Source organism: Apodemus sylvaticus, chromosome 9 (assembly GCF_947179515.1).
Source record: "Apodemus sylvaticus chromosome 9, mApoSyl1.1, whole genome shotgun sequence".
NCBI lineage: Eukaryota > Metazoa > Chordata > Mammalia > Rodentia > Muridae > Apodemus > Apodemus sylvaticus.
In genome coordinates this window covers 93,036,303-93,108,391 of record NC_067480.1, presented here as the reverse complement: position 1 = coordinate 93,108,391, position 72,089 = coordinate 93,036,303, and positions in this window count along the sequence as shown.

Sequence of the window (72,089 nt, the reverse complement as noted above, 5' to 3'; positions counted from 1 at the left end):
TTTTATGCACTTCTTTCTTTCTCTTGCATGAATTAAAGTACTGTTTTAGTAAGAATGGTGGGAGGGGTGCCTTTGTCTTACTCTTTATTTAAGACATTAATATTTGAGATATGAGGAATGCCTATCATATGAGGATAGCTTTTTCTCATTTGGTATAATATTGGCTATGGATCTGTCAAAAATAGTTGTTGAGTTTAACTATAATCCTTCCATACCAAATTGACAATTTCTTTTTTAACTCTTGTGAATGTGTGTCTGTGTGAGCGTATGTCATGTACTTGTGGGTTCCTGAAGAAGCCAGAAGAAGATGTTAGATTCCCCTGGAGCTGGAGTTACAGGTAGCTGTGAGATCAAGATAATCGGAAATCCCCCAAATAGGTTGTAGGAACTGAACTTGGAAGTTCTCAGAGAGTCACCAAGACTCTGAACCTCAGAGCCATCTCTCCAGTCCCTACTCAGAGTTCTTATCTTGAGAGGATAGTCAATGCTGTCAAGTTTATTTGTACCTATTGAGATGATGATTTGATTTTTATCCTTGCTTCAGTCTGTGTGCAAATATTGAACCATCCTTGGATCAAAATACATTTGACCATAGTGTCAAATCTTGTTATGATATTGTTGAATTTGAGTTGGAAGTATTGTCTTGGCTCTTGTTGTCTAAGTTCACCAAGAAAATTGGCCTACACTTTTCTTTTTCTGTTATGACCTTATCAGGTTTTGGTAGCAGAGTTATTAATACTTTTTGTCATATGATCATGGAAGAGCTCTTTCCTTCTCTAAAAGTCTGAGAGAATTAAGTTGTCAGCCATACAGTTGAGGTTTTCTTTTCTGAAAGAATTTTTGTTATTGCTTTAGTTTCATTGGCTGCTATGGGATTATTTTGATTCTTAAATAGCCTCTTGGCCAGTTTTGTTCTAGATTTGCCAATTTATTGGCATATAAAATTTTAAATTATTATTAAGGATTGTTTAATGAGTTCTGTGGTATTTATAATAATATGCACAATATTAACTAAACTAATGAAAAGAAAGAGAAGACTCAAATAAATAAAATTAGTTAAGGATCTCCCAATTTTGGGTAAATTTTCAAGGAATAAGCTCTACGTTATCTAGGTGATTCCTCTGTCCTCTCTTCCCAAGTGACTTTTGGTTGTATGATATTGACAATATAAACTAACCAGCACAGTTTCCTTTGAGAATTTTCTGATATGCTGGCTTAGTGGTTGTGGATTTATTCTGTCTATGCTTATCTTGGAAAGTCTTTATTTCATCTTCGATTCTGAAGGATAGGAGTAATGTGGATTGGTAGTTATCATACATTTTTCCCAGTTTGGAAAACATAATATATCTGGATTGTTTTTTAGGAAACCAAAATTCTCCCTGCACATTGCAGCCAGCCTTGATTTCTGGCATATTTGAACTTCTAAATTTATATAGTTTGGTTCACAAATACAAAAAATAAAAAAAATTGCGGGTGAAATAGTCATGTATTTTAAAAAAGTTAACTAACTTTCTTTTTTAAGTTATAGAGTTTAGCTGTAAACATTCAAATTAGGCAGACTATGAAATCCTTTCAATATTTAAATACCTCAGGATATAGATCTGTGACCAGAAAAATGATATCTTTTTGATGACTGATGTTAATAATAATAGTGTTTCTGCCATATGTAAATCTATGCTGTCTGGGAATTATGTATCTCTTTCATGCACTTTCTCAAAATAAGATTTTCCATAGCAAATATTTCATTACACAAAAAGACAAGGTGATTTTGCAATATAAACCTTCTTCAGTCTGGTTTTCCCTGATGCTGAGGTTGGTAAACCTCTGATGAGAAATATCAAGGCCGAGATCTTCTTTAACCATGACCATTTCATTATAGGCCAAATTTTAAAAGGAGGTTGAGAAAGCATTTTGATTAAAAAAAAATGTTTTCCCCAGAGGCAGCATCCTATAATATTAAGAAAAATAAGCCAAATCTTCAAGAATGTCGTATATATGTGTATATTCATATATGTTCAAATATATATACTTATAACTATAGCTGGGTCAATTATAGGAGGATGCAGAGCAGGTTGTCTGAACTGGGTACTTTGTTTTCAACTTGATAAAAACTGGGTCATCTGTGAGGAGAAAAACTCAATGGAGAAAGTGGTGCAACCATATTGGCCTCAAGACAAGCCTGAGGGTGCATTTTCTTGACTAACAGTGGATGTGTGAGGGCCCAGACCCTGTGGGTGTGAAGTGTCATCCCTAGACTGGTGTTCCTGGGCGGCACAGGAAAGGAAGCTGACCATGAGCCCAGGGAAGAAGCCAGTAGGCAGTATTCTCCATGTTTTTCCTTCATTTCTCCCTCCCATTCTGTGCCTCAAGTTTCTGGCCCAACTTCTCTCTGTGATAATCTGTGATTGGACCCTTTCCTCCCCAAGTTGATTTTGGTTAATGTGCTTGACATATCTGTTGCTCTGTTATGTTACTTGTCCCCTTCAAAACTTGCTTTCTGTGTCTTAAAGAATTCTGAGGTTTTTTTTTTTTTTTTTTTTTTTTTTTTTTTTTTTTTTTTTTTTTTTATTAAATGAAACGTTTACTGTTATTTTCTTGTTAAAGTTGGGCAGAATCAACAGTACCCTCTGGATCTGCAACTAATTGGTTATGTAACAAAGAAGTTGCTATATAGATGTGATAAAGTCACTGTCAGTTTTGGGGTACAAAACAGGCTTGGTTTCAGAGATAATGAGAAATAGCATTCTCCAGAGGTTCTCACTGGGCCACGAAATGGTACGGAAATTTGAGATGTGATATGAGTAGTTTTAGGTCAATAAAATTTTTTTTGTTAAATTTTATTTGCATTTTTATTTTCTATTTATTTTAAGAAAGTCAGATGTATGTTTCTCTGATATTAATTACAAAGATTAGGGAGCTGTGTGAACGTTGAGACAGGTTGGTGATGGTGTCACACTCTGAAAGAGCTACAGCCAGTGTTTATGACACAAGGTGTCCAGCTGAAATAATATTTTGTTATTGTTACTAATAGCTAATATTTTACCAAATTATGGAACATTTACAAGAAATTCCTATTGTAGTATTATATAAAATTAGAGTAGAAGTATCCCAGGATTATGCCCTTTGATTTTGCAAAGGCTCAAGAAAAGTAGCAAGAATGATATCGTGAAATCTAATTTATACAAAAGAAAATTAGCAATAATGCACAGATTTTCCCAGTTTTCCCAGATACCTCTATTCTGGCCCAACATCTGGACTTTCCTTTATGGGTCTTGGACTAGAGATGTGTTTATTATGCAATTAACTAAGGATGGCAGGATTCCTAAGAACTCCATAGTGGTAGCTTAGATTTCGTTAATTAAGGCACACATTTTTTAAATGTTCACTGGGTGCTGACATTTTGTTTGCTGCTGAAAATTCAGATGAGTATAGCATTGTCTTTGTTAGAGAGCAGTAATCTAGACCAAAAAAAGTTCATAAAAATATTTGGTGCCTGTTAAATATTTACATGGTATAAAGCTATGTTTGTGTATGTGTATTTGTGTGTGTGTATGTGTGCGTGTATCTCTCTCTTTCTCTCTGTGTGTGTGTATGTGTGTGTGTGTGTATGTGTGTTTGTGTGTGTGTGATAAACATTAAACATTTGGGTTTAAATGTCAAAAGAGAAACAAATGTTCCTTTACAAAGAAAAATAAAGTATCGTTCTTTTACAGATAAAACACTCACAGTCTGAAATCACTATCAGTCTACAAACGGGTAGACAGCAAGAGTCCTAGACAAACCATGCCACAGAAAGGTAGGAGCAGGGGATAACATGGAGGACTTAGGTTGCTGTGGTGTGAGCATCTGTCTTGACACCTTTTAACAGCTTTCAGGGGAAGTGTGTCAGTCTTCCTCTGTGGCACAGTGGCCAGACCAGTACCAGGCTACAGAAGGCACCTCTAAGAAATAATGATTTTCCTAAATGAGTGTTAAGCTAACATTTCCAATTCTGGCACAGGCTTTCTCCTGTCCTGGGAGTTCATGCAGGAGGCAAGGGCCCTCATTTCAGGGTATAAATATATTTCTAAATGAAGAGGGTGCTCTATTTATAAGCTCTCAGACCTCTCCTCTCACAGCTTGTCTTTCTAGCCCTTTGCGTGAGGATGAGGACTGAGTGTGGAGAAACTGAAATGTTCCTCAGGAAAATAATAAGTGTGGGAGAAGTTAATTAGTTGGAACTATACACAGCAGTAAGTATTGTCAATTTACCTTTTCAAGACGTTACATTACAAGTACATTAATAACCGAGGGATAGAACATTTGCAATAAAATGAGCACTCTTTCCCTAGATACCTCACTAAATTTAATAAAGAAAATAATAATATGGCTTGTTGAAAGAAGCTATTAAAATTCTTTTTATCATAGACCAATAATTATGTATATGTACACACACACACACACACACACACGCACACACACACACACACAAAGCTTCTAATTTGAGAAGAGCAAGGGTTTATTTTTTGGGTGAATGGAGTTGGGGTTGACTGTGTGGTAACATGCTGTCTTAGAAATGAAATCAAATCATCATCATCATGTGGTATCATGCGTCCGCATCCTCTCTGGAGCTCCTGATTGCAGTAATAACAAAAATGAACTATTATGGCTTAATTGGCAGACACAAGGACATATAAAACAAAGCAAAGTTTTGTTTTGTTTTAAATCAGCTGGAGAGTTTGAAATATTTTAAAGAAGCTACAAGCAATACGGCCTTTTTCAGATACAATATGGGGATTTGAATCTGAGGAAGAAATCAGGGCACACGTATCTTGTGCACCTTAATTGGTCATATTGGTGGTTTTAGGAATGTGGTAATTAAGGTTTGAGCTGAGGGAGACTGGGCACTTCAGAAAGAGAGACTAGACTATGCCAAGGACAGAAGCCCCAAGTGAGGACCCTCGGACATGTGGGTATCAGTCCAGCTGTGGTCTGAGGGAACACCTTTCACGGTCCACAGTGCGCAGGCCCTCAGGTGGATTAATATCAAATGCAAACACCGCTCTCTCTGTTATGGTTTTCATTTCAAATAACACAGTAGTTTTCTCGATCTCATGATAGACTTATCAACCCCTGCTCAGCTTCCTTTGAATAGCTTAATAATCATTTGGTTTGGAGGTGCTTCGACATAAAAGCAAATGTTTATTGGGAACTTCATCTCCCGACCCCTAAAACCAAGTTATGCAATGGAAAGATCTTAGTTGAAGAGTCTGTTTGAATATCCAATAGTCAGCTATATTACAGCTGTGGCTTATATGATGTAATTAACCTAGTTTGAGGGGGAAAGTCCTTTGGTTCAGGCATTTAAGGATCAGTCTGTAATCCCTGATCTAGATGGAGCCATAGATTCACTGTCACCCAAGGTTCTTAAATCAACCTCTGTTTCTAAGGCACCACAGTAGCTTTTCAGAAAGTCTTTTTTTTTTTTTTTAAATCTTGTATGCTGTTCCTTTTTCTTTTTTCTTTTTGGATATTTTATTTACATTTCAAATTTTTTTTTATTTTCTATATTCTTTGTTTACATTTAAATGATTTCCACTCTCCCAGTTCCCCCCTCTCCATATGTCCCATAAGCCTTCTTCTCTCCACCCATTCTCTAATCACCTCCCTCCTTTTTCTCTGTCCTTATATTCCCCTACAATGCTAGATCAATCCTTTCTATGATCAGGGCCCTCTCCTTACTTCTCCATGGGAGTCATTTGTTATGCTAATTGTACCTTGGGTTTCAGAGATTCTGGGCTAATTAATATCCACTTATCAGATTGCATTCCATGTGTATTTTTTTTTGTGATTGGGTTACCTCACTTAGGATGATATTTTCCAGTTCTAACCATTTGCCTAAAAATTTCATGAATTCATTGTTTTTAATTGCTGAGTAGTATTCTATTATGTAAATATATCACATTTTCTGTAGCCATTCCTCCACTGAGGGACATCTGGGTTCTTTCCAGCTTTGACTATTATAAATAAGGCTGCTATGAACATAATGGAGCATGTGTCCTTATAGCATGCCGGGGAATCCTCTGGGTATATGCACAGGAGAGATATAGCAGGGTCCTCCGAAGTGTCATGTCCAGTTTTCTGAGGAACTGTCAGACTGATTTCCATAGTGGTTGTACCATCTTACAGCCCCACCAGCAGTGAAGGAGTGTTCGTCTTTCTCCACATCGTCGCCAATACCTGCTGTCTCCTGAGTTTATAACTTTAGCCATTCTGACTGGTGTGAGATGAAATCTCAGAGTTGTTTTGATTTACATTTCCCTAATGACTAATGATGTTGAACATTTCTTTATTTTTTTATTTGATATATTTTTATTTACATTTCAAATGATTTCTCTTTTTTTCTGGCTTCCCACTCCCCCAAACTCCCATAAGCCCTCTTCCTGTTCCCCCATCCACCCCTTCCCACTTCCCTGTTCTGATTTTGCCCTATACTGCTGCACTGAGCCTTTCCAGAACCAGGGGCTACTCCTCAGTTCTTCTTGGACATCATTTGATATGTGGATTATGTCTTGGGTATTCCAAGTTTCTAGGCTAATATCTACTTATCAGTGAGTGCATACCATGATTGACCTTTTGAGACTGGGTTACCTCACTTAGTATGATGTTCTCCAGCTCCACCCATTTGTCTAAGAATTTCATGAATTCATTGTTTCTAATGGCTGAATAGTACTCCATTGTGTATATAGACCACATTTTTTGTACCATTCCTCCGTTGAGGGACACCTGGGTTCTTTCCAACTTCTGGCTATTATAAATAGGGCTGCTATGAACATAGTGGAGCATGTATCCTTATTACATGCTGGGGAATCCTCTGGGTATATGCCCAGAAGTGATATAGCAGGGTTCTCCGGAAGTGTCATGCCCAGTTTTCTGAGGAACCGCCAGACTGATTTCCAGAGTGGTTGTATCAATTTGCATTCCCACCAGCAGTGGAGGAGTGTTCCTCTTTCTCCACATCCTTGCTAACACCTCCAGTCTCCTGAGTTTCTAATCTTTGCCATTCTGTCTGGTGTAAGGTGAAATCTCAGGGTTGTTTTGACTTGCATTTCCCTAATGACTAATGATGTTGAACATTTTTTAAGATGCTTCTCGGCCGTCCGAAGTTCTTCAGGTGAAAATTCTTTGTTTAGCTCTGTACCCCAATTTTTAATAGGGTTATTTGGTTTTCTGGGGTCTAACTTCTTGAGTTCTTTGTATATAATGGATATTAGCCCTCTGTCAGCATCTCACTGGATGCTGAAAAAGCATTTGACAAAATTCAGCATCATTTCATGCTTAAAGTCTTGGAAAGAACAGGAATTCAAGGCCCATACCTAAACATAATAAAAGCAATATAAAGCAAGCCGGTAGCCAACATCAAACTAAATGGACAGAAACTTGAAGCAATCCCACTAAAATCAGGGACAAAACAAGGCTGCCCCCTCTCTCCTCTTTTCAACATTGTACTTCAGGTACTAGCTAGAGCAATTAGTCAACATAAGGAGGTCAAAGGGATACAAAGTGGAAAGGAAGAAGTCAAACTATCACTATTTGCAGATGACATGATAGTCTACTTAAGTGACCCAAAAAACTCCACCAGAGAACTCCTACAGCTGTTAAACAACTTCAGCAAAGTGACTGGTTATAAAATCAACTCAAGCAAATCAGTTGCCTTCCTATAGTCAAAGGATAAGCAAGCTGAGAAAGAAGTTAGGGAAATGGCACCCTTCACAATAGCCACAAACAATATAAAGTATCTTGGTGTGACTCTAACCAAACAAGTGAAAGATCTATACGACAAGAACTTCAGGTCTCTGAAGAAGGAAATCAAAGAAGACCTCAGAAAATGGAAAAATCTTCCATGCTCGTGGATTGGCAGGATTAATATAGTTAAAATGGCCATCTTGCCAAAAGCAATATACAGATTCAATGCAATCCCCATCAAAATCCCAACTCAGTTCTTCATAGAGTTAGAAAGAACAATTCTCAAATTCATCTGGGATAACAAAAAACCCAGGATAGCTAAAACTATTCTCAACAACAAAGAAATTCTGGGGGACTATCCCTGACTTCAAGCAATACTACAGAGCAATAGTGTTAAAAACTGCATGGTATTGGTACAGTGACAGGCAGGCAGATCAATGGAATAGGATCAATGGAATGGAAATTGGGAAAAAATGTTGAGCATTTCTTAAGGTGCTTCTCGGTCATCTGAATTTCTTCAGGTGAAAATTCTATGTTTAGATCTGTACCCCATTTTTAATAGGGTTATTTGGTTCCCTGGGGTCTACCTTCTTGAGTTCTTTGTATATATTGGATATTAGCCCTCTATCAGATGTAGGCTTGGTGAAGATGTTTTCCCAATTTGTTGGTTGCTGTTTTGTCCTTTTGACAGTGTCCTTTGCCTTACAGAAACTTTGTAATTTTATGAGGTCCCATTTGTTAATTCTTTTTTTTTTAATTTTTTTTATTCGATATAATTTATTTACATTTCAAATGATTTCCCCTTTTCTAGCCCCCCCCCTCCCCGAAAGTCTTGATCTTAGAGCACAAGCTATTGGTGTTCAGTTCAGGAACTTTTCTACTGTTCCCATGTCCTCAAGCGTTTTCCCCAGTTTCTTTTCTATTAGTTTCAGTGTGTCTGGTTTTATGTGGAGGTCTCTGATCCACGTGGAGTTGAGCTTAGTACAAGGAGATAAGAATGGATCAATTCGCATTCTCCTGGATGCTGACCTCCAGTTGAACCAGCACAATTTGTTGAAAAGGCTATCTTTTTTCCACTGGATGTTTTCTGCTCCTTTATCAAAGATTAAGTGACCATAGGTGTGTGGATTCATTTCTGGGTCTTCAATTCTATTCCATTGGTCCACTTGCCTGTCCCTGTGCCAATACCATGCATTTTTCAACACTATTGTTCTGTAGTATTGCTTGAGGTCTGGGATACTGATTCTTCCTGAAGTTCTTTTACTGTTGAGAATAGTGTTAGTTATCCTGGGATTTTTGTTATTCCAGATGAATTTGAGAATTGCTTTTTCTAACTCTGTGAAGAACTGAGTTGGGAATTTGATGAGGATTGCATTGAATCTGTATATTGCTTTTGGCAAGATGGCCGTTTTAACTATATTAATCTTGCCAATCCGTGAGCATGGAAGATTTTTCCATTTTCTGAGGTCTTCTTTGATTTCCTTATTCAGAGACCTGAAGTTCTTGTCATATAGATCTTTCACTTGTTTGGTTAGAGTTACACCAAGGTACTTTATATTGTTTGTGGCTATTGTGAAAGGTGTCATTTCCCTAACTTCTTTCTCAGCCTGCTTATCCTTTGAATATAGGAAGGCAACTGATTTGCTTGACTTGATTTTATAACCAATCACCTTTCTGAAGTTGTTTAACAGCTGTAGGAGTTCTCTGGTGGAGTTTTTTTGGATCACTTAAATATACTATCATATCATCTGCAAATAGTGATCATTTTATTTCTTCCTTTCCAATTTGTATCCCTTTGACCTCCTTATGTTGTCTAATTGCTCTATATAGAACTTCAAGTACTATATTGAAAAGATATGAAGAGAGGGAGCAGCGGCCTTGTCTAGTCCCTGATTTTAGTGGGATTGCTTCAAGTTTCTGTCCATTTAGTTTGATGTTGGCTACTGGTTTGCTGTATATTGCTTTAACTATGTTTAGGTATGGGCCTTGAATTCCTGTTCTTTCCAAGACTTTAAGCATGAAAGGATGCTGAATTTTGTCAAATGCTTTTTCAGCATCTAATGAAATGATCATAAGTTTTTTTTTTCTTTGAGTTTGTTTATGTAGTGGATTGCATTGATGAATTTCCTTATATTGAACCATCGCTGTATCCATGAGATGAATCCTACTTGATCATGGTGGATGATGGTTTTGATGTGTTCTTGGATTTGATTGGCAAGTATTTTATTTAGTATTTTTGCATCGATATTTTCTTTATTTTTTTCTTTTTTTATATTTTTATTTTCTATATTCTTTGTTTACAATTCAAAAGCTTTTCCCTTTCCCAGTTCCCCACCTCCCCATATGTTCCATAAGTCCTCTTCTCTCCATCCATTCTCCTATCTTTCCCCCTCCCTTTTCTCTGTCCTGGAACTCCCCTACAATGCTGGATCAAGCCTTTCCAGGATTAGGGCCCTCTTCTTCCTTCTTCACAGGAATCATTTGATATGCTAATTGTATCTTCAGTATTCAGAGTTTCAGGGCTAATTAATATCCACTTATCAATGATTGTATTCCATGTGTATTCTTTTGTGATTGTGTTACCTCACTTAGGATGATATTTTCCAGTTCCAAACATTTGCCTAAAAAATTCATGAATTCATTGTTTTTAATTGCTGAATAGTACTCCATTGTGTTTATATACCACATTTTCTGTATACATTCCTCCATTGAGAGATATCTGGGTTCTTTCCAGCTTCTGGCTATTATAAATAAGGCTGCTATGAATATAGTGGAGCATGTGTCCTTATTGCATGCTGGGGAATCCTCTGGGTATATGCCCAGGAGAGGTATAGCAGGGTCCTCAGTAAGTGTCATGTCCAGTTTTCTTAAGAACTGCCAGACTGATTTCCAGAGTGGTTGTGCCATCTTACAACACTACCAGCAGTGGAGGAGTGTTCCTCTTTCTCCACACCCTCTCCAACACCTGCTGTCTCCTGAATTTTTAACCTTAGCCATTCTGACTTGTGTGAGGTGAAATCTCAGTTGTTTTGATTTGCATTTCCCTAATAACTGATGATGTTGAGCATTTCTTAAGGTGCTTCTTAGCCATCCGAATTTCTTCAGGTGAAAATTCTTTGTTTAGATCTATACCCCAATTTTTTAAAAGGGTTATTTGGTTGCCTGGGTTCTAACTTCTTGAGTTCTTTGTATATATTGGATATTAGCCCTCTATCAGATGTAGGGTTGGTGAAGATGTTTTCCCAATTTGTTGGTTGCTGTTTTGTCCTTTTGACAGTGTCCTTTGCCTTACAGAAGCTTTGTAATTTTATGAGGTCCCATTTTTCAATTCTTGATCTTAGAGCATAAGCTATTGGTGTTCTGTTCAGGAACTTTTCCCCTGTGCCCATGTCCTCAAGGGTTTTCACCAGTTTCTTTTCTATTTGTTTCAGTGTGTCTGGTTTTATGTGGAGGTCCTTGAGCCACTTGGAGTTGAGCTTAGTACAAGGAGATAAGAATGGATCAATTCGCATTCTCCTGCATGCTGACCTCCAGTTGAACCAGCACCATTTGTTGAAAAGGATATCTTTTTCCACTGGATCGTTGCCACTCTTTTGTTGAAGAGCAAGTGACCATAGGTGTGTGGATTCTTTCTGGGTCTTCAATTCTATTCCATTGGTCCACTTGCCTGTCCCTGTGCCAATACCATGCAGTTTTAAACACTATTGCTCTGTAGTATTGCTTGACATCTGGAATAATAATTCCCCTAGAAGTTCTTTTGCTATTGAGAATAGTTTTAGCTATCCTGGGTTTTTTGTTATTCCAGATGAATTTGAGAATTGCTTTTTCTAACTCTGTGAAGAATTGAGTTGGGATTTTGATGGGGATTGCATTGAATCTGTATATTGCTTTTGGCAAAATGGCCATTTTAACTATATTAATCCTGCCAATCCATGAGCATGGAAGATTTTTCCATTTTCTGAGGTCTTCTTTGATTTTCTTCTTCAGAGACCTGAAGTTCTTGTCGTATAGATCTTTCACTTGTTTGGTTAGAGTCACACCAAGATACTTTATATTGTTTGTGGCTATTGTGAAGAGTGTCATTTCCCTAACTTCTTTCTCAGCCTGCTTATCCTTTGGGTATAGGAAGGCAACTGATTTGCTTGACTTGATTTTATAACCAGCCACTTTTCTGAAGTTGTTTATCAGCTGTAGGAGTTCTCTGGTGGAGTTTTTTGGATCACTTAAGTATACTATCATATCATCTACAAATAATGATAATTTGACTTCTTCCTTTCTAATTTGTATCCCTTTGACCTCCTTATGTTGTCTAATTGCTTTATATAGAACTTCAGTTACTATATTGAAAAGATATGGAGAGAGAGGACAGCCTTATCTAGTTCCTGATTTTAGTGGGATTGCTTCAAGTTTCTCTCCATTTAGTTTGATATTGGCTACCGGTTTGTTGTATATTGCTTTAACTATGTTTAGGTATGGGCCTTGAATTCCTGTTCTTTCCAAGACTTTTAGCATGAAAGGATGCTATATTTTGTCAAATGCTTTTTCAGCATCTAATGAAATGGTCATATGGTTTTTTTCTTTGAGTTTGTTTATGTAGTGGATTGCATTGATGGATTTCCTTATATAGAACCATCCCTACATCCCTAGTATGAAGCCCACTTGATCGTTGTGGATGATCATTTTGATGTGTTCTTGGCTTTGGTTGGCAAGAATTTTATTGAGAATTTTTGCATCGATATTCATAAGGGAAATTGGCCTGAAGTTCTCTTTCTTTGTTGGATCTTTGTGTGGTTTTGGTATCAGTGTAATTGTGACTTTATAGAATGAGTAGGGTAGTGTTCCTTCTGTTTCTATTTTGTGGAATAGTTTGAAGAGTATTGGTGTTAGCTCCTCTTTGAAGAACTGATAGAATTCTGCACTGAAGCCATCTGGTCCCGTGATTTTTTTGGTTGGGAGACTTTCTATGACCCCTTTTGTTTCTTTAGGGGTTATGGGACTGTTTAGATGATCTATTTGATCCTGATTTAATTTTGGTACTTGGTATCTTTCTAGGAAACTGTCCATTTCCTCCAGATTCTCCAGTTGTGTTGAGTATAGGCTTTTGTAGTAGGATCTGATGATTTTTTGAATTTCCTCAGTTTCTGTTGTTATATCTCCCTTTTCATTTCTAATTTTGTTAATCTGGGTACTGTCTCTGTGCCCTTTGGTCAGTCTGGCTAAGGGTTTATCTATTTTGTTGATTTTCTCAAAGAACCAGCTCCTGGTTTTGTTGATTCTTTGTATGGTTCTCTTTGTTTCCACTTGATTGATTTCAGCCCTGAGTTTGATGATTTCCTGCCTTCTACTCCTCCTGGGTGAATTAGCTTCTTTTTGTTTCAGGCCTTTCAGGTGTGTCTGTTAAGCTACCAGTGTATGCTCTCTCCATTTTCTTTTTGGAGGCACTCAGGGCTATGAGTTTTCCTCTTAGCACTGCTTTCATTGTGTCCCAAAGATTTGGGAATGTTGTGTCTTCATTTTCATTAAATTCTTAAAAGTCTTTGATTTCTTTCTTTATTTCTTCCTTGACCAAGGAATCTTTGAGTATTGTTCAGTTTCCATGTGTATGTGGGCTTTCTGTTGTTTTTTTGCTATTGAAGACCACTTTTACTCCATAGTGATCTGATAAGAGGCATGGGATTATTTTGATCTTCTTATATTTGTTGAGGTATGTCTTGTGACCAATTATAGATTATTGATATATGATTGATTTTGGAGAAGGTGCCATGAGGTGCTGAGAAAAAGGTATATTCTTTTGCTTAGGATGAAATGTTTTATATATATTTATATATATTAAATCTAATTGGTCCAAAGCTTCAATTAGTTTCGCTGTGTCCTTGTTCAGGTTCTGTTTTCCTGATTGGTCCATTGAGGAGAGTGGAGTGTTGAAATCACCCACAATTATTGTGTTAGGTGCAATGTGTGCTTTGAGGTTTAGTAAGGTTTCTTTTATAAATGAGTGTTCCCTTGCATTTGGAGCATAGATGTTCAGGATTGAGAGTTCTTCTTGGTGTATTTTTCCTTTGACCAGCAAGAAGTGTCCCTCAGAGTCTCTTTTGATGTCTTTAGGTTGAAAGTCAATTTTATCTGATATTAGAATGGCTGCTCCGGCTTGTTTCATCAGGTCATTTGCTTATAGAATTGTCTTCCAGCCTTTTACTCTAAGATTGTGTTTGTCTTTGACACTGAGGTGTGTTTCCTGTATGCAGCAAAATGTAGGGTCCTGTTTACGTATCCAGTCTATTAGTCTATGTCTTTTTATTGGGGAATTGAGTCCATTGATGTTAAGAGATATTAAGGAATAGTGATTATTACTTTCTGTCAATTTTGATGTTATTTTTTATATTTGATTGGTTATCTTCTTTTGAGTTTGATGAAAGAAGGTTACTATCTTGCATTTTCCAGGGTGAAGTTTCTCTCCTTGTATTGGTGTTTTCCTCCTATTATCCTTTGTAGGGCTGGGTTTGTGGATAGATATTGAGTAAACTTGGTTTTGTCATGGAATATCTTGGTTTCTCCATCTATGGTGATTGAGAGTTTTGCTGGGTATAGTAGTCTTGGCTGACATTTGTGTTCTCTTAGAGTCTGCATGAGATGTGCCCAGGATCTTCTAGCTTTCATAGTCTCTGGTGAGGAGTTTGGTGTGATTCTGATAGGTCTTCCTTTATATGTTACTTCACCTTTTTCTCTTACTGACTGTAATATTCTTTCTTTGTTTAGTACATTTGGGGTTTTGATTATTATGTGATGGGAGGTATTTCTGTTATGGTCCAGTCTCTTTGGAGTTCTGTAGGCTTCTTGTATATTCATGGGCATCTCTCTCTTTAGGTTAGGGAAGTTTTCTTCCATAATTTTTCTGAAGATATTTGCTGGCCCTTTCAGTTGTAAATCTTCACTCTCATCTATGCCTATAATCCTTAGGTTTGGTCTTCTCATTGTGTCCTGGATTTCCTGGATGTTTTGGGTTACAAGCTTTTTGCATTTTGCATTTTCTTTAACTGTTGAGTCCATGTTTTCTATTGTATCTTCACCATCTGAGATTCTTTCTTCTATCTCATGTATTCTGTTGTTGATATTTGCATCTATGGCCCCTGATTTCTTCCCAAGGTTTTCTATCTCCAAAGTTGTCTCCCTTCATGATTTCTTAGTTGCTTCTACTTCTGATTTTAGATCCTGGATGGTTTTGCTCAGTTACTTCACTTGCTTGCTTGTGTTTTCCTGTAATTCTTTAAGAGATTTTTGTGTTTCCTCTTTCATGACCTCAGCCTGTTGACCAAAGTTCTCCTGTATTTCTTTAAGTGAGTTTTGCCTTTTTCTCTTACTGACTGTAATATTCTTTCTTTGTTTAGTACATTTGGGGTTTTGATTATTATGTGATGGGAGGTATTTCTGTTATGGTCCAGTCTCCTCCTTATTGGCCTCTATCTTTTGACCTGTATTCTCCTGAATTTCTTTCAATATTTTTTTTTGTTTCCCTTGTAAATGCTTCTAACTTTTGATCCATTTTCTCCTGAATTTCTTTAAGAGATTTATTTATGTCCTTCATGTGTTCCTGTAACAGCATTATAACAAGTGATTTTAAATCCAAATCTTGTTTTTCTGGTGTGTTGGGGTTGCTCCAGGACATGCTGTTAATGGAGAATTGCGTTCAGATGCTCCCATATTGCCTTGATTTCTGTTAGTAACATTCCTAGTTTGCCTTTTGCCATCTAGTTCTCTGGGTGCACAGCTGGCCTCCTGCACTGCTTGGAGATGGAGCTCTGTGGCTCAGGCTGTTCCCAATCCAGAGGCGGAGCTACATTTCGAATGTTATCCTTCTTCCCAGACCCCTTCCCCCCAAAACCCTCTATACCATCTCCCCTCCCCCTTCTTCTATGAGGGTGTTCACCCTCTCATCTACCCACCCACTCCTGCCTTTTGCCCCAGAAAGTCTTATTAGTGATCTGACCCCAGGTCTAGTTAAGTCCAGTCCATAGGCTGGTATCTGGCAACATGTACTAGTGATTGTCGCTTGCGGAATGGAGATCTTGTCTTACAATTTTTTTTTTTTTAATTTAAGGAAGGTGTAGAAAGCTGGGTTGTATGAGTCCTGAGGAGGTTTGGATTTCATTGAGTTAAATAAGTTGTAGTTAGGAACAGGGTTCAGACAAAGAGCCATAAGTCCTTGATCCCAGTTTTCTTTTCTCAGTATCACCCACAGCTCGGCTAGCTAACATCACCAGGAAGTACTGATCACTAGTAACAGTTCGGAAATGAAAGATTACCAGGAACATCAGTCTCGTCAAGGATTCCACAGACCCCTCCCCTGGGTCTCTTGGGCTTTCCAACTGATTTTAGCATACTTTCTCTACTTGTCTCCCATCATGTCCACCCACTCCCTTGTTGAGTTAAATGTGGTCTTCTCTCTAACTTTTATAGTTGGTTTTCTCTTAGGAGTTCCATTGCCATTTACGCCATCAATCATAAGTCTAGCCTGTCAATCACAGGAGGGAGGGCTGGCTGCTCCATTTTCTATACCTTCTACTCTGCTTCCATTTCTTGGCCTGGGGAGGCAGACTCTATAGAGTGTCCTCAGAATGAGGTTGTTTAGTTTGGTTTTCTTTTGTAATCCATGTCACTTGCTGCGTAAGTGGATGTGATGGGGCTCCTCCTCCTGATACCAAGTGCTTTCTTAAGGACTTGTTACTGCATCAGGGGTCACAGGGAAGGAATCATAGTCGACCAGGTAGCTGCAAAAGCTGTAAATGAATTATAATGAAGCGGGGAGGAGTTTGTGGAAGAATATCTAGGTGGTGATGTCTACTTTGAAATGAAAAAACGTTGCAAACTGCAACGGCTGTCACTGTATTTTGCCGAATATTCACCATGACCTTTGTCTGGAACTGCTTTATAGTGAATCAAATGCTGTGCTCATAAAAACAATCTTAACTGCTTTTTCCATCCTTAGTAAGCTGACAGTTTTATATACTAGAGGATAACATTCTATTAGGCTTTAAAAGAACATTAATAACAAGGCTGAAACATTCACAATAAATAAGGACTAAAGAGATGGGAATCATTTAATAATAAAAGACTTATGAGCATCTTACATTCATAGCAAACTGCTAGTTATAATCCCTGAGGAACAGCTGAGCTGTTCTTATCTCTGCTCCATTATGGTTAACCCTGAAGTTTATTCTTTTGTGTGTCTAATTGTTTAGCGGGTATTTATTGAGCATGGGTATTAGGTACCTCTTTGGGTTTCAAGTCTTAAAGGGCTCCTTGTCTGCTGGGGGATCCTATTGTGTAGACAAGAGTAATGAGGCAGGCATGTAGGATGATGTCATGCTTACATGATTGTACGTGTGTGTGTGTGTGTGTGTGTGTGTGTGTGTGTGTGTGTGTTCTTCTTTGACTTTAAACTATGATATTCTATGTTACATAGACTTTCTCAGCATTAACTTGTAGAAATCCTCCTTTTTATTTTTTCTGTTTTTTTTAGATATTATTTATTCATTATATGTAAGTACACTGTAGCTGTCTTCAGACACTCCCGAAGAGGGAGTCAGATCTTGTTATAGATGGTTGCGTGCTACCATATTGTCGCTGGGATTTGAACTCAGGACCTTCAGAAGAACAGTCAGAGCTCTTAACTACTGAGCCATCTCTCCAGCCCCAATATATAAAAAAATATTATATATTTATTTACCTTTTCTCCTAATTTGGACATTATGGTTGTTTCTAGCTTTTTATTACTTCAAACGTTATCAGCAATGACTCAAAAAGGTGTAACTCATTCCTAGTATCAGAGGATTTATTTGAGAGCATATGATGTTCTGTTGTCTCCCACATTATATGATAAATCCATTTAAATCACACACACACACACACACATACACACACACACACACACATTCTCTTTAGGAAGCTTCTACAGTAATAGGCTCTCATATGGCTTTCAAAGGCCTTTAGCATTAGTGATTCTTCCCTCATATTCCCTCCTTTACTGGTGCAATAGTGGCATCAATGTTTGAGGAATAACCAACCACAATTTTTGATGAAGGACCAGTCCATGTGGTGGAGCCTTTGCCTGCCATTGTTAATGAAGCTGAGAACCTAAGATTCGAGAGGTCAACACTTAGGAAAATCCTAGTATTACTACTCTTTCGCCAAATGAACACAGCAGTAAAGTGAATCCTAATGACATATTACTATATCCATAGAGCAGAGCATTGCTCGGCCTTCAGCAGAGAAGTTCCTTCTTGCAGTACATGCTGATTAACACAAAGACCCACAACTGGACAGTGTGCAGAGAGTTAGAGACTTTGGAGTGCTCAACCTTAAACCGAATGTCTTTATTGTGTCCCTCTCTTCAAAGTTCAGAAATCTATCTGAGAGTAGAAAGATCGAAAAATCTAATGGTGGCGAATGATAAAACAAACAAACAAAAGTACAAACAACAAAAAACTACCACAATTGCCAGACCCAAAGTGCAGGTGACCCTATGAATGCACAGAGCTTGGGACAGAATGCACAAGCTCAGGCCAGATAAAAATCCCAGCACCAGATGGGGAAGTGGGCACAAAGTCTCACCCTAATGAAGAAGCCAATTGTTGAGAAGGGAAAATCAGTTTTATTCAATGGAGTAACACTGGACATGTCAAATGCACAGTAGGGCGGGCTTCATGCTTGGTACTAGATGACCATTACAAATCGGACTCCATGGTTTTAGTGCCTTTTAAAAATAGTTTTACTTTGTTTTTAAGATGGAGAAAGGGCATGAAGTTGGGTGCGGGGGGCTGGGAGGAGTTGGGGTTGGAAAGGAATATGATACAAATATACTGTATGAAATGCCCAAAGAAAAGATTAAAAAAATAAATAAAAGGGAATAAGAGCTGTTCTCAACAATACATTGTAGCCCATGTCCCTGCATGGCATGTAGATCAGGAACAGAGATGACTGACAGCTTTTAGCTGCCGTCCTTTCTGTATTTATAATTTTTCCCTGATGGGAACTCTTCCCATCCAACCCAATGATGTGGGATGGCTCATGCCTTCCCACTGTGGGACGCCTCCAGTGGATAGCTTCTGCCTGGATACTCTCCCTCAGCATGGCTGACGCTGAGAGTAATGCTGTAGCCTGGCCTCCCCAATCCTGTTCTTCCTCCATCTTCCTAAAGGGGTCAGACCCGCACTCTATCCATAGACTCAAGACTGCCAGCCCTACCCCTACCGGTCCTCACAGAGGGCTTCTCTAGTGACTGTTTCACACATTCACTCTTGTCTTCATAGCTTATCTGTAGAGGACCTGGATTTTCCATTAGAAAATTCCATCATTTTCTTTTTGTTTCTCATTTCATCATCATTAATATTTTTTCTTCTGCAAACTATTTATACTCTCCCCCAAAATGGTCTTTAGATTTATTTTCTCTTTGAGTTATTTTTATAGCCCGGTAATACTTTTACTATTATATATGGTGAAAGATATTAAGTCATATTTTTTAACTGGCATATCCTGGTCTGGCAGGATAAGGTGAGGGGCCAGGTATTCTTCCTTCACCACCGGTCTAAAGAGGTCTTAAGCAGGTGTACAAAGGTGTTGCTTGTTACCAGAAGTAGACATTTCTAACTCAATGTGGAAAATTATTAGGCAGAGCCTGGCCTGTTGCTGTGATGCACAGACACATACATGGAGAGGTTGGAGGAAGGAGTCCTGCTTGCTTTACATGCTTTGTGTGTGGTTCTAGAGTTGTAAAAAGTGGAAGCATGAATATTGCTGGTGGACTAACGAAGGGAGAGATTTCCAGCTTACATTGTTCCAGTTCTTTCTAGGAGGAGTTCCCGGACATCAAGGGTCCCAATCGAATGGACCACAAGGCCCCTGGAATGGAAGGCGACGCTGGTGGAATGCCCTCTGCTTCTACTGAAGAACAGCCAGTGGGGTATTCCTATGGAGGTCTCTGAACAAGCTTGGTGACACCCAATGTTATTCAAACCTATCCCATGTGTATATTAATTTTTTCAGTGAAGATTTTTAATTTTAAAAGTTATAGATTCATTTGCAAGAAATTGTAGATTCCTTTATATACGCAGCTTTCTGGAATGCTGAACTTACAATCTCACACATGGAGTGTTGACATCTTTGCAGTCAGGGCATGGAGTATTTTCTTTTATCTCAATGGTCTTGTGGTACATTTTAAGAACTATCTTTGCTGCCTCCGGCACACACTCCCATCTTAATTGGCAGTGAACATTAATCTGTTCTTCATTTCTGTGACATTATTCAAAAATGTTTGAACAAATGGGATACAATAATTTTGAGATTTTCTGCTTATTAGAGTTCTTTAGAGACTCCACTGGGCCGGTGTGTATCTTAGCAGTCTTTACATTATGTGACTGCATAGTGTTCCATGAAGATGTACCATATTTTGTTTAGCCATTTAGTGTTGAATAATAGCTGCATCATTTCCACTGTGGGGCCATCATGAACAAGGGTGGAACTTCTCATCCAGGAGAGACTTTGCTAGTCAAAACATCCTTTTCCTTTTCTAGGATGCCTGTGTCATTCATCTTGCTAGTCATCTACCCATGAACCAACTCCTTCCCACCACAGCCTACATTAGCCATCATACCTAGTTGTTTTTATTTCTGTCATTTTAACGAGGTGAGTTTTATTGTGATTGCTTTCTGTGGCTTCCCCTCTGACAGGATCATTGGATTTCCCTGACTCTCTATTGTCTGACACCAAGTGCACTCTGTCTATTTTTCAACTGTATTCATTCTCTGAAATGCCTCTCTAATTCTAACTTGTTTTCCTGCTTTCTCACCTCTGAGCTTCTGAGGATCTTATAATGGTAAATGAATCCTCTGTCACATCACAACCTGCAAGCATGACCCATTGTCCTCAGACCATGGGTTTTTGTCCTTTAACCCAGTGGGTCTCAATCTTCCTTATGCTATAACCCTTTAATAGAGTTCTTCAAGTTGTGGTGACCCCCTGTCTTAGTCAGGGTTTCTATTCCTATACAAACATCATGACCAAGAAGCAAGTTGGGGAGGAAAGGGTTTATTGAGCTTACACTTCCATGTTGCAGTTCATCACTAAAGGAAGTCAGGACTGGAACTCAAGCAGGTCAGGAAGCAGGAGCTGATGCAGAGGCTATGGAGGGACTTTTCTTACTGGCTTGCTTCCCCTGACTTGCTCAGCTTGCTTTCTTATAAAACCCAAGACTACCAGCCCAGAGATGGCACCACCCACAAGGGGTCCTCCCCCTTTGATCACTAATTGAGAAAATGCCCCACAGCTGGATCTCATAGAGGCATTTCCTCAACTGAAACTCCTTTCTCTGTGAGAACTCTGTGATAACAGCCTGTGTCAAGTTGACACACAAAATTAGCCTGTACACCACCAACCAGAAATTATTTTGTTGACATTTAATAACTATAATTTTGTTACTTTTATAAATCATAATATAGATATCTGATATGTGGGATATCTGATGTGTCCCCTGTGAAAGGGTCATTAGACACCCAAATGGGTCATACCCCATAAGTTGAGAACCACTTCCTAATGGTTGTTTCACAGCAAATATTTTAAGTTTTGATCAAGTCCAAATGATTATATTATTTTTCCATCATCGATTGTACTTGAGGTATGAAATCTAGCAGCTTTTCCCCTGGGGCATTCCAGGAGCTCATTCTTTGTGTTCAGAAGTCAAAATCAGTGTGGTCTTTATGCATAAACACTTGATTCGTTTCTACTTAATTCCCATTTAAGATGCAAGAAACATGTTGATGTCCCTTCCAGATGAATATGCTATTGTTTCAGTATTATTTGCTGGGGGCGGCGGCGGGGGGGGGTGTTCTTTGACTAGTTTTGTCATCTTTGCTAAAAATCAATAGCTGCAATTGTGTGAAGATTCTGGGCTCTTTATGTAGTCTCATTGTTCAATGTACATGGAAATGTGACACGGATTTTAAAAAAATTAGTGTGTGCTTGTATGAGTGTGTGTGTGTGTGTGTGTGTGTGCATGCATGCAAACATGTAGATATAATGGAATATAGAATGGTGTTGGATCCCCTAGAGCTGGAGTTATGGGTGTTTGTAAGTCACCTCGTGTCAGATGCTGGGAACCAAACTGGAGGCCTCTCCAGGCAGGCAATGGCTGAGCCATCTCTCCAGCCCCGACATAGTCATGATAGCTCTACGTTTATAGCCAAACATGTATGCTTCCTACCCCAGTCTTCCTCTCCTACAATACTTAGACCATTCCATCTACTTTACCTTTCCACATAATTTCCAGAATAGCCTTGTCTATGTCAATAAAAATCTTGCTGATATTTTATTTGGGATTATGGAAATTTGCAGTGACTTGAAGAGAATTGACATATTTATTATATCAAATCTTTCAATTAATACGGTGCCTTTCTCTGCTTGTTAGCTATTCCTTGATTTCTCTATTCAGTATTAGATATAACAGCATGTTAGCCAGTGGGCATGCTGTGTTAGATTTGCATCTAATTATTTCAATTTGTTTTGAGCGATCATTTTTCTTCCAAAATCTGTGAGTGTTCATGCACATGAACCACTCAATGCTTGCAGAGGTCAAAGGGCAAATTATAGGGGTCAATTCTCTTGTTCTATCCTGTGGGTCCCAGGAATCAAACTCGCTTGTCAGCCTTTCCTTCTGCATGAGTCAGTTTGAGGACCCTGTATTCAGTTTTTAATTATGGCATCTATGTATTGTTAGTTTATAGAAGCAAACAGTCTACATGACTTATAAATTGTATAGCATTTGTGGATGCAATTTATTTCTCAGATTATTAATGATACTAATTTGAAATGTTTGGCTGTGATGTTTCTATATCTTGTGTAAGATGGGAAACTATTAACTGTAAATGGACACAGAAAGTTAGCCAGGTAGAATAAAATGGGCGACTAGACCTAAATTGATAAATAATTATACTGAATTTCTATTGAGTAATCACTCCAATAAAAATGTAGATATAGAATGAGCAAAAACAAAATGCAGTTACATGTTATGTGTAATTATATTTAAATGTAAAGGAATAATTAGGATAAAAACCAAATGAATGGAAAATTATACCATGCAAACAATAAGTCTGGGTAAGCAGCAATAACTGGATTAATATCATCTAAGAGACAACCTTATGAGATAATAAGTATTATTGGAGAATGGAATATTATGTGCATTAATAATTAAGGGGTTGATAATTAGGAAAATGTACCAATAATAAATATGTATGAGCTTACAGAGTTTCAAAATACAAAAAGCTCAAACATATAGACTTAGAAAGAGGAATCCTTAAACTCAAGTCATAGAAGCATTGGCCTCTCCATCTTTCCCCAATTAATAGAATCAATAGTCATGTGCACACACAAATAAGCAGGGGTGTAGGGACTATGGGGGTTACCTACAGGTAACTGGGTGTTCATTACATGGTAAACCTAATACTGGAAGGATGTGCATTGTCAAGAGTAAGTGGTTATGTTTCATTCACATGACATTGATAAATTTACAGCAAACACAGATGATCAGTGGTTTATACGAGGTAAGGAGGCAGGGATTTGACAGAAGCAGAAATACTACAGAAGGTCCCCTCAGGAGAAACGGGACCTGATAAAGTCAATGTCAGCATTCTGCCTGGGATATTGTACTACAGCTTTACACTAGTTTAGAATTTGGGGAAATAACAGAACAAAGCAGCCAGGGCATCTCTGTTATTTCTTTCAATCATATAAGAATCTACAATTATCTCAAAATTAAAAACCTACTAAGGTAATATTCAAAAGATGATATTTTGATCATTATACAACATCTCCTAATATGTTTAAAAATGGATTGTCAACACAATAATTGTGAGTGACTTCAACACTGCACTTTCCTTAATGGACTGATCAGGAAAACAGAAACTGAACAGGGACACAGTGAAACTAACTGAAGCTTTGGACCAATTAGATTTAACAGAGTTATATAGAACATTTCATCCTAAAGCAAAAGAATATACCTTTTTCTCAGCACCTCATGGTACCTTCTCCAAAATCGATCATATAATTGGTCACAAGACAGACCTCAACAAATATAAGAAGATCGAAATAATCCCATGCCTCATATCAGATCACTATGGAGTAAAAGTGGTCTTCAAAAGCAACAAAAATAACAGAAAGCCCACATACACATGGAAACTGAACAATACTCTACTCAATGATACCTTGGTCAAGGATGAAATAAAGAAAGAAATCGAAGACCTTTTAGAATTTAATGAAAACGAAGATACAACATACCCAAATCTATGAGACACAATGAAAGCAGTGCTAAGAGGAAAACTCATAGCCCTGAGTGCCTCCAAAAAGAAAATGGAGAGAGCATACACTAGTAGCTTAATAGACACACCTGAAAGCCCTGAAACAAAAAGAAGCTAATTCACCCAGGAGGAGTAGAAGGCAGGAAATCATTAAACTCAGGGCTGAAATCAATCAAGTAGAAACAAAGAGAACCATACAAAGAATCAACAAAACCAGGAGCTGGTTCTTTGAGAAAATCAACAAGATAGATAAACTCTTAGCCAGACTAACCAAAGGGCACAGAGACAGTACCCAGATTAACAAAATTAGAAATGAAAACGAAGATATAACAACAGAAACTGAGGAAATTCAAAAAACCATCAGATCCTACTACAAAAGCCTATACTCAACACAACTGGAGTATCTGGAGGAAACAGACAATTTCCTAGACAGATATCAAACACCAAAATTAAATCAGGATCAAATGGATCATCTAAACACTCCCATAAACCCTAAAGAAATAAAAGGGGTCATAGTCTCCCAACCAAAACCAGCACGGGATCAGATGGCTTCAGTGCAGAATTCAAAGAAGAATTAACACCAATACTCTTCAAACTATTCCACAAAATAGAAACAGAAGGAATACTACCCAACTCATGCTATGAAGTCACAATTACGCTGATACTAAAACCACACAAAGATCCAACAAAGAAAGAGATCTTCAGGCCAATTTCTCTTATGAATACTGATGCAAAAATACTCAATAAAATTCTTCCCAGCCGAATCCAAGAACACATCAAAATGATCATCCACCATGATCAAGTAGGCTTTATCCCAGGGATGCAGGGATGGTTCAATATAAGGAAATTCATCAATGCAATCCACTACATAAACAAACTCAAAAATAACCCCATATGATCATTTCATTAGATGCTAAAAAGGCATTTGGCAAAATTCAGCATTCTTTCAAGCTAAAAGTCTGGGAAAGAACAGAAATTCAAGGCCCATACCTAAACATAGTTAAAGCAATATACAGCAAACCGGTAGCCAACATCAAACTAAATGGAGAGAAACTTGAAGCAATCCCACTAAAATCAGGGACTAGACAAGGCTGCCCTCTCCATATCTTTTCATTATAGTACTTGAAGTTCTAGATAGAGCAATTAGACAACATAAGGAGGTCAAAGGGATACAAATGGAAAGGAAGAAATAAAATTATCACTATTTGTAGATGATATGATAGTATACTTAAGTGATCCAAAAAACTCCACCAGAGAACTCCTACAGCTGATAAACAACTTAAGCAAAGTGACTGGTTATAAAATCAACTCAAGCAAATCAGTTGCCTTCCTATACTCAAAGGATAAGCAGGCTGAGAAAGAAGTTAGGGAAATGACACCCTTCACAATAGCCACAAACAATATAAAGTATCTTGGTGTGACTAACCAAACAAGTGAAAGATCTATACGACAAGAACTTCAGGTCTCTGAAGAAGGAAATCAAAGAAGACCTCAGAAAATGGAAAAATCTTCCATGCTTGTGGATTGGCAGGATTAATATAGTTAAAATGGCTACCTTGCCAAAAGCAATCTACAGATTCAATGTGATCCCCATCAAAATCTAACTCAGTTCTTCTCAGAGTTAGAAAAAGCAATTCTCAAATTCATCTGGAATAACAAAAAACCCAGGATAGCTAAAACTATTCTAAACAGTAAAAGAACTTCTGGGGGAATTAGTATCCCAGACCTCAAGCAATACTACAGAGCAATAGTGTTAAAAACTGCATGGTATTGGCACAGGGTCAGGCAAGTGGACCAATGGAATAGAATTGAAGACCCAGAAATGAATCCACACACCTATGGTCACTTGATCTTCGACAAAGGAGTGGAAAACATCCAGTGGACAAAAGATAACCTTTTCAACAAATGGTGCTGGTTCAACTGGAAGTCAGCATGCAGAAGAATGTGAATTGATCCATTCTTATCTCTTTATACTAAGCTCATTTCCAAGTGGATCAAGGACTTTCACATAAAACCAGACACACTGAAACAAATAGAAAAGAAACTGGGGAAAACCCTTGAGGACATGGGCACAGGGGAAAAATTCCTGAACAGAACACCAATAGCTTATGCTCTAAGATCAAGAATTGACAAATGGGACCTTATAAAATTACAAAGCTTCTGTAAAGCAAAGGACACTGTCCAAAGAACAAAACAGCAACCAACAAATTGGGAAAAGATCTTCAGCAACCCTACATCAGATAGAGGGCTAATATCCAATATATGCAAAGAACTCAAGAAGTTAGACCCCAGGAAGCCAAATAACCCTATTAAAATTGGGGTACAGATCTAAACAAAGAATTTTCACCTGAAGAAATTTGGATGGCCAAGAAGCACCTTAAGTAATGCTCAACGTCATTAGTCATTAGGGAAATGCAAATCAAAACAACCTTGAGAGTTCACCTCACACCAGTCAGAATGGCTAAGGTTAAAAACTCAGAAGACAGCAGGTGTTGGCGAGGATGCGGAGAAAGAGGAACATGCCTCCACTGCTGGTGGGATTGCAAGCTAGTACAACCACTATGGAAATCAGTCTGGCAATTCCTCAAAAGTGGGCATGATACTTCCGGAGGATCCTGCTATATATACCTCTCCTGGGCATATACCCAAAGGATTCCCCGGCATGCAATTAGGACACATGCTCCATTATGTTCATAGCAGCCTTATTTATAATAGCCAGAAGCTGGAAAGAACCAAGATGTCCCTCAATGGAGGAATGGATACAGAAAATGTGGTATATTTACACAATGGAATACTACTCAGCAATTTAAAACAATGAATTCATGAAATTTTTAGGCAAATGGTTGGAACTGGAAAATATTATCCTGAGTGAGGTAACCCAATCACAAAAGAATACACATGGAATGCAATCTCTGATAAGTGGATATTAATTAGCCCAGAAGCTCTAAATACCCAAGACACAAGTAGCATAACAAATGACTTCCATAAAGAAGTTAGGTTAGGGATCCTGGAAAGGCTTGATCTAGCATTGTAGGGGAGTACCAGGGCAGAGAAATAGGAGGGAGGTGATTGGAGAATAGGTGGAGAGAAGGCTTATGGGACATAGAGGAGGGGGGGAACTAGGAAAGGGGAGATCATTTGGAATGTAATCAAAGAATATATATATATATATATATATATATATATATATATATATATATAAAGATGAAGTAACAACATCAAAAAATGGATTGTCAATCTTGAAGGCAGTATTTAGTACATAAACCCTCACTCTCTACTTAATTGAAATGTCATCTTCAGCACGAGTAAACCCCTCATGTCTGTCCTGCTCCACTGATCTGTCTGTCTGTCCTCAGACAGTCCTGAGTGTTTGTTTCACAGGCCTGCCTGTCCTTATTTCATGGTATTTGTCTCCACTTGCCTTCATCTGGTGTCTCAAGTCTTCTGAAGCATTTATTCTTCTAGATGGACTTTGGGATTATTACTACCTGGTCTCACCTAATAAAGGGGTCCTCAGGAGGAGTCCTCTCTTGGGGCTCAAACAGGAAACCACCCCTTTCGCAAATGGATTTTGGGTGAATGAACACATATGCAGAACATTCAGATCTTGGTTCTGTTTTCAATAATAGTTTATGGTTTTTGTCACCTATGGGTGGGTTTTATTGCTCCACCTATTTGTCCATTTCTGATGCTACTGGTACTATGAAGATAAATATTAAAATGGTATTCACCTCCCTTTATTTTTCTGGCTCTTCGTTATTAATGTATGAAAAAATCTATTGTGTTTTCTATGCCTATATTATATATTTTGTGATCTATTTTTAATGTTTTATACTATAGAATTATAGGTTTTTATGCTTCCAGTCATATCATTATACCTATCAATTACAAATGTTTTGGTTATAATACATTAAACAGAATCAATGAATTATTTAATAATAAGCACAATAATAGCTTATCTGCCTTACTATTGATTTTAATTTAATTAAGTGGGTTCAGGCATTACAAGCTTTTCAGTGACATTCACTGCTGGTAATTTTAAAAGTGTATTTGCATAATTTAGTTACAATTTTATGGATCATTTTAGCTATTTTTTAATAAATACTGGTGAATTTCCCTAACAATAACTGTGTCATCTTCTATGAATTTTAATTTTATTCTGTGAAAATAACTATGTTGATAAGGCTCCGATACTGAGCCACCCCAACATTCCAGAAATAAGCTTTGTGTACGAGCATAATTTGTATTCTTTTTCCTCTTTGTCCTCTCTGCCTACCCCAAGTTCTGCATGCTGAACATCTGCTTTTGGGTTTAAAGCATTCTTGGAGAACTTCTCCAGATGGGATGCATTTCCAGACAGAAATGTAAGTAGTAAATGTACCACCACCCTTCTGTGCTGGGGCAGAGGAATGGTGTCTTGGTTGTGTGTGGATCCTGGGGGGCTGCAGCTCCAAACCCCTCCCCTTCTGTCCTTATGAGGGGAGACCGACACTTGCCTGGCTTTGCTTCAGAGAAGAATTTGGCTATTTTTTGAGAGAGCTTTTCAGAGTGTTTTACTCATGAAAGCATATGTAGGTTAATAATTGTGCAGAAGGCACCACCTTAGGCCCAAGGTAATAGTTAGTGAGTGTGCAATCCTTGTCCTTGCATGTGGATTTACACGTCTTAGGAGATATCTAAACATATGTGGGACATGGGCTGTACTTGTACTCTGAAGACCAACACGGTCCTCTGATACTGTTTCTCTGTCAGGTGAATTTACATTTTGCTCACTTGATTCCTCAGAAGAGCACTTCTTTGATTCATCTTAGGAATGCTTTAGGCCGTGTGTGTGTGTGTGTGTGTGTGTGTGTGTGTGTGTGTGTGTGTGTGTTATAAAAACTGTTTGCCAATTGTATAATTGGGAAACAAATTATAAATTTGTTTTTGGAAAAAAATCATAAATACTGTCCTCCTCCTGCTTTCTTTACTCCTGACTTCTGTCACGTGTGTTATTTTACTTCACCTTTCCTAGGGAGGTGCAGATCTGGTTGTTGAGATGTCAAAATTTGAGGAAGGTGATCCAGGAACAGCAAAGACTGATGTTCTAATCCACGTGGTTGGCAGAGTAGTAGTAGGTTCAGCTACTAGAAGGAACCTAGTCCTCTGGTCTACTGTCCCTGCCTCTGCAGGAGTGTGCCCACACACAGGGCTCTAAAAACACAGGAGCACAGGAAGTACACAGGAGATTCTGGGCTCTCCACGGGCTCTGTTGCCCTGATCGTTTTTCCCAGAGCTACCAGTCAGACTGAGCCTCATTCTACCACAATCCTTAGCAACTGCTAGGCTTACAAGGGAAATAAGTGTTACCACCAGGAGGCTATAAAAGCCCCGAAAACTGGGCACCTCACTTCCAGAAGATCCTGCTATACCACTCCTGGGCATATACCCAGAGGATTCCCCACCATGTAATAAGGATACATGCTCTACTATGTTCATAGCAGCCCTAATTATAATTGCCAGATGCTGGAAAGAACCCAGGTATCCCTCATCAGAAGAGTGGATGCAAAAAATGTGGTATATCTACACAATGGAGTACTATTCAGCCATTAGAAACAATGAATTCATGAAATTCTTAGGCAAATGGATGGAGCTAGAGAACATCATACTAAGTGAGGTAACCCAGACTCAAAAGGTGAATCATGGTATGCACTCACTAATAAGTGGTTATTAACCTAGAAAACTGGAATACCCAAAACATAATCCACACATCAAATGAGATACAAGAAGAAAGGAGGAGTGGTCCCTGGTTCTGGAAAGACTCAGTGAAACAGTATTCGGCAAAACCAGAACGGGGAACTGGGAAGGGGTGGGAGGGAGGACAGGGGAAGAGAAGGGGGCTTACGGGACTTTTGGGGAGGGGGGGCTAGAAAAGGGGAAATCATTTGAAATGTAAATAAATTATATCGAATAAAAAAATTAAAAAAAAAAAAGCCTAAAGCACCACATTCTCTAAGTCTCTCCATTTTGCTGATTTGCCACAAGTGTAACTATTTCTAATAAAGGGCAATGAAGTATCTTCAGTGATTCCTGAATAAACAATCTTTCTGTGAGTCCAGAATAAACAATCTACTGAATATGTGTTTTAAAAATCAAGATTTGAAGGCTATAAGATGGTACTCCTGTCTATCCTTAGAAAAGGATACTGGTAGGCAGTGGTAGTGCATGCACTTGAGAGGCAGAGGCAGGTGGATTTCTGAGTTTGATGCCAGCCTGGTCTACAGTTCCAGCACAGCTAGGGCTACACAGAGAAACCCTGTCTCGAAAAACTAAAATAAAACAAAAAGAAAAAAGAAAAAGAAAAGAAAAACGCATACCTACTGGATTTTGGTTGTGATATGCTAATAGGAGGCATTCACACAGACAGGTGAGAGGGAGGCAGCTGCCACTCTTGTTCCTGTAGTAGCACCTTCTGGGAACACAAAGGTCCTTGTGTCCACAGGTTTCAAGCACAAACAGGAATGTTAAACATGCAAAATTGTCCTCTTGAAGGAAGGGATGTATAACCTGTTTCTCCTCCCAGAAGACTGGGAATTGGAGGTACTTAACAGCCAGAAGATCTGTGTTGTCTGAAGGGCCAGACCATAGCAGGTTCCTACACCAGGACTAGAAATACTCAATAGTCTAAATGACTCTTACATTATCTATATAGCCAGGGGCTTCCACAACCAGGACCAGATGTAGCTATTAGTCCAAATGACCTCTATGTTATTCATATGACAGAGACCATGCCTGTCCTTTCCTAGGCCCTTAATCACTACAAGTAGCCTATCTTTAGAACCCATCTTCTTGGAAGAAATGACATATACTTTGAGTTTTCAGGTAATTATACCTCTGTGCACCAGAGATTGCTTTACACCAGGAAACCTTGCCCCAAACTGTACACTGTTTAAATATGCCAACCATAGACTGCCTGGCATCAGACTCTCTAGAAGTTTGATCCAGACCAATTAAGTCAGGCTGAACTGAGATTTTATTCTCACCTTGCTGTGGATCATTGCACTGCCGGTCATGATGCCAGCAGGGAGCCTGGCAGGATCAGTGGCTATGCAGTCCCTGGATGGTGCAGCAGGGCCTGGGTGAACCACAGAAAGAGGGCTTCCAGTAAAGCCACTGGGACAGTGGGTACTGCAAAGTCTGCAGGTGCATGGCCAGCTTGCTGGGTCTACTCAAATGGCAGTGCTGATGCCCACAGTACCGTGGGTGCTGGCAGGCGGGGCAGGCTGAGAGAGTGATGATTCCTAAGTCCTCGGAGCTGTCTGTGCTGCTTTTGCATCACTAGCCCTTTCAACACATTTGAAGCCAATTCCTTGTCGAAATTCCATTTCAGTTTGTCACCGGTGATTGAGTTTGAAATAACACAAATGCTTTTTGTTTTCCTGGCTGGAAACTAACATCCAGGCAATAAAACTACCATATAAGTTGGTTCTTTATAAAGAGGTGGACTCAACTAACAGAAAGGAAAGACTCTCTTTGTAAGTTTGGTAAATAAAGTTGGGTTCTCTGAGTGGGCAGTTTTCAAAAATTCCATTCAAAGGTAGATCTTTTCCCCATTCTGTCTCAATTTAAGGCAAACTTGTTCTATGGAGACAGATTTTTTCTCTCTTTTTTATTTCTCCTATCTGGTACTTCTCCTGTGCATATACAGACAACTGAGGTTGTAAGTGCAAGACTGACTGCTTATACCCCAATAAAATAATGAAATACAGGAAGTATTTATCATTTACATATACGATAGAACTACAATAGCAATGGGATTTAGTTCATGATTATATTTGCTGGACATTGCCATTAAAATGTAGTCTTTAATTTGGAGTTAACGACTTTTCCTGGAAGGCATCTTAGGCAGTGTAGGTTATGTCATCCTGTGCACACTTCAGGAGAGCTGTGATGCAGTATTAATAGAGCTGGCGTTGACGTTAACCTGGATGAACAAACAGTAATGGAGTGTTTTGAGATGCTCCCTGATGCTCCAGGGAAAAGTAGGAAGGTGCTTGTCCTGGCTGGATTTGTGTTGTCAACTTGACACAGGCTGGAGTTACCACAGAGAAAGGATCTTCAGTTGGGGAAGTGCCTCCATGAGATCCAACTGTGGGGCATTTTCACAATTAGTGATGAAGAGGGTGTGGTGCCATCCCTGGGGTGGTAGTCTTGGGTTCTACAAGAAAGCAAGCTGAGCAAGCCAGGGAAGCAAGCCAGTAAGTAACATCCCTCCATGGCCTTTGCATCAGCTCCTGCCTCCTGACCTGCTTGAGTTCCAGTCCTGACTTCCTTTGGTGATGAACAGAAACATGGAAGTGTAAGCGGAATAAACCCTTTTTTCCCCAACTTGCTTCTTGGTCATGTTTGTTCAGGAATAGAAACCCTGACTAAGACAGTGCTCTTGATGTTTTTTTTTTCCAAATAATTATTCATTGCAAACTAATACTTGTTGATTTTCTTCTACAACAGGAACTGAGATACACATTAAGGAGACAGCCATGGATGAAAAGAAAAAAATCAGATCACAACATATTAGTCAAGTTGTCTATGATGCTACTGCCATTCAGAGCTCCAGGAGACAGAGAAGGCTGCTCAAACCCTCTGTTTCCTCATCTTGAGCATGGGGAAATCATGACACATGCTGCTGTACATTGCACCCATTTTTTGGCACTCAGAATCCCCAAAGCGCTAAGACAGAGTGTTGGACATATGGAGGGCCCCAATCTCACCTCTTTATAGAGCTGCCGAGCAAGGCACCTGTAATCTCTTCCTTCTCCACTGGATCCAAGGTCTCTAGATCAGCAGTTCTCAACCTTCCTAGTTCTGAGATCCTTAAATACAGTCCCTCATGCTGTGCTGACCTTCAACCAATTATTTTGTTACTACCTTATAATTTTAATTTTGTTCCTGCTACCACTATGAATAATAATGTAAATATCTGGTATGCAGCATATCTGACATGTGACTGGTCCTCAAAGGGGTTGTGACTCACAGGTAGAGAGCCGCTGCAGATGTTTCTTTGACCATTTCTTCATTTTTCAGATGTATCTTTAAATATTATCAGTGTACTCAAGATTGCTTATCATCTTGGTTAATGAACATTTTCTTAGTCAAAATGGTTCTTGTATGCTATGCCAACTTTTAAGGCTTCAGGGTCATCTCTGTGGTGCTGATATTTCTTATGGATTTCAACAGAGCACAGTCCTTTCATTAAGAAAGACATTCTATATAAAGTCAGTTTGTCAAGATAATGGGATACTGCTTAGTAACCAGGGAATCTTTTTTTTTTTGAAAAAAAAAAAGGTACCCTTGGCATACTCTAATTTCTAAAAGACTAAATTAGCCATTTTATCTGGTATAAATGCAACTACTAGTCTTATTCTGGCTAAGCACATCCTTGAATTCAGAGCAGAATGAGGAAGTGTCAGGAGCAGTGGCAAAGTGGTTGCTGTGTCTAACCAAAGCTTCCCCAAATCATCTCTAAAATAAAGAGGCGGTACTTTTAAAAATAAAAGATTTTAAAATAAAAAAGTGATGAATATAGACTGCTGATGGGAATATTTATATAGCACCCTTCCCTTTCTAGATCAAAATAGTATAGCCCAAAGTTGGTAATTTGTTTGTTTTTTTTTTTTTTTTTTTTAAGAGATACTTGACTAAACTAAAGTTGCTACACTGACCATCTCTCTGTTGTTTGGATTTGAGCTCTTAGTCAACTGCAGCTCAGTAAAAGGCTTTAGTCCAGGCTAGCTGTGTGGGAGAGTGGCTGGCCTGTGAATGGGAAGGAGAGGGCTACCAGCTGGGCCAGGAGGAATTAGAGTGGGCACTCCTGTAGCCTTGGGTGCACGGCACAGGGCCAGTAGGTCACAGGGGACACTCACCAGAACGTTCCGTCCTAAGGAGGAATGGCACAATTATGTGTTCTCCTTTTTCTTGCTCTGGGTGCAACAGGCTCCACAGTTGTCCCTTGAATGTGTCAGGGCATGGAGGGAAAAGCGGGAACCCACCTCAAATACTGAGAGCTTGAGAAAGAGGCGGGTAAAGAAAGCCTCTGCGAGACTGAACCCTGGCTATGGCTGGACTCGGTGATGAGGCTGAGGGGAAGGGGAGGCCTTTGTATGAGTGTCCAACACAGGTGAATAGTGTTAAGTTAAAAAGCTTTTAGCCTAAATAGGACACATTTTTTTTTTCATAATGAAAAGATCTTATTTGAAGAGTCTATGTTCTTTTTGGCTGCTAATATCTGGATTTCCACACTTGGTATAAAGACAACTTATCAGAGTGAAAGATCATTGAGTAACTTAATTAAATATAATAAATCTGGTGTTTCTACACTAGGTGGGGTGATTAATTCTGTATTCCCGAATCTAGCCTCATTTGGAATATACCCTTGGGCCTCTTTATTCTTACATTTATAAATTATGAACGCAATGAATCTAATAGTTTGCTGAAAATGTGCATATAATAGGTCCATGCTTAGTTGCTTTAAACAGATAGCCTTCCCCATAGACCTAGATGAGGAGAGGAAAGCCTATCATTATGGTCTGAGTTCCCAGGCTTGTCATTTTCAGCTTAATGACGACTGTGGGGTCATTAAAACCCTTCAGCGGTAAGACTTCGGCAAATTCAAACAAAGAAGTAACAAGATGAAAAGACTTTGGACGTAGAATAAAAGGTCCCGCAGCAAAGAACCACTGTCTTTCCAGAATCTGTACAGAGGTGAGGATTAACAAGATGTCCTTTGCATCGGGGGCTCAGGGAAGAGTCCACTGTTTTCACCTTTATTTCATTCAAAGTCCTTATGCCTGATATTTTCAACTTGACAGGACCTAAATCACCTAGGAAACAAGCCCCTGGGTGCGGCTGTGAGGGATTGTTCAGGTGAGGTTAACCGAGGCGGGAAGACTCACCTTTACTGTGATGGGCGACACCATTCCAGGGTTGAGGTCTGAATACAAAGGAGAAAGCCGTTGAATGCTAACAGCCATCCATCTGGGTCCCCTCGGCAGGGCCGGGGCCCTGCAGCCCCCTGAAACTCCTGCCTCCGTGGAGCAGGAGCCGAAATAAACCCTTCCTCCCTTACGCTGCTTTTGTGTTGATTACGGCCATAAGAAAAGTAGCAAATACAAAAAGTGTTCTGATTCTTTCCTTTGAATTTGGGCTCAAGCACCCAGCCATCAAAAAGCCTCCCCAAGAAATGTCTCTGTTGCTTCCCCAAACTGTTTCCCAGAACATGCTTGATGGAGGATTTGCTATTTGGTCTGCGTGCTTTAAAAATATTAACTCAGGCAGGGCAGTGGTGGCACACGCCTTTAATCCCAGCACTTGGGAGGCAGAGGCAGGTTTTCTGAGTTCGAGGTCAGCCTGGTGTACAGAATGAGTTCCAGGATATCCAGGGCTACACAGAGAAACCCTGTCTCGAAAACCAAATATATATATTGTATGTATATACATACACACACATATACTCAGCAGTCTGTGTCAAGTGTCTGTGAAGGACGGCCCACTACCATATTTCAGAACTAACGGAAATAAAGATCATGGATCAAGAACCTGCTTGGCCCACTCATCCACTAGTAAGTGCTAGAGCCAAGACACAAGCCCAAATTTAGCTTCTGAGCGTGGGCTCTTCACAGTCATAGTCATTTGCCTGTCTGCCTGGCTGTCATCTGGATGTGTTGTGCCCTTACTCTGCGTCACTCTTTTCCCCATGTAGATAGATAGAGTGGGCAGTTTCCCCTTTCAACTTCCGTAAGTCACACTGGTTCTTTAAGGCTGAGAAGAAGATTGAGAAGATCGAGTCTCTTCTCCAAAGCTTCCCAGGAGTCCATCAATCCCTGGGAATCTCTTACGTTTGGGGCTATGCGTCCGTTAGCCAATGGAATCCCTGTGGCATCTGTCACTGCTACCTCCATGAAAACGATCTGCTTTCTTCCTAATCTTACCACTTCCTCACTGAAAATGGGGTAGGATTCTATTTATGTTTTAGAGATATATAGCTTCTGCTTTGTTGCAACGTTGAAAAACAAAAACAAGAAAGCAAACCAAAAAAATTCCACAAAAACCCCAAAACAACAACAAAACAAACAAAAAACACAAGAGAATAGTACTTGGAGAAGGGCTCCCAGAGGAAAGAAACAGTGACTTCCTTCATCACCTCTTTGGGTCTCCTCTGTCACCTAAGACCACCTGTGCTTTACGTACAGTCAGAGCTCAGCATTCATTGCTTTGAATTAAAGTCAAAGACTGTGATGATTCCAGCTGTCACAACTTCATTTCTATTATTTATTAAAATGAAAATTTAATGTACAGTCCCTATTCCAAATAAATGCGGGTTGGCAATTTTAATAGCAGATATGACAGGTAATTTAAAAAGTGCTAAGAATTACAGTGCGGTGCCAGAACTTTCTCCTCTCGTCTCCTTTTGCATATGGAAGATTTTATTTTCCTAGCAGGTTTCCAGGGGACACTGCCACAGTATTAATTATAAGTATGTGGATATATATACAACTGAAAAGTTTGCACTGTCACACACGAACTTCTAATGTTTTTTTCAGAGGCCCCAAAGGAAGACAGCTGGGGTCAGAGGGCATCTGGTTTTATCCTGGGTACTCTCTGTTCAAAAGCAAGCCACACACTGCGTCTGTCTAAAGCTTAACATGTTGTTGGGTGAGATTGGCCTCTCTCTACCCTTGATATCAGATACGAGATTGGAAATGACAACAGCTTCCATGAGAAGGTGGCAGTAGATACGGAGGGAGGATACTCTCCTTACACTGAATTCCTGGGACTCCCCTTCTGTACTGTGGTCAGCATCGTGTCTCCCCACTATTTTATAAAAGGTAAATCTTCTCTAAGTCCTAAGATTGACAAGGGAATTAACAGCTAATGTTTTCTCCCTGCGTGGTAGAGACAGGGTACCACGGTCCAGTGTTCTGCCCCGTTCCTGATGGTAAGAACTGAAATCGAACCCAGGGCTTTGTGCATTCTCCCAATACACAAGTTTAGTTTGCCCAGGGATGGTGGTTAGTTTTTGTCAGTGTGACACAGTTCTGGACATATAGGGAAGAGGGATCTCTATTTAGAAATTGCCTCCCTTGAGTAGGCCTGTGGGTGTGTCTGTAAGGTAACTTTCTTGATTGCTAATTAAAGCAGGAGGGCCTAGCCCACAGTGGCTGGGGCCACCCCTGAGCAGGTATGTGAAGGCTGTGAAGGTTGTACAAGGAAGAATCAAGCCAGGGAAAGAGCCAGTAAGCAGCGCTCCTCCATGGTTTCTGGCTTACGCTCCTGCCTCGGGTTTCCACGTCAGCTTCCTCAGTGATGAGCGGTAACCTGTAAGCTGAGACAAATACTACTCCGCAATGTTGCTTTTGGTCACAGTGTCTATCCCAGCAAAAGACAGCAGACTGGGACACCAGGCAACCTCAGACCCAGTCTGTCCTGTGTCCGTAGACACTTCAGTCAAAAACAATTTTGTGAAGAGATTATTCTCTCCGTGGTGGTCAACTCTACAACATACAAATAAAAATGGACTGTGACAGTTTGAACATCTTCGGCCCCTGGAAAGTGGCACTAGGAGTAGGTGTGGTCTTGTTGGAGTAGGTGTGGCCCTGTTGGAGGAAGTGCGTCACTGTGTAGGTGGGCTGTGAGGTCCTATGCTAACGTTCTGCTCATTGCAGAAAAGAGGCTCCTCCTGGCTGCCTTTGGATCAAGACATAGGACCCGCAGCCCCTTCTCTAGCACCATGCCTGCTGGCGTGCTGCCACGCGTCCTGCAAGGATGAGAATGGACTGAACCTTGCAAACCATAAACCAGCCCCAGTGAAGTGTTTTCTTACCTTGGTCATGGTGTCCCCACGACATGAGCAAAACCTGGGGTTTTTTGTTTGTTTGTTTGTTTGTTTGTTTTTGTTTTGTTTTGTTTTCTGTTTGTTCGTTTTGTTTTGTTTTATTCCTAATGATGCTTAAGTTCCTGTCACTTTCGCAGTACTTCTTCAAAGGGTCATCTCCTCTCAGATAAAATGGACATTAGACTCGGTCCTTGCTAATTCTTCCCGGGCAGCTGCCATAGGCGAGGACAGCCTTGCAGCTGTGCGTTGGGAACTGCGCAATTCTCAACTGCAACTGTGAGGTTCAGATCCCATTGGTGGAAACCAAGAGAAAACATTTAGCAAGTTGATCTGAAAGTTACTAAGTTATTGCTCATTTACTTTTACCTTTCCTGAGTGTAGGTTGAAGCACGGCTGGCGTGTGGTCAAGATGGCTTAATTTTGAGCAAGAATGTCACTCAAGCGGCTCGGTTAGCAGCTTAGTGGTTGAGAGCTTGCACTGCTTCCACTGCTCAGAGACAGGAAGCTCAGAGCCTCCTTAACACAAACTCCAGGCGAGCAGACTCCATGTTCCACTCTTGCCTCTTTAACCTTCCAGGACAGCTACTCTCCTGCACATATACACAATTAGCTGCTTTTTTGTTGTTTGTTTTATTTTTCTTTAAGAGAAAAAGAATCGCTTACCTATCCTGATGGAGGTGGGCCTGGAAAGATTTTCCCACTTGTCATCAGGTATGGGGTGGAACTTATGCCTTTATTTTAATGTATTTAAAATTACAACTTTAATGTAAACCTTAATTTTGCCCAAAGCAAATTTCATAGCGGTAAAAGACCCGCCTCTGGAGAACTGGAGGGCTAATCCTTTAATCTAGTGCTTCCCGAACTTTAATATGCAGGCGAGTCACCTGGGAGTCTATTAAAATGCAGATCAAGTGCTGCCGCAGTCTCCTTTCTAACAAGCTCTCAGGTGAGCCGGATGCTGCCGGCCTCTGTCTCTGTACCGAAAGTGGGAAGAACCCCATACAAGCGAGTTTAATTAAAGAAAAAAGAACAACCACCTTTTATCATTATGACAGCATTTGTATTTTCCTCCCCTTTTCCCCTACCCCCCCCCCGCCTCCGCCCAGGGCATATGTAGAGTGTACTTGTATAGATCATCCCAAACTCCCTTCCTAGGGCTGGCGTTAGAATTCAAGGATGGAAAATTTGCTACTCAAATGGTGACCTACAGAAGAGCAGCTACGTCCCCCACCCCTCCGCTGTCACCACCACCCGGAATTTTGCTAGAAATTTGAAATCTCAGGTTCCCCCTCAAGCCTACTGACTCATCTTGCCGGGAGCTGCGCTCGACCAGAAACTTGAGCCTTGAGCATACCTAGATGGAGAGAGCCTTCTAGTAGGTACTTAATAGATCTAAGCCATCCATCAGCCTTCGAATCCTTAAGATCACATGACTCAGTCATGCTTTTTTTTTTCTATTTCACTTCTTAAAGCTTTTATTTTTAAGGACAAGTGCGTGTGAAGGTTTGCGCATGTGCAGGTGCAGGAGGAAGCGAGACGACCCAGATCCTCTGGAGTCAGGGTGGCAGGTAGTTGTAAGGACCTGTTGGGCATGTGTTGGAACTGAACTCGTGTCCTCTAGAAGATCAGTGTGTAGTCTTACTCTATCTCTTTCTCCTGCTTTACAGGGGAGAATGCTGTTACAGTTTGGCAATGTCACAGTAAGGTCCTTTCCTTGGTCTGTTGCTAGCAATGCTAGTAGCATCGAAACTACACATCTTTTCCTAAAGAGAAGTGAGGTTCTCTAACGGAGAAGGCCATTGTGCCTGCCAGGGTTAGGGTTTTACTGCAGACACCGTGACCTAAGACAACATTTAATTGGGGTCGACTTAGAGGTTCAGAGGTTCAGTCCAGTATCATCAAGGCGGGAATATGACAACGCCCAGGCAGGCATGGCCCAGGAGGAGCTGAGAGTTCAACATCTTGTTCCAGAGGCAAACAGGAGAAAACTGGCATCTAAGCAGCTAGGAAGAGGATCTTAAAACTCACCCACCTACTCCAACAAGGCCACACCTATTCCAGCAAGGCCACACCCACTCCAACAAGGCCACACCTCCTAATAGTGCCAATCCCTGAACCAAGCATATATGAACCATCACAATGTTTCTATCAGGAAAATAGAAATAAAATAAAAATAAAAGTGGACGAGCAAAGACAGACCAACAACGGAAATTAAAATTCTGCCTGGCGCTCTGACGTCTAGGGCAGGGAGGAGCATGGCTCGGGAGCCAGAGTGTGGGTAATTGTGTAGTGAAGACTCTGCCCTCCTCTCATTATGCCACTTTTGCATTTAAATCAGACTCTTCTTTCTGATCATACTCTAGAAGCAGGCTAAGAGGCACAGGCTCACTCTGATCGATTTAGTAATATCTCTTTCCCTTAATTGATTTACACCTAAACGAGGTGCTTTACAGTGCTCCTGCTTCTCCCCCTCGTGAGTTTCGGGGTGATTTAGTTCCTTTTGCCATCTGCTGATAGAAACTGCGTGGGCCAGCTCAGCTGCATTAGCTCTGCTTGGCTAAGAGAGCATCATTTAAAAGTGGGGATTTTCCTTGAAATGTCCATTTCTTCTGTGGCTTTTGTCTTGTGTCCTCAAGTAAGGAATTGCAGCAGGTTAGATCGCTATTTAGTATCCTTTTTTTTTTTTTTTTTTTTGGTCATTTAGCTTATTTAAACTTTGATGTGTCTCCGGGAGCCTTCTTGCAGGGGGCAGTGTATGTTGTAGAGCAAGATAATACATCGGTGAGTGTACTTGGATGCTTTAGAAGTAAATGAAAAACACTCCCTGCAAAAACATTTCCTTTGGACTAAGCTGCCATAATAAAGACTATCCTTGATAAATATGAAGGGGTCAGACAAATATGATAGAGCGAAGCAAACTATTTTTAACTCCAACATTATGAATAAGGATTTATTAGGCCACTAGACGACCTCTTTTTTTTTTTTTTTGGTTTGGAGTGTATCCAAATTCTAAATGAAATAAGTCAAAGGTTGATCTTTCTTCCCAGAATGCCTTTCTATCCCCAGCACCCACCCACACCTTTCTCTGTCTGTATGTAATACTTTGCCTTTAATAGAAACCATTTAAGACTGTAAATTTAGAAACCTGTAGCAATTACTGCAGTACCATAGCACACTGTATTTGTCAGTTGCTGAGAGATGAAAAGGAATGGGCCATCACCTAGCACTGATGTGATACTGGTGTGTGTGTGTGTGTGTGTGTGTGTGTTGAAAATATTATTGGTCATGCACATTGGTTGAGGAATGGTGAATGCCAATTCATAAGCCCAGATGGGCAAGATCAAAAAGCAATTACATCAAGTTCTTAAAGAAATCTAACTATATATAAATAAATTAAATTTATTAACTGCATTTAATGGCTCAGTGTAATTGTTTTCTGATCTTGTGCTTCCACTCTGCTGGGAGGAAAGAAGAGGGCCTCCTCAGCTGCCTCTCAAGCTTTCTCCTCCATGTGACCCTACAGGTGCTGATCCGCAAAACCAAGATCTCCTGTAGTGTCAAAGTGTTGACGTGGTATACACTGGCAATGAGATGTTTATGATTCTGGTATCTATGGACTCTACAGTGCCATTTCTCTTGCCTGCTCTCACTAACATCTCACCATGGTTTGTCTGTGACCCTCTCTTCCTTGACTTGTAACAGATTTGATTAGTCTGGGGCCTGAGCATCAGGGCATTTTGTTCCTGGACATTTTGTTGCTTTCTTTTCTTTCCTTCCTTCTAACCTCAAGAAATCCTCTCCTAGTCTGAGAGAGAGAGAGAGAGAGAGAGAGAGAGAGAGAGAGAGAGAGAGAGAGAGAGATCCTGCTTCCTGCATCAGTTACCTGGTCAACTGTCTGTTCTTAGGCCCTGAGCAACTGAGTTAGGATTTCTGGTAGAGAGCTCATTCCTGACTTCCCTGTGTCTGTACATGTTTTAGGATCAACTCATATAGACTTTGTGGTATGAAACCTATTCTGGAAAACTGATTTGGAAGGCTTCTCTCTGAGGACTAGCTTTTAGGGTACCAGAAGACACCACGAATGAGAGAAGAAATGGGTTTCTTCCCAAATGAGAGAAGAAACCAACAGTCCAACCCAGCTATGGTGCCTATTAACCATACCAATGACCAGCAGTAACTGATAAGGGTGCAGCAGTGCCATACATACCTTGGTGGTAACGAACAGCTCTAAATGGGCTTACGATTCTCTAAGCAAAATAATGCCTAGTAATAGAAACACAACTAACTACCCAGGCTTAGTGAAGTCATGGATCTTGAAGGAAAACCTACTAACCTAGTACAATCTGTAACTGCATTCCAATGATGTGTTCCTATACCCACAGAGAAGTACATGTCCTCACAAGGAAGCTTCTCTTTGTCCCAAACAGAGACCATTACAGAAAACCATAGCCAGTCAGAATGCATAGGTGTGGAGCCCAGTGTCACTGGATACATCCTGCACCTAAGGCTTAGAGATCATTGTGGATGAAGCAGTTGAAAGACTGTAGGAGCCAGGGGAACCAGGGATTTGCTGTGAGATTGTGTCTTCTTGGAATATCAGAGGCTCCACCCATAAAGTCTTGCCAATACGACTGCCTAAGCATGAGCTGAACAAGGCCAACAATAATAGACACACCAAAGAAGATGAGTGACAGCTCAGGAGGTCTCCTCCCTACACAAAGAACTGCAGGCAATTATGGAATGCGGAGAGCTGGAGAAATAGTCCTCAGCAGGGAAGAGCGTATCAGTTTACTATCCGATACCAAATGGTCAGCCCTGAAAACATACATGTAACATTATACAGCCTTAGGAGGGATATCTATCTATCTATCTATCTATCTATCTATCTATCTATTTATCTATCTATCTTCTACCTACCTATCTATCTATCTTCTACCTACCTACCTACCTATCTACTATCTACTATCTATCTATCTATACATCTAACCTATGTATCTAATCTATATATCTATATCTGTATCTGTATCTCTATCTATCTATCTATCTATCTATCTATCTATCTATCTATCTATCTAAATAATTAGTGAAAAAAGAGACCATGAACTTTAAAGAGACAAAGAAGGGGAATATGGGTGGGACTGGAGGGAAGAAAAATAAGAGGAAAATAATGTAAGTATAATTTCAAAAATTAATATGGTTCAGAAGAGAACATATGAAAAAATTGATTTTAAATGATGAGAAGGCAATACATCAAGTTTTCAAGATCCAAACAACAAACAAACAAACACCTTCTCCTGAAATTTCAAGCAGTCCCTATAAATAGCAAGCTATATAGAGCATGCAACCAGCAAGCATCCATCCACCCTCCCATATATCAAATAGTCTCTTTCACAGAGGAGACACTCATTGTAGGCTGTGCAATGAAATTACTTTTCTATTGCAAGTTTCTAAGGACAATTAATTTTAGGTGGCTGGCAAACACACTGGGAAAGGAGCAGATTGTTAAGTAGCTGTGTGAGTTTGAGATTGTCGCCCTTAATAGGGTACCTCAAACCTTCCCTCTAAAATGCATCCCTGATTAGTGTTGAATTATACCTGCGGCATGACAAATACTTTTCAAAAACAAAGAATTTTTGTGGAGGGAAAATTACATCAGGAATAAATGGATGGGTATGAGATCTTTTCATCGCTACAATAATAGGATAATTTCTGTAATAAATCAAGCACCCCAATCTTTTAGTGGCTTTTTAAAAAATATATAAAAGAGAGGGAAAAAATCAGTTATTCCTGCTTCCTCCTTCACTGAGAGTTTCTTTGACAAATTCCTTGCTCAGTTAATGTTCTCTTGAAAAAATAATAGCAGTCCTGTCTGGAATAGGAAGAAGAATTGAATTCTTAGTGTTGAAAATTGAATTCTTACTTTTCTTCTCAGAGATTGCTGTAGTATTTTGATGGGGGGATATTTTACCAGTGATAAAGTGAATACTCTTTTTTTTTTTTTTTTTTTTTTTTAGTGTTCTGATAACAGTTTCTAAAAGTAACATCCTTTCAGAAATCCAGCATCTTTCAGATAAGTTGGCTAAGTTTAACGTCAGATTTTATTTTTAATTTCTTAGATTAACCACCTTCCAGGGCCCTGCCTCCTTGGTGCAGAATGAGCATATACCCTTTTGTCTGGACTACACAGGGTGTTCTAGGTTCCTGTTTAAGGGACAAGTTCCTAGCTAGTGTCAGCTGTCTGTTCTTAAGGTTTAATTTTCGGATGTGTCTTGTAATGGTAAATAATGCCCCCAAGGCCTGGTTGTGCCCAGGAAAGGAGGATCTGCATGCACACTGTGCCTTGCTCACTAATTTAAAACTATTGGCTAAATACAGATGCTGACAGCCAGTAGCTGGCCAGAAGAGACATAGGCAGGGTCTGAGGATCCTTGGCTTGGGGTCTGAGGAGATCACGATGAGAGAGCAGAAGATGGAGAGAGGAAAGGCACCAGGGGGTAAGAATCTTAAAGTACTGGCCATGTGGTCTGGCTAACTGGAGTTACGAGCGAGTGGGGCTATTGGCAGGGAAGTAGGCATAACAGCATAGAGGACAGATATCTGCCCAGCTCTAGAGCTGATTAAGGCTTATAAATATAAGGGATGTGTTGTGTGTGTGTCTTTTATTTGGGAACTGGATATTCAATGGTGGGGTAAAGATGCCCTGGATTGAGATTAAATTTTTTTCAACAACAGTCTACAGAGAGCATAAGGTCATCATGCTAAAAGATGCCCCTAGAGAAAGCAGGGATGCTAAAGGCACAGTCTTTTCTCTTCAATGGAAGGAATTTTTACCTGCTTCCCAACCCCACTCCCCTCCAGAGTTGAGAATTGATGTCATTACTAACCTAGAGATCGTTGCTATCTGGAGAGCCAGGCCTCGCCCAAATCCCCCAGATGGCTATATTTATCTCCCATTGTTTCCAGACTCCTGAGCATTGTTTCTAAGTACATAGAACCCATTCTTATGAAAGAGGCCCCATGTACTTTGTAGAAGAGTTCGCGGTCATGTTTATCGTGAATCCTCCCTCTCTAGACTTTATCCTGAGCATTGTTCCTCACTCAATATAAGCCATTCTGTTTTTTTCAGTTCTAATTGTTTGTATTTATTCTTCCTTTCTTTTTTCTTATTTTTCCTTATTTCCTTTCTTCTTTCCTTCTTTCTCATTTCTTTCTTTTCTTTTCTATTTTTTGCATCCCAACCTCAGTGTCTTAGTCAGGGTTTCTATTCCTGCACAAACATCATGACCAAGAAGCAAGTTGGGGAGGAAAGGACTTATTGAGCTTACACTTCCATATTGCTGTTCACCACAAAAGGAAATCAGGACTGGAACTCAAGCAGGTCAGGAAGCAGGAGCTGATGCAGAGGCCATGGAGGGATATTCCTTACTGGTTTGTTTCCCCTGGCTTGCTCAGCTTGCTTTCTTATAGAACCCAATACTACCAGCCCAGGGATGGTACCACCCACTATGGTCACCCCTTTGATCACTAATTGAGAAAATGTCCCACAGTTGGACCGTATGTAAGCATTTCATCAAGGGAAATGCTCTTTTTTCTTGACACACAAAAACCAACCAGTATACTTAGTTTCCCCTCCCTCTTCTCCTCCCTACCCTTCCCCCTACCTTCCCTGTTCTCCCTCAGTCCACCCACTCCTCCTGTTTCCCAGTAGAAGCCATTCTTTCAGGAGAGGTCATAGATAACTTGTAAGAGAGTTTCCATGTAGTCGTGCTTTAAGCTTTATTGTAATAATTGCCACTAAAAACCTGTTTTCCAAAGTTGTACTGTGTTTAAATATATAAAAAATAAACAGCTTCAGGTCAGACTCTAGAAGTTTGAGACAACAGTGGCTTTGTCTTGCTGAACCAGATTTCCTTCTTGCCTCAGAAGGATCTGACAGCTGTGGCATTTGCAAGGACCCCCCACAAGCTATCTACTTGACATATCCAGAGTTACTGGAGGAAGCTTCAAGTGGGGGGTTGCCTCAGTCACACTAGTTTGTGGTCATGTCTGTGAAGTTTCTTTTTAAGATTGCTAATTGACATATGAGATCCTAGTCAGTGTGGAAAGATCATTTCTAAGCAGGTGTAGGGGGTGTGGTGGGGGGATGCAGGAATCTGGGCTGGTCAAGTAGATGCTAGTAGAAAACCAGTAAGCAGCATTTGTCTGTGGTTTCTTCTTCAAGCACCCACCCTGGTTCCCCTGAGGAAGGACTGTAACCTATATGATGAGATTAAACCCATTCCTTCCCCAGTTGCTTTCTGTCATGGTGTTTATTACAGCAACAAAGATCAAACTGGAATAGATAATAATTTTTGGCCCTCTGTCATGATATCCTGGATATCTTTCCAACAAAAAACCTGTTTGGCTATAAAATATCTCACAGGTGTTCATGTTTTCCAGCAGTCCCCAGCTGCTGGCAGTGTGTGGGAGATTCCAGAACCTTTTGTACACTGGACAGCGCTGTGGGCACAGGAGGGTGCCTCTACTTCTGACCCAAGCTCTCTGGTTTTGGATCGGCCAAAATGTAACAAGCTATTGCCACGAGCTATTGCCACTTATGAATAGAATCCCATCTGCCCTGTGTTATATACCTGTGTACTAAAGCAACCATGAGTTGCTTTTGTCAGTATTAATTACATTATAGCAGCATAAGAGGCACCTAACACATCAGTAGCAAAAAGTTGGTGATGTTAACTGTGATAAAGCTGACCAAATGGTTAACAGATCTGTACAAGTAACTGGTTTGTAGGAAGTGTGAGAAGTAGTTTAGAGAAACTCAAGAATGCGATAACCAGAGCTCAGTGAGTCACTCTGTTAGAAGCTTAGAATATCAAAGCACTGATAGAAAGTCATGCTTGTGACTTTCTAGAGGTGAACAAGGGCCCTGTCAATAACTTCACATTATATTCAGACAAAGAGTTGGGGTATGTTCAGTGTTCAGAGAAGTTAATGTAATTTACTGCAAGTAATGGATGAATTTACTTGATAGAAAAGATTTCAAGGCAATGTGACACTTAGGTTCTGGCATGGTTACCACTCACTATTTTAAGCCAGATTTACAGTGAGAACGATCTGAACGCTCTAAATCCTAGCCACTAGACTTACAGAAGAGCACCATTAAAAAAAATCTTAAAATTGAACAGAAAAGTGCAGAAATGTGCAGTTTGTCATGGAGCTTGGGTTGTGTTAAAGTTGTAGATAGGATGTGACCAATGAAGCTATAAGTGATAAAAAGATCAACACTGATATAGAGAAAGTTCAAATTTTGCAATGGCATTGGTCCCTGGAATACAAATCTTTACTTATCCAATGTTCCAAAATTGCCCTGTTCAAACAGGACCAAATATGGAAATGCTTTCCCAGGTATAGCTGTGCAGATACTTGAAGACTGCCACAGTTATAAAGAAGGAGACCAGAATGCATCTCAACTTGGCAGCTAACCATGGTGTGGTTATTTATATAGTGCTGGATTTAGCAGTCTAAGAGTTACAAGGTTGTGGGGGCTTACACCAAGACTCTAGATAGCTATCACAGACAGACAGTGGGTTGTAGGATTGGATTTCCTACATGAAGTTCCTGGGTAAACTGTGTATATGAAACTGTGACTGTAAAGCTCAAGTTTCAATAGACCCAGGATGTTGAAGATACTTGAAGGTGGGATATATATGAGGAAAGTTGTATAGTGAAGTGGGATCGTGAGAGAAGCCATGTATGCTACAAGCAGCACAGTGGTAGCGTCAAGCCTACTCAAGTTTATTGGAGGCCATTGATGCCAACACGATTTCTAGACACCAAACATGGAACTGAAGGGTTTGGTGTTCTTGTTGTAATTAACAAGCATGCTTTTGGGTTCAATATTCCCTTTCTATATCCCTATTCTTTGGGAATGGGAATGTTTATTCTGCATCATTATATCTTGGAAGTATGAACGTTTAATTTCTTTTTATTTTACAAGAGTGAAGAGATCACCTGAATTCTCAGAAGATTTTGACTTAGGAATTTTGAAGAGTGTTGGCACTGTAATGCTATGGGACTTCTGAAATGGGACTGAATGCATTTTGCACCATGAGTAGTCTATGAGCCTATGAGGGCCAATGGTGAAATATCATCACTGGAGTGTGAATAGACTCATCGTGTATTTAAAAAAAAATTGGTCTTTGGATGGTGGTACTGTTTTGGGAGGTTGCGGAACCTCTTTCACATGGGCCCAGCAAGCAGAAATAGATTCATAGGGACGGAGTTTGTGAGTTATGGCTCAGATCTGTTTTCGGCCCATGCTCTCTGCTTTCTAATCCACTGGGTGATAATGAGTTGTGTTGCAGTCTCTCAGCATCATAGATGGAGTCCCAGACACAGTGCTTTTCTGGCCATGATGGACTCTGTTCTCTAAAGCCATAAATAAAAGTAAAGCTTTCTTCTTTATGTTGCTCTCATAGGCTTCTATCACAGCAGTGAGAAAAGTAATTGACATAACTCATTTGTTTTTTTTTTTATTATTCGATATAATTTATTTACATTTCAAATGATTTCCCCTCTTCTAGCCCCCCCACTCCCCGAAAGTCCCGCAAGCCACCTTCTCTTCCCCTGTCCTCCCACCCAACCCTTCCCACTTCCCCGTTCTGGTTTTGCTGAATACTGTTTCACTGAGTCTTTCCAGAACCAGGGGCCACTCCTCCTTTCTTCTTGTACCTCATTTGATGTGTGGATTATGTTTTGGGTATTCCAGTTTTCTAGGTTAATATCCACTTATTAGTGAGTGCATACCATGATTCACCTTTTGAGTCTGGGTTACCTCACTTAGTATGATATTCTCTAGCTCCATCCATTTGCCTAAGAATTTCATGAATTCATTGTTTCTAATGGCTGAATAGTACTCCATTGTGTAGATATACCACATTTTTTGCATCCACTCTTCTGTTGAGGGATACCTGGGTTCTTTCCAGCATCTGGCAATTACAAATAGGGCTGCTATGAACATAGTAGAACATGTATCCTTATTACATGGTGGGGAGTCTTCTGGGTATATGCCCAGGAGTGGTATAGCAGGATCTTCTGGAAGTAAGGTGCCCAGTTTTCGGAGGAACCGCCAGACTGATTTCCAGAGTGGTTGTACCAATTTGCAACCCCACCAGCAGTGGAGGAGTGTTCCTCTTTCTCCACACCCTCTCCAACACCTGCTGTCTCCTGAATTTTTAATCTTAGCCATTCTGACTGGTGTAAGATGAAATCTTAGGGTTGTTTTGATTTGCATTTCCCTAATGACTAATGAAGTTGAGCATTTTTTAAGATGCTTCTCCGCCATCCGAAGTTCTTCAGGTGAGAATTCTTTGTTTAACTCTGTACCCCATTTTTAATAGGGTTGTTTGGTTTTCTGGAGTCTAACTTCTTGAGTTCTTTATATATATTGGATATTAGCCCTCTATCTGATGTAGGATTGGTGAAGATCTTTTCCCAATTTGTTGGTTGCCGATTTGTCCTCTTGATGGTGTCCTTTGCCTTACAGAAACTTTGTAATTTTATGAGGTCCCATTTGTCAATTCTTGCTCTTAGAGCATACGCTATTGGTGTTCTGTTCAGAAACTTTCTCCCTGTACCGATGTCCTCAAGGGTCTTCCCCAGTTTTTTTTCTATTAGCTTCAGAGTGTCTGGCTTTATGTGGAGGTCCTTGATCCATTTGGATTTGAGCTTAGTACAAGGAGACAAGGATGGATCAATTCGCATTCTTCTGCATGCTGACCTCCAGTTGAACCAGCACCATTTGTTGAAAAGGCTATCTTTTTTCCATTGGATGTTTTCAGCCTCTTTGTCGAGGATCAAGTGGCCATAGGTGTGTGGGTTCATTTCTGGATCTTCAATCCTGTTCCATTGATCCTCCTGCCTGTCACTGTACCAATACCATGCAGTTTTTAACACTATTGCTCTGTAGTATTGCTTGAGGTTAGGGATACTGATTCCCCCAGATTTCCTTTTGTTGCTGAGAATAGTTTTAGCTATCCTGGGTTTTTTGTTGTTCCAGATGAATTTGATAATTGCTCTTTCTAACTCTGTGAAGAATTGAGTTGGGATTTTGATGGGTATTGCATTGAATCTGTATAGTGCTTTAGGCAAAATGGCCATTTTAACTATATTGATTCTACCGATCCATGAGCATGGGAGGTTTTCCCATTTTTTGAGGTCTTCTTCCATTTCCTTCTTCAGAGTCTTGAAGTTCTTGTCATACAGATCTTTCACATGTTTGGTAAGAGTCACCCCAAGATACTTTATACTGTTTGTGGCTATTGTGAAGGGGGTCATTTCCCTAATTTCTTTCTCAGCCTGCTTATCCTTTGAGTATAGGAAGGCCACTGATTTGCTGTAGTTGATTTTATAACCTGCCACTTTGCTGAAGTTGTTTATCAGCTGTAGGAGCTCTCTAGTGGAGTTCTTTGGGTCACTTAGGTAGACGATCATGTCATCTGCAAATAATGATAGTTTGACTTCTTCCTTTCCAATTTGTATCCCTTTGACCTCCTTATGTTGTCGAATTGCCCGAGCTAGTACCTCAAGTACAATATTGAAAAGATAAGGAGAAAGGGGGCAGCCTTGTCTGGTCCCTGATTTCAGTGGGATTGCTTCAAGTTTCTCTCCATTTAGTTTGATGCTGGCTACCGGTTTGCTGTATATTGCTTTTACTATGTTTAGGTATGGGCCTTGAATTCCTGTTCTCTCCAAGACTTTAAGCATGAAGGGATGCTGAATTTTGTCAAATGCTTTTTCAGCATCCAATGAAATGACCATGTGGTTTTGTTCTTTGAGTTTGTTTATGTAGTGGATTGTATTGATGGATTTCCGTATATTGAACCAACCCTGCATTCCCAGGATAAAGCCTACTTGATCATGGTGGATGATCGTTTTGATGTGTTCTTGGATTCGGTTGGCAAGAATTTTATTGAGTATTTTTGCATCGATGTTCATAAGGGAAATTGGTCTGAAGTTCTCTTTCTTTGTTGGATCTTTGTGTGGCTTTGGTATCAGCGTAATTGTGGCTTCGTAGAAGGAATTGGGTAGTGTTCCTTCTGTTTCTATTTTGTGGAATAGTTTGAAGAGTATTGGTGTTAACTCTTCTTTGAAGGTCTGGTAGAATTCTGCACTGAAGCCATCTGGTCCTGTGCTTTTTTTGGTTGGAAGACTTTCTATGACTCCTTCTATTTCTTTAGGCATTATGGGACTGTTTAGATGGTCTAGTTGGTCCTGATTTAATTTTGGTATTTGGTATCTGTCAAGGAAATTGTCCATTTCCTCCAGATTCTCCAGTTGTGTTGAGTATAGGCTCTTGTAGTAGGATCTGATGATTTTTTGGATTTCCTCAGTTTCCGTTGTTATATCTCCCTTTTCATTTCTAAGTTTGTTAATTTGGATACTTTCTCTGTGCCCTTTGGTCATTCTGGCTAAGGGTTTATCTATCTTGTTGATTTTCTCAAAGAACCAGCTCCTGGTATTGTTGATTTTTTGTATGGTTCTCTTTGTTTCTACTTGATTGATTTCGGCCCTGAGTTTGATGATTTCCTGCCTTCTACTCCTCCTGGGCGAAATAGCTTCTTTTTGTTCCAGGGCTTTCAGGTGTGTCATTAAGCTGGTAATGTATGCTCTCTCCATTTTCTTTTTGGAGGCACTCAGGGCTATGAGTTTTCCTCTTAGCACTGCTTTCATTGTGTCCCATAGATTTGGGTATGTTGTGTTTTCATTTTCATTGTGTTCTAAAAAGTCTTTAATTTCTTTCTTTATTTCTTCCTTGACAAAGGTATCATTGAGTAGAGTATTGTTGAGTTTCCACGTGTATGTGGGCTTTCTGTTGTTTCTGTTGCTATTGAAGACCACTTTTACTCCATAGTGATCAGATAGGAGGCATGGGATTAGTTCGATCTTCTTATATTTGTTGAGGTCTGTCTTGTGACCAATTATATGGTCGATTTTGGAGACGGTACCATGAGGTGCTGAGAAAAAGGTATATTCTTTTGTTTTAGGATAGAATGTTCTATATATATCTGTTAAATCTAATTGGTCCAAAGCTTCAATTAGTTTCATTGTGTCCCTGTTTAGTTTCTGTTTTCCTGATCGGTCCATTGAGGAAAGTGCAGTGTTGAAGTCACCCACAATTATTGTGTTAGGTGCAATGTGTGCTTTTAGTTTTAATAAAGTTTCTTTTACGAAAGAGGGTGCCCTTGCATTTGGGGCATAGATGTTCAGGATTGACAGTTCTTCTTTTTGTATTTTTCCTTTGACCAGCAAGAAGTGTCCCTCAGGGTCTCTTTTGATGACTTTGGGTTGAAAGTCAATTTTATCTGATATTAAAATGGCTACTCCAGCTTGTTTCCTGAGACCATTTGCTTGTAAAATTGTCTTCCAGCCTTTTACTCTAAGGTAGTGTTTTTCTTTGACCCTGAGGTGTGTTTCCTGTAAGCAGCAAAATGTAGGGTCCTGTTTACGTATCCATTCAGCTAGTCTGTGTCTTTTTATTGGGGCATTAAGTCCATTGATGTTAAGAGATATTAAGGAATAGTGATTGTTACTTCCTATCATTTTTGACGTTATTTTTTAAATTTGAATGCTTAACTTCTTTTGGGTTTGATGAAAGGTTACTATCTTGCTTTTTCCAGGGTGAAGTTTCCCTCCTTGTATTGGTGTTTTCCTCCTATTATCCTTTTTAGGGCCGGGTTTGTGGATAGATATTGGGTAAACTTGGTTTTGTCATGAAATATCTTAGTTTCTCCATCTATGGTGATTGAGAGTTTTGCTGGATATAGTAGTTTTGGTTGGCATTTGTGTTCTCTTAGAGTCTGCATGAGATCTGCCCAGGACCTTCTAGCCTTCATAGTCTCAGGTGAAAACTCTGCTGTGATTCTGATAGGTCTTCCTTTATATGTTACTTGGCCTTTTTCTCTTACTGCCTTTAGTATTCTTTCTTTGTTTAGAACATTTGGTGTTTTGATTATTATGTGACGGGAAGTATTTCTGTTCTGGTCCAGTCTGTTTGGAGTTCTGTAGGCTTCTTGTATATTCATGGGCATCTCTCTCTTTAGGTTAGGGAAGTTTTCTTCCATAATTTTATTGAAGATATTTGCTGGCCCTTTAAGTTGCAAATCTTCACTCTCATCTATGCCTATAATCCTTAGGTTTGGTCTTCTCATTGTGTCCTGGATTTCCTGGATATTTTGGGTTACAAGCTTTTTGCATTTTGCATTTTCTTTAACTGTTGAGTCCATGGTTTCTATGGAATCTTCAGCATCTGAGATTCTTTCTTCTATCTCTTGTATTCTGTTGTTGATATTTGTATCTCTGTCCCCTGATTTCTTCCCAAGGCTTTCTATCTCCAAAGTTGTCTCCCTTTGAGTTTTCTTAGTTGTTTCTACTTCTGATTTTAGATCCTGGATGGTTTTGCTTAGCTCCTTCACTTGCATGTTTGTGTTTTCGTGTAATTCTTTAAGAGATTTTTGTGTTTCCTCTTTCATGAGCTCAGCCTGTTGACCAAAGTTCTCCTGTATTTCTTTAGGAAATTTTTGTGTTTCGTCTTTCATGACCTCAGCCTGTTGAGCAAAGTTCTCCTGTATTTCTTTAAGTGTTTTTTGCATTTCCTCCTTGTTGGCTTTTGTATTCTCCTGGATTTCTTTCAATGATTTTTGTGTTTCCCTTGCAAGGGCTTCTAACTTTTGATCCATTTTCTCCTGAATTTCTTTATGTATGACCTTCATGTGTTCCTGTACCAGCATCATGACCAGTGATTTTAAATCCAAATCTTGTTTTACTGGTGTGATGGGGTATCCAGGACATGTTGGTAGAGGAGAATTGGGTTCAGATGTTGCCATATTGCCTTGATTTCTGTTAGTGACGTTCCTGCGTTTGCCTTTTGCCATCTAGATCTCACTGGTGTTAGTTTATCTTGTCAGTGCTGGACTCACCAGTGCAAGCTGCCCCTTCCCAGTTGGCCTCTGGTGCACAGCTTACCTCCTGCACTGCTTGTAGACAGTGTGCTGCTGCCCAGGCTGTTCAGATCCCAAAGCAGGCACCCGAAGGCTCCCGCTGGGGCCCGCTGGATTCACTGGAGCACACTGACTTCTCCCAGCTGGCCGCCCGGAAGCCCAGCTAGCCACTTGCAGGACTTGGAGATGTAATGCTGCCGCCCAGACTGATCTGGATCCGGAAGCGGAGAGAGTAGAGCTAAGGGCTTCTGCCTGAGGCCTTGCCCCAGATTGTGTCTGTGGAGCAGATGGAGCCCGTGTGCACTCCCAGGGAGTGCCGACGGTGTATGCTACTGTGACCTCCCCTGTGTTCTGCTCACTCCGCTGGGCAGCCGATCTGCCAACCGGGCTGTCGCACACAAGGATAGCCTGGCCGCCCAGTCCCTGAGTCCAGGCAAAAGCCTGGTAGGCCAAGGTCCGAGCAAAGTTCCCCTAGGGCTATGACTGTTAATTGGGTTTGCCAGGTGACTAGGATGGCGGGCGTGCGCGCCCGCGCTCCCTGAAAGCGCCGGGAGAGTCTGCTTTGCTAACAATCCCCTGGCGGTTGACTCACAGATGGCCCACCAAGCCGCCCAGTTCTTGGGGTCAGTCCTGTGCCTTTTGGGGCCTGGACCCCCGCTTTGTTAGCCTTAGGCTATGCCTGTTACAGGTCTGCCCGCCTGAGCTCTCTGTCGTCCTGCAGGCAAAATGGCGGCGGCGCGCTCGCAGGCCTGGGCAAAAAACCTCCTGGTTGGGTTGGCACCCCAATGGCCCCCCGACCCGCCCAGGGCCTGGGTGCAGGCCAACGCCCGTCGGGCTCAGACCACCGCGGTGTTGGCCTCGGATTATGTTTGTGTACCTCAGTCTGTCCGATTCCTGGAGTACGGAACCAAGATGGATGCTCCTCTCCTGACTGGTGGGAGGCCGAGTTCTGAAGTGGCCTCCGTGCAGGAAAGGCGCCGCACAACTGCAGCTGCTTGCTGCCCGGCTGGTCAGCGAAGGTCAGTGGTCGTGGGCACAGGGCCTAACTGGTCCCTGTGACGCCTTGGTTCCACTGCTGATGGCCCTTCAGCTGGAGCAGCCACTGCTGCCGCTGCCGCCGCAGCCGCTGCCGCCGATCTCGACATAACTCATTTGTAAAATGAAGCCCACACTCATTAGGCCATGGCTTAAGACCCTGAAAAAACTACCCCATTCGTGCCGGTATTGTACACACAGCTTTTTTTTTTCCCCTGTGGTTCTTTTTCTTACCCGAGAAATAAATTCCTCAGCACCTAGCCAGAAAGATTTCTTTACAACCCACAGTTGGTTGTGGTGGTTTCTAGATTTCCTTGTTGCTGATACCACAGAGAACTGCAGCAGTGTTCTTTGTTACATTTCAAAATGATTAACTTTCTAAACTTAGTGAGTTACCTAGGGACAAGAAACTTGGAATGTTGCCAGTCAAGAGAAGAAGGTACAGGGAGCTGACCCCAATGTCTATTGAATCTAGGGGGAAAGGGGTGGAGGAATGGAGGGTGGGGTGGTCTAGAGGTGGCGTGGTAAAGGTGGAGGTGGTGTAGGGGTGGATTGGTATAATGTGGAGGTGGTGTAAGTTGAGATGGTTTAGAGGTAGGATGGTGTAGTGGTTGGTTGATGTAGTATAGAAGTGGAGGGGATGTAGGTGAGAGGCAGTGTTGCAGTGGAGGTTGTGTAGGGGATGGGGATATATGGGGGTGAGGATGGTGTATGGTTGGAAGTTATTTAAGGGTGGAGGTGGTATTGGTGTTGGGATGACATAAAGAGGCAGGAATTCTTTGTCTTAGTCTAGGAAGAGTTTGTCTGAAGAGGGGTGTTGTTGCAAGATATTTCCTATCCATCCACACTGAGGCAGTGAGAGGTCAGTGATTGGAGGGGAGAGAGGAGGAGGAGCTAAGGGAAGTGAGGGGCAGAGAGAGAAAGAGGGAAAGTGCTTGGTGGACAAGATGAGTGGGGCAGAGAAGGAGGTGTGGATATCCAGATGGCTTTGGACGTATTTCTGGTGTTTTGGAGAGGTTGGAAATATTGGAATAAGATTTATCATTGTAAATTGGGATTATGTAATTGGGAGTTTTATAATCATAAAGATATTTGGTTAACTATTCTAGTTTAAGAGTCATACTTTACCAGATACTTAGAAGGAGTGGTGCAGGTGCAGAGGCCTGGCGGGGCGGTACCGTTTAATTATTACTCACTACAGGGTATGTGTGTGTAAAAGAAATATTTATAACAGGATGACTACAATTTATATATAGTGGTGTTTTAATTGATCTTCTTACTGAGAAAAATCATTGATTTCTATCCAGTTGAAAGTAATGACATAGAAATATTCCATAAACTCTGTACAGCCTCCAGCACTGGTAGCTTCGTTCAGAAAGATCTTTGGTTTATATCACAACCGGGATATCATCTTGTTTTAATCCACTAATCTTTTCTGATTTACTCAGTTTTATGTGTGATCATTTGATATAAGGGCCTGAATAGTTTCTCACTCAGGCTTACCAAATGTGCTGGCTCCTCTTGGTATCATGACATCACGACAGTCAAAATTCAAAACAATTCCTTTTATTCAGGTCGTGCCCAGACCTGCTCTGTTTCTAGTCTCTGGAACAGCAAATCTGACCTTTATCTCTAAATTTTGTCATTTCAAAAATGGCACAGAAATACAAGTAGATAAGTATGCAATCTTCTGAGACTAGTTTTTATGTTCAGCATAGCTCTCTGGGGGTTTATCCTAGTTATTGTACATGTCAGTGGTTTATTTTCTTTTATTGCTAAATGGCTTTCCATGAGATGTGTGTATTAGAGCATGTTTAACCACCCGCCTATTGAAATCCATCTGGTATGACTCTATTATTAGGCTGCTACAAATAAGTTTGTCATGAATACCTGCGAACAGGTCTCTGTGTGACCACACATTTTAATTTCTCTGGGATAAATTACCAAGACTACACTTACTGTGTTGTGTGATAGTTCATGGTTTACTAAATCTTTTGAACACATTGTTTGAAGTTGTTTACCTATTCTAATTTGTAGTATGATATAAAGTCCACCTACTGGAGCAGTGAAGGTCCTGATATCAATCTTTGAAGAAACCCTCCTCTGAGGAATTTTACCCTCTTCGAAACACTCCTAAGACACACAGCATTTTTTTATACTTCCTCAAGTATAACCTCAGTAGCATTTTACAGGAAATAGTGACACAGAGAAGTTAAATACTTTGGGACACATGGAGAATTACTGTCTTTGTCTAAAGAAAATCCTAAGAGTCACAGAGCAAAACTTTTAAAACTATATATGGTGACACATTACTGGATAATGAAGTCAACTAAATCAGTTACAACCAGAGTGTTTTTATAAAAGAAGCTACTAAACTAGAATACAAAATCTTACAGTGGATTGCAGTAAAAGGGAATTTTCCATATTTTCTTTTATATTTTATATCTATGTATTTAAGTAAGAATAGATAATGGTTAAAAATTCTACCATTGTGGCTTCATTTTCTCCATTTTAATTATATCATTACCTTACCAATGGTTTTGGCAAATATAATTCAAAGCTTTGTACTATAATGATATAATATAATATACAATATATATAACATATATAATATAATATAATAGCATAAATGGCTCATTTAATAATTCATCATCAATACTAGTATAAATGTATGTTTTAAAAGACTCTTTTCTGGTAGGAGTCTGTCAAAGTGCCAGTCTGTGGAGCTTTTTGCTTATTTGTGTTCTTTCCAATCACATGTTACAGAACAAAGGGAAATACTTCCTGAAATGATTTGGGCACAACATTTCTTACAGACTAACGTGTCAAAAGTTTGTCTCTAGATTGTTAAGGTTTTATTGCTCTGAAGGGACATCATGACCAGGACAGCTCTTATAGAAGAAAATGTTTAATGTGGGGTGGCTTACAAATTCAGAGGTTTATCCATTATTACCATAGCAGGAAGCATGGAGGGTCAAAGTCCAACCCCAGTGACACACTTCCTCCAACAAGGCCACACCTACCCCAACAAGAGGGTCATTTTCATTCAAACCACCAGGAGGCTCCTCAGAGGAGAAGGGCTATTGGGAAATGTAGCTCAGAAGACATTAGGTCACTAGAAATGTGAATTTGAAGATATTTATTGACCCTGGATCTTTCTTCTATTTCTGTTACTTTTTCTGCCTCCAGGATACCAAGAGATAAACAGGTTTCATCCATGAGATGGCTAATCTTGGTTGTCAACTTGACACACCTGCGAAAGGGAAACTTCAAAGGATTTCTAGTATCAGATTGGCCTGTGAGTATGTCTGTTGGGGGACTTTCTTGATTACTAATTGATGTAGGAGTGTGTCTATGGGAGAGCGTATTACGAACGGGAACCCATTGTGAGGAGTCCCATACCTAAGCACGTGGGCCTGGGCAAGATGAGAAAGACAGCCAAGATGAGCCAGAGAGCAAGTTCGTAGGCAGCATCACTCCATGGTTTCTGCTGCAAGTACCTGCTCTGCTTCAAGTTCCTGCCACCACTTCTCTCAGTGATAGACTGTAACCTAAAGATACAATAGACCTTTTCTTCCTAAAGTTGTTTTTTTGCCATAGTAACTACAATATGAAAAAATAAAAGCAAACTTTCATTTCCCATCATGTTTCTGCCTTGCCGTAAGTCTAAACAATTGAGCAAGCTGAGGACAGAATGGCTGGAGTCGTGAGCCTAGGTAAGTCTTTTCTCCTCCTAGGGATTTTCTCAGGTAGGTTTTTACAATGATGAACTTATCATTGTACCAAATTCGGGTGATGAAAATTAGTGTGCCGTGGATAACACAGCATTACATGAACAGTGCAGGAAGTTACACATCAGAGGACTTGTGCCAGAGTTAAGACCCAACTTCAGATTTCCTGAAAATATTATGGTTTCCTTAAAAACCATGCCTCAAGGCTCTATTTGTTCATTTTCAAAGTAGTACCTGGTAGGGAGGTTAATTTTATTCTAATAAATATGTCAAGAATTTCATAACCACCTATCTGCCCACAGTTGGAAGAATTTCCAGTAAGAAAAGAGGAGATGATTCTGTCTTGTATCTCACAATGCAGACTTAATGTCAGAGTCAGCTAATGAGAAGGCAGAATGACGGTTCACATTGTAGAAGACATCGTGAGATAGCTCTGCAAGAGTCAAAGAATTGCCCATTTTCTCTTGAACTAACAGAATGAAGAATCCATTACCCCACCAGAAAAATTTCTGTTCTGACTTCTGTAACAAACTCTTTTATTGCACAAAATATTCTTTAAGATATTTTCTAAAACCACATTCCTAAGGATCAACTCAATGGCCTTTTCTCCTTTAGTCATTTATCCCTGCACATTCTGCCCACGAGCCATATTTCCTAACCATCTGTTTGGAGTTAAAGAAATGATTTCTAATTGAAACCCTTGTTACAATGATTTTTGTTTTAAGTAGCTATAACTTAACCATATATTGAACTTGAGAAATATACTACCTTCTTGTAGGGTTTTTAATTGGTTCATAAATAATGAAGTTATGACAGAATGAAATATAACTGGGTTATTTAGTTACCTTTCTGTTGCTGTGATAAATACCTGATCAAAAGCAAGTTAGGGAGGAATAGGTTTATTTTGAGTTACAGTTCCATCATGGCCAGGAAGGAATGCTTGCAGCCAGGGGAGCCTAGCCTGGCATTTAGGAAATCAATCAAGAGCTCATGTTTCATTTGCACACAGGAAGCAGAGAGAGGGAAAGAGGAGACAGGAAATGGGGCCAGGCAAATAAAACCTCAAAGCCTACCTCCAGAGAAGTACTTCCCCCTATAAGGTTTCATTCACCTCCTAAAGCTTCCACAAATACCCCAAAAAGCATCATCACCTATAAACTAAGAACTATAGAACCTACAGAGTTCAAATACATGCGAGTGTGGGAGACAATTCTTAGTGAATCCACCACAGGGATAGAAAATATAAGTTCCACGTTAATGGTGTGAAATAGAGACATGAGGAAGTAAGAAAAGACATGTCAGACTCAGTTGGGAATTGAAGTAGACAGAAGGAAAGTGATTAACATTAATATCTAGACACATGGGTCATCAGTCTTGGACATGTTAAGGTTGTTTGATAATTCCTGGAGTAAAAAGTACACTTTCTACATGAGGCTACTCATGAAGAGAACTCCTGACTTCTAACGACTTCTTAAGAGATTCTGAATCCCAGAATGAACTACTTATTATTTATATGATGCTAAACTGTACTCTTTTTAAATATTGTTTAGCATGTGGTTGAAGTATAAAAACAAAACAAAACAAAAAAACAAAAACAAAAAAATCTTCCCATAGCCGTTTTTCCCTTTAGGAACAAAACCAAATAAAAGTGATTACTGTGCATGAAGAAAATGATTGATGAATTATGGAGAGAATTGTATTTTTCTTCATGGGATTTATTTTTATCTCTAATCTTTAATGAATTGTCCTTAGATATTTAGAATATAAGTGAAGATGATCACTCACCATGATCAAGTAAGCTTCATCTCAGGGATGTAGGAATGGTTCAATGTATGGATATCTATCAATGCAATCCACTACATAAACAAACTCAAAGAAAAAAACCACAGGGTCATTTCATTAGATGATGAAAAAGCATTTAACAAAATTCAGCATCCTTTCATGTTAAAGGTCTTAGAAAGAACAGGAATTCAAGGCCCATACCTAAACATAGTAAAAGCAATATACAGCAAATCAGTAACCAATATCAGACTAAATGGAGAGAAACCCGAAGCAATCCCACTAAAATCAGGGACTAGACAAGGCTGCCCTCTCTCTCCATATTTATTCAATATAGTACTTGAAGTTCTAGCTAGAGCAATTAGACAACAAAAGAAGGTCAAAGGGATACAAATTGGAAAGGAAGAAGTCAAATTATCACTATTTGCAGATGATATGATAGTCTACTTAAGTGACCCAAAAAACTCCACCAAAGAACTCCTGCAGCTCATAAACAACTTCAGCAAAGTGGATGGATATAAAATTAACTCAAGCAAATTAGTAGCCTTCCTATACTCAAAGGCTAAGAAAGAAATTAGGGAAATGACACCCTTCACAATAGCCACAAACAATATAAAGTATCTTGGTGTGACTCTAACCAAACAAGTGAAAGATCTGTGTGACAGGAACTTCAAGTCTTTGAAGAAAGAAATCGAAGAAGACCTCTGAAGATGGAAAAATCTTCCATGATCTTGGATTGGCAGGATTAATATATTAAAAATGGCCATCTTACCAAAAGCAATACACAGATTCAATGCAATCCCCATCAAAATCCCAACTCAGTTCTTCTCAGAGTTAGAAAAAGCAATTCTCAAATTCATCTGGAATAACAAAAAACCCAGGATAGCTAAAACTATTCTCAACAGTAAAGGAACTTTTGGGAGAATCAGTATCCTGGACCTCAAGCAGTACTACAGAGTAATAGTATTAAAAACTGCATGGTATTGGTACAGTGACAGGCAGATAGATCAATGGAATAGAATTGAAGACCCAGAAATGAACCCACACACCTATGGTCACTTGATCTTTGACAAAGGAGCTACAAATATTCAGTAGAAAAAAAAGATAGCCTTTTCAACAAATGGTGCTGATTCAACTACAGGTCAGTATGCAGAAGAATGCAAATTGATCCATTCTTATCTCCTTGTACTAAGCTCAACTCCAAATGGATCAAGGGCCTCCACATAAAACCAGACACACTGAAACTAATAGAAAAGAAACTGGGGAAGAGTCTTGAGCACATGGGCACAGGTGGAAAGTTCCTGAACAGAACATCAATAGCGTATGCACTAAGATCAAGAATTGACAAATGGGACCTCATAAAATTACAAAGTTTCTGTAAGGCAAAGGACACTGTCAAAAGGACAAAATGGCAACCAACAAATTGGGAAAAGATCTTTACCAATCCTACAACCAACAGAGTACTAATATCCAATATATACAACGAACTAAAGAAAGTAGACTCCAGAGAGCCAAATAATCCTCTTAAAAATGGGGTACAGAACTAAACAAAGAATTTTCACCTGAAGAATATCAAATGGCTGAGAAGCACCTAAAGAAATGTTCAACATCCTTAATCATCAGGGAAATGCAAATCAAAACGACCCTGAGATTTTACCTCACACCAGTCAGAATGGCTAAGATCAAAAACTCAGGAGAAAACAGGTGCTGGTAAAGATGTGGAGAAAGAGGAACACTCCTCCACTGCTGGTGGGATCGCAAGCTGGCACAGCCACTCTGGAAATCAGTCTGGTGGTTCCTCAGAAAACTGGGCATGACACTACAGGAGGATCCTGCTATACCACTTTTGGGCCTATACCCAGAGGATTCCCCGGCATGCAATAAGGACACATGTTCCACTATGTTCATAGCAGCCTTATTTATAATAGCCAGAAGCTGGAAGGAACCCAGATGTCCCTCAATGCAGGAATAGATACAGAAAATGTGTTATATTTACACAATGGAATATTACTCAGCAATTGAAAACAATGAATTCATGAAATTCTTAGGCAAGTAGGTGGAACTGGAGAATGTCATCCTGAGTGAGGCAGTGCAATTATAGAAGAACACACATGGAATGCAGTCATTGATAGGTGGATATTAGTCCAGAAGCTCGGAATACCCAAGAAACAATTCACATATCAAATGATGCCCAAGAAGAAGGAAGGAGTAGCCCCTAGTCCTGGAAAGGCTCAATGCAGCAGTGTAGGAGAATACCAGGACAGGGAAGTGGGAAGGGTTGGAATAGGGAACAGGGGGACAGAAGAGGGCTTAAGGGACTTCTGGGGAGGGGGGATCCAGGAAAAAAACCACATGGTCATTTCATTGGATGCTGAAAAGGCATTTGACAAAATTCAGCATCCTTTCATGCTTAAAGTCTTGGAAAGAACAGGAATTCAAGGCCCATACCTAAACATAGTAAAAGCAATATACAGCAAACCGGTAGCCAGCATCAAACTAAATGGAGAGAAACTTGAAACAATCCCACTAAAATCAGGGACTAGACAGGGCTGCCCCTCTCTCCTTATCTTTTCAATATTGTACTTGAGGTACTATCTCGGGCAATTCGACAACATAAGGAGGTCAAAGGGATACAAATTGGAAAGGAAGAAGTCAAACTATCAATATTTGCAGATGACATGATAGTCTACCTAAGTGACCCAAAAAACTCCACTAGAGAACTCCTACAGCTGATAAACAACTTCAGCAAAGTGGCAGGTTATAAAATCAACTCAAGCAAATCAGTGGCCTTCCTATACTCAAAGGATAAGCAGGCTGAGAAAGAAATTAAGGAAATGACCCCCTTCACAATAGCCACAAACAGTATAAAGTATCTTGGGGTAACTCTTACCAAACATGTGAAAGATCTATATGACAAGAACTTCAAGACTCTGAAGAAGGAAATGGAAGAAGACCTCAAAAAACGGGAAAACCTCCCATGCTCATGGATCGGTAGAATCAATATAGTTAAAATGGCCATTTTGCCAAAAGCAATATACAGATTCAATGCAATACCCATCAAAATCCCAACTCAATTCTTCACAGAGTTAGAAAGAGCAATTATCAAATTCATCTGGAATAACAAAAACCCCAGGATAGCTAAAACTATTCTCAGCAACAAAAGAAAGTCTGGGGGAATCAGTATCCCTGACCTCAAGCAATACTACAGAGCAATAGTGTTAAAAACTGCATGGTATTGGACAGTTTTTAACAGGCAGGAGGATCAATGGAACAGGATTGAAGATCCAGAAATGAACCCACACACCTATGGCCACTTGATCCTCGACAAAGAGGCTGAAAACATCCAATGGAAAAAAGATAGCCTTTTCAACAAATGGTGCTGGTTCAACTGGAGGTCAGCATGCAGAAGAATGCGAATTGATCCATCCTTGTCTCCTTGTACTAAGCTCAAATCCAGATGGATCAAGGACCTCCACATAAAGCAAGACACTCTGAAGCTAATAGAAAAGAAACTGGGGAAGACCCTTGAGGACATCGGTACAGGGAGAAAGTTTCTGAACAGAACACCAATAGCGTATGCTCTAAGAGCAAGAATTGACAAATGGGACCTCATGAAATTACAAAGTTTCTGTAAGGCAAAGGACACCATCAAGAGGACAAATCGGCAACCAACAAATTGGGAAAAGATCTTCACCAATCCTACATCAGATAGAGGGCCAATATCCAATATATATAAAGAACTCAAGAAGTTAGACTCCAGAAAACCAAACAACCCTATTAAAAATGGGGTACAGAGTTAAACAAAGAATTCTCACCTGAAGAACTTCGGATGGCGGAGAAGCATCTTAAAAAATGCTCAACTTCATTAGTCATTAGGGAAATGCAAATCAAAACAACCCTGAGATTTCACCTTACACCAGTCAGAATGGCTAAGATTAAAAATTCAAGAGACAGCAGGTGTTGGAGAGGGTGTGGAGAAAGAGGAACACTCCTCCACTGCTGGTGGGGTTGCAAATTGGTACAACCACTCTGGAAAGCAGTCTGGCGGTTCCTCTGAAAACTGGGCACCTCACTTCCAGAAGATCCTGCTATACCACTCCTGAGCATATACCCAGAGGATTCCCCACCATGTAATAAGGATACATGCTCTACTATGTTCATAGAAGCCCTATTTATAATTGCCAGATGCTGGAAAGAACCCAGGTATCCCTCAACAGAAGAGTGAATGCAAAAAATGTGGTATATCTACACAATGGAGTACTATTCAGCCATTAGAAACAATGAATTCATGAAATTCTTAGGCAAATGGATGGAGCTAGAGAACATCATACTAAGTGAGGTAACCCAGACTCAAAAGGTGAATCATGGTATGCACTCACTAATAAGTGGATATTAACCTAGAAAACGGGAATACCCAAAACATAACCCACACATCAAATGAGGTACAAGAAGAAAGGAGGAGTGGCCCCTTATTCTGGAAAGACTCAGTGAAGCAGTATTTGGCAAAACCAGAATGGGGAAATGGGAAGGAGTGGGTGGGAGGAGAGGGGGAGAGAAGGGGACTTATGGACTTTCAGGGAGTGGGGGGCTAGAAAAGGGGAAATCATTTGAAATGTAAATAAAAAATATATCGAATAAAAAAAACAAAAAAAAGTGAAAAAAATAAGTGAAGATGAATATGGCATGCTGTCTTAGCTAGAGGTTTTATTGGTAAGAAATTATTTCTAATTGAAATATCTGATCATGGAACTCTTAGAAAGGAGTTATATTTACTTGAGTGCTGGCTTCTTAATCAGGTGGAATTATCAGTCCAGGTTCCCCATTCAGCTTCTCTGGGCTCCAGAGTAGGACTCGTCACCCTTGGAAGTCAGTGGTAGCTCCTGATCCTTGCAAGACTCCACTGATCTCACTACAACAATGGTCTCAGCCCTATTTCTTCAGTACCATTCTGCGAGTACATTTCATCAGTACCATTTCATCAGTACCCCTCCATCGGTACCACTCTGTGAGTATCACTCCATCCGCACCACTCCATCAGTACCATTCCATCAGTACCACTTCGTTAGTACCTCTCTAGAATGGTGAAAAATCTATCTTAACAAAGAATTGGGGTTGAGTGTGGATGGAAATCTAGGACCAGCACACAGTCTCCACTGCCATGGTTGTTGGGAATATAACTGTTGGTCAGAGGAGATGAAAACCTGTCCCAAACTTAGGCTTCTTTGACAGTTCCCCAGATTTTGGTTACTTTTTAAGGACTCAGGGAAGCCAGAAGTCTACTTCCCCCATTTGACCATTCCCAATTGTTTTCCTGTGGTGTTTTGCAGGAGCAGAATAATTACTGCTTCCTCGTAATTACTTTCTTGGTGGGCTACCTGTTTCCTGGTCCTGTTTATGGAGAGAGGATTTGTTTGAGCTCCCCCAGTACTCCCTGGTAGCTTTGATTGCTGAATTATTTAGCTCCAAGCCTGCAGCTTATGAGGTCAGCTGTACCAAGGGGTTTACCACTGTTTGGGGCTTGGGCCTCTGACGTTCCTAACTGTTGTGTCTTCTCTGCCTTTTATGGTTCCCTTACATTTAGTTCATTTACCATGCCCAGGTCTTTTAGCCATAATTAGTGGGAGGGAGATTGTGTCTATCCCAACTTCCTGGAAGTAGAAGTCAATTATTTTACGTTTTCTAGGAAAAAAAATGTTAGTTACACAATTACTTTACAATTTTATCTTATTAATATAATTAGAATCTCGAAAAGCCTAACCCTTTGTTTTCTTTGCTGAGTTTTACCCAATCTCACTTGCTTCCTTCTGTTTGGTGATCTTGCAGTGAGAACAAATTGGCCTGTCCAGGCCTGTGATGAACCTAGGGCTTGTGTTGGCTGTGTTTTTCTCCTGAGATAATTTCTTTCTGTTTCTGTTAGATGTTGGAGATGGTGCCTCTAATCACCATAACGTCTTCATCATCAGCCCTATGTAGTTCAACTCAATTTAATCTAGTCACAGGTTCAGCTTGTCCTCATTATCTTTCCCTGAGGCGTACTCTCCAAATGGTAGCAATGAAATGACACATGGCCTTAAAGCATTGTCTTCCTTCCCTCAAGTCACACATGTACATGATGTGTGCGTGTATATGTGCACGTGTATATGTGTATATGAGTGTATGTATGCATGTGTGTATATGTGTGTATGTGTACATGTATATATGTGTGTGTATGTGTACATGTGTGTATATGTGTTTATATGTGCATGTGTGTGTATGTGTGTGCATGGGTGTATGTGTGCACTTGTATACACATGTGAATGTGTGTTTATGTGTGCATATGGGTGCACATGTGTATGTGCATTCTGTGTGCCTATTTGTGTACTGTGTGTACATGTGTACACATATATATATATGTGTGTATGTATGCTTGCAAACTAATGTATGACTTTGGAGCTGTGTTGTGGACTCTCTAACTCCTTTTGGAAATTGGGAGCCACATGCTTGAAGCATTTATTGCCTTACTTTTTATGAGACCAAGAATTCAATAAATTTATTTTCTATTTCTTTTGAAGAGGATGTACTGGCAGAAGCTCAAAATACCCCTTTCTCTTTTTCATACATAAAAATGTCACTCGAATGAATTCTCAGAAATCCACTGAGGATATTGCATAACTTTAAGAACTGCCCTTCCTAAACTATATTGTAGAAATTTAATACCATATGACATAGATGGTAATAGCTTTTACTAGCAAAAAAATTATGGTTAAAAAAACAATTGAGAAAATCATATATACTAAAGCCACAGCTTTGAGGAATGTATAATTTATATTAAGTGTGTTAAAGGTTATGAGAACTTGTGTGTTAAGTGAAGCATTTAAAATTGCTGTTAACTCCTGCTTTTCTGGCTTTGTCACGAAGTAGGACACTGGGCATAATTCAGTTCCAGTGTCTTTCTCATAAAGAGATAAGAAAAATTATTTCTTGAGTGTTAGATCACTGTATTTTTTTATGTCTGCTACCAGCCATTAAAGTAGGTTCGTGCACTTTGATGACGCATGCCTTTAATAGCACCAGGGTGTGTGTGACTGCCTTTCCAGGCTCACAGTGGCCCTTGCCTCTCAGCTTTCCCTCTGCAGAGGACTGCACCTATGCTGTGATTTGAATGAATGTTCCCAAAAGACCTGTGTGTTAGAGGCTTGGTCCCTTGGGTGATGATTTGGGGAGGTGGTAGACAGTTTAGAATGGGACGCATCATAAAAGTCTTTAGGTAACATTTAAAGAAATGTCTCCAGAGGGGACTGTGAAACTCACACCAGTCTCAGTCTCCCCTGCTTCCTGCTTCATAACCCTACCACAATATACAACTCTTCAAAGGTCCAAAGCAATGAGCTTCCCAATTTTGAAGTGGACTTTTCAGAACCACAGACAAAACAAACAAACAAACAAGCAAAACCTTTTATTTTGTTTAAGTTGATTATCTCAGATAGTCTATTATAGTAACCAAAGATAACGATGCACCTGCTTTTCTTAGAATTGGCAGAGCCTCTCCCATTTTGTATGCAGGTGGAATGTTTCTCTTCAGGATTAGTTTTATTTTTCCAGTTGCCACTACAACCAACAGCCCAATCATGTAATTGTAGTCAAATTTCACCAGCAGCTGGTCCTTCCTGCATGAGCTCAGAGGAAGGACGAGCTAACCTCCACTGCAGTACTTCAGTGCTGTCCCCAGCCCCAACTTAATTGACCCAGAGTGAAAAGGACACCACTCACAACAGCTTTTAGGAGCAGCGAAATGAGTCTGTGGGACAGCTCATCATTTTGTGCCCCACCATTTCAGTCTGTCTGAGACTTGTTTCCCCCTCAGAAGCCGTGGTGATGCTGACCATGTCCTTTGTGTTTGTGATCCCTCTGTGTAGATCCAAGGTGATAATAGCTGTGACATCCCTCTGTGTGTCACAAAAGCTCGGCAGATGCAAGGCACCAGGAAAGGCTCATGTGCCTCCTGCTGCACAGTAAGCTGACACAGTGGTCAGACGTTCACAGGTTATTTATGAAGACAATGCACTCTAAATATTTCAATACCAGACATTATCCCGTCTCTCCTCTTCCTGTTGTCTTGTAGAAGGAATAACACGTAAATCTAATTAAAATAAGTATTCATGGGGCTTTCCAAATGAATACAGATTAAAGGAAAGAGGAAGCCCATTTAGGTCAGGGTGTACTCAATATGCCAAAGGTTATTGTCTGTAAAAAGCTGACCCTTTACCTGTATTTACCTCAGAAAATTGGAAGCGGCTGACCTTAGGAAGAGAAAATGTGTGTATTCTCCTGCTTAGCCTCTTAAGTCAATCAGTTCTAATTCCTTTTTGAATTCATATAATCCTTTGCTAGTGAATTAATGAATAATATTTTTCTAAATGTGTTCCTTTGAGAATGAAGTTTTTGTGTGGATAGCTTATTAAATCCCTGTTAATATCTATGATTTTACCATATTAATGAAAGCACCAAACTTATGTTCCTGGAATACGGAAGGGAAGTTTGGATTATTATCTCTGTATTCAATTATCTTTCTACCACATTCTTTCTTGGGGAAATAACGAGCAAGGTGAGTCTACTCCTCCATAGTCAGGAACTTGGCCTGGCGAGGAAAGAGACCCCTGAAGTTATTATAGTTCTTCCTGTTCTCTGACGTAGTCTTATCCTTTTTTTTTTTTCAGAATTGAGATAAAAGCAAAATAAAGAGATGGTCCCTTAAAAAGATCAGGCCGCAGCTCGGGAGCATTTACAGTGGTGTGATGTAAAGAGACAGCTGGAGTCTCTGATTAGCGGGGCCACATGATGAAAGCAAGAGAAGCCTTCATGCCCACTGATGGCAGCTGGCTGTGCTGCACCCCAGAGTGGGAAGCAAAGAGCTGTGGGAGAGAAAATCCCACAGCGCCTGGCCATTGCCATCCTGGTTCCCAGATATTTGCTTAAAATGTCTGGTTCTCTGAGGACAGACACAAGTACTGGGTGTTTGAATACAAAAAGCTAAGAAATATCTTTCTTTGTCCCTAGATCCATTCGTTCTGTCTCTGTTTGTTTAATTGCCACTTAACCTTCTGGGTCTTGGCTTAGCCATCATCTTCCCTGGAAAGCAGGCCTAGACTCATGGCTTCATTCAAATCAGGTTCCACTCTGGTGCACCGGGGATGCTTATCATCTGCACAGAACCTTTACAAGGAATGGCACTCGGTCTTTATATGTCCCCCTGTGCCCACACAGATACCACAGGTTCTGCCCAGCATGAGCCAGTCCTGTGTGGTTGCTAAGTGCCCAAAGGGCAGCCAGAATGACTGAGGGTCAATTTTAAACTTTGTTTAATTTTATTTGAATCATGTAAGCTTAATTTTACTATAGATTGTATAATATATAAATTAGTAATAATTCACATTGAATTATTAAAATACTTTAAATGTAATTAGCTGGATGGCTTTTAGTTGTCATGTTGGGTAGTGCAGTAGACTGGAAAGTTCTTGAGAATATTGAGGATTATATAACTACCATAGAACAGGATTCTGCATCTCCTGCCTAAGCTAGATATACCTTTTGGAGTTAGAAAGATGGCTCAGTGGTTAAAAGTGCTTGCTACTGTTGTAGAAAACCAGAGTTCAGTTATGAACACCCACATTAGGTGGCTCCTAATGCCAAGACTTAGAATGTATGGATTATAGATTCTAGCTCTATCACGTAACAGTCGGGGCAAGGGTGATATAACCTCCCTATGCCTCCATTTCCTTAACTTTAAAATGGGGTACCAGAGGCCTGCCCACTGCTGTCATACAGATGGGTGGAAGATACCCAGAGGCTTGCCTGGCATGGGACCCATTATGATGTGCAAGCATGTGATGAAGAGACAGAAGAGAAAGAGAAGCAGAGCAGTTGGAGTACTGTAGAAGTGGAACTGGAGACTCAGGAGTGGAGAGGAACAGCCTGATGTGAGTAGCCTGCTCTGCCCCTTGAGGCCTTGGGGAGGCAGCAGCAGGAGTCTGTGTCTACATCCATGGCCCATATTACCAACAAAGGCAATGCAGCAATCCCTGGTCTGTGCTGCAGCCTGGTACCAAGTTCAAAGATGCATAGAGCTGGCCCTTGTCATCACTGACTGCAGCACTTAGGAGAGCTGGCCCCACCCCTTCTCTGCCATGGCTTGGATTTGGGAGAAATGTCCTCACGCTCCTGTGTCCTCACCACCTGAGGCAGGTAGGAGAGCTGGCCCAGAGGTCATGAGTGGAAAAGAGCAGGCCCTGCCCCTCACCACCTGCAGCCCTGGGAGAGCAGGCCTTGCCCCTCACCACCTGCAGCCCTTGGGAGAGCAGGCCCTGCCCCTCACCACCTGCAGCCCTGGGAGAGCAGGCCCTGCCCCTCACCACCTGCAGCCCTTGGGAGAGCAGGCCCTGCCCCTCACCACCTGCAGCCCTTGGGAGAGCAGGCCCTGCCCCTCACCACCTGCAGCCCTGGGAGAGCAGGCCCTGCACCTCACCTGGGCAGCACAATAGAGCTGAGCCTAATGGTGTGGGCATGGGTGATTCAGCCCAAGGGCATGGGAATGGGAGAGCTGGTTCTGCCCCTTGCTGGCCTGGCCGTGGCACTGAGTGAGCTAGTCTAGGCAGTGCTGGAGAGCTCATCCTTGTGGTGTGGGTACAGGAAAGCTGGCAGGCTGACAAACTGTGTCTTTACCCAGACCTGAATCAGGGCTTTGGGTTGGCCCATTCCAACATCCACCCCATCTATGGACTGGACCATGTGAAGAGTCAGGTGCTCCAGATTCAAAGAATCCTCCAGAATCTCCATGGCCCAGGGCAACAACAGGATAGATATATCAAAGGAGTTCTGGTAAGATGGCTCAGTGGTTAAGAGCACTGACTACTCTTCCACAGGTTCTGAGTTCAATTGCCAGCAACCACATGGTGGCTTACAATCATCTGTAATGAGATCTGATGCCCTCTTCTGGTGTGTCTGATGACAGCTACAGTGTGTACTTATATACATAAAATAAATCAATAAATCTTTAAAAACAAAATGAAGTGTGAACTAGAGGATATATTGTGTGACACACTGAAACTTGATTGTTCTTTGGAAACCCAGTTGTGTTGGATGGTGGTTTGCTGGGGCAAACACATGAAGGGATGTTTTTCTGAAGTGGATACAGGTCAAAGGCTAAGGCAAACTTGTGAAGGAATGTTTTGCTGAAGCAGACAGAGGAGAAAGAATGTTTTGATAAAACAAGCACTTGAAAGGACATGTGATAAAGGATTCTTCTCTAACGACAAACATGTATTGGTCCATCTTACGTTTAATAGCTGAGCTCCATTTGCCCGGACTCCATAGAGGGAAAAGTAACAAAAAATTCATGGTGGTGTGTTGGTGGCTTCTTGACATTTCTGTGGACTCGGCTGATTGGCAGAGTGGTATTAGCTGAGACAGATGCGTGTGCTGAGGTAAGACACATGATGTTTGGAAGGAGTATTAATAGAACTTGATTGGCAGTGACAGAGGCTGAGTTTAGCTTGCTGGTAGAGCAAACTGTGCAATGCTTGAGTGTCTCACAGCTTCCCCATCTTCGCTTCGATGAGAGGGGGACAGCTGAGACTCC